General features: G+C 40.8%; 5 protein-coding genes across 10 annotated transcripts; 3 read left to right on the forward strand and 2 right to left on the reverse strand.

The window, feature by feature from the left end:
- Nucleotides 1–13,095: 13,095 nt before the first annotated feature.
- Nucleotides 13,096–27,846, forward strand: LOC116207231 (protein TITANIA-like). 3 transcript variants are annotated; one of them, XM_031540130.1, is made up of 5 exons: nt 13,096–13,537; nt 14,239–14,712; nt 15,384–15,949; nt 26,128–26,179; nt 26,787–27,846. In XM_031540130.1, the coding sequence occupies exons 2-5, from the start codon at nt 14,319–14,321 to the stop codon at nt 27,308–27,310; spliced, it is 1,536 nt and encodes a 511-aa protein (XP_031395990.1). In that variant the 5' UTR covers nt 13,096–13,537; nt 14,239–14,318; the 3' UTR covers nt 27,311–27,846. The 3 variants fall into 3 exon arrangements, with proteins under 3 accessions (XP_031395990.1, XP_031395989.1, XP_031395991.1); XM_031540129.1 differs by lacking the exons at nt 26,128–26,179; nt 26,787–27,846 and adding exons at nt 16,063–16,114; nt 16,681–17,680 and having other exon boundaries at nt 13,097–13,537; XM_031540131.1 differs by lacking the exons at nt 13,096–13,537; nt 14,239–14,712; nt 15,384–15,949 and adding exons at nt 23,398–23,822; nt 24,362–24,836; nt 25,456–26,021.
- Nucleotides 27,847–31,478: 3,632 nt separating this feature from the next.
- Nucleotides 31,479–36,043, forward strand: LOC116207232 (protein TITANIA-like). Of its 2 annotated transcripts, none has more exons than XM_031540133.1 (5): nt 31,479–31,923; nt 32,628–33,100; nt 33,952–34,337; nt 34,451–34,502; nt 35,076–36,043. In XM_031540133.1, exons 2-5 carry the CDS (start codon nt 32,707–32,709, stop codon nt 35,591–35,593), a joined length of 1,350 nt encoding a protein of 449 aa, XP_031395993.1. In that variant the 5' UTR covers nt 31,479–31,923; nt 32,628–32,706; the 3' UTR covers nt 35,594–36,043. The 2 variants fall into 2 exon arrangements, with proteins under 2 accessions (XP_031395993.1, XP_031395992.1); XM_031540132.1 differs by having other exon boundaries at nt 31,481–31,923; nt 33,772–34,337.
- Nucleotides 36,044–42,070: 6,027 nt separating this feature from the next.
- LOC116207233 (protein OBERON 1-like) lies at nt 42,071–46,365 on the forward strand. The gene is made up of 5 exons (XM_031540134.1): nt 42,071–42,448; nt 42,982–43,456; nt 44,077–44,642; nt 44,748–44,799; nt 45,396–46,365. The coding sequence occupies exons 2-5, from the start codon at nt 43,066–43,068 to the stop codon at nt 45,896–45,898; spliced, it is 1,512 nt and encodes a 503-aa protein (XP_031395994.1). The 5' UTR covers nt 42,071–42,448; nt 42,982–43,065; the 3' UTR covers nt 45,899–46,365.
- Nucleotides 46,366–47,469: 1,104 nt separating this feature from the next.
- On the reverse strand, nt 47,470–48,834 carry LOC116207234. 2 transcript variants are annotated; one of them, XM_031540136.1, is made up of 3 exons: nt 48,496–48,834; nt 48,091–48,374; nt 47,470–47,890 (listed from the first exon to the last, which is right to left on the reverse strand). In XM_031540136.1, exons 2-3 carry the CDS (start codon nt 48,364–48,366, stop codon nt 47,651–47,653), a joined length of 516 nt encoding a protein of 171 aa, XP_031395996.1. In that variant the 5' UTR covers nt 48,367–48,374; nt 48,496–48,834; the 3' UTR covers nt 47,470–47,650. The 2 variants fall into 2 exon arrangements, with proteins under 2 accessions (XP_031395996.1, XP_031395995.1); XM_031540135.1 differs by having other exon boundaries at nt 48,091–48,834.
- Nucleotides 48,835–53,731: 4,897 nt separating this feature from the next.
- LOC116209226 lies at nt 53,732–57,571 on the reverse strand. 2 transcript variants are annotated; one of them, XM_031542811.1, is made up of 6 exons: nt 57,333–57,571; nt 56,347–56,449; nt 55,453–55,500; nt 54,782–54,890; nt 54,275–54,581; nt 53,732–54,156 (listed from the first exon to the last, which is right to left on the reverse strand). In XM_031542811.1, exons 1-6 carry the CDS (start codon nt 57,378–57,380, stop codon nt 53,965–53,967), a joined length of 807 nt encoding a protein of 268 aa, XP_031398671.1. In that variant the 5' UTR covers nt 57,381–57,571; the 3' UTR covers nt 53,732–53,964. The 2 variants fall into 2 exon arrangements, with proteins under 2 accessions (XP_031398671.1, XP_031398670.1); XM_031542810.1 differs by having other exon boundaries at nt 55,453–55,509; nt 57,333–57,569.
- Between the last annotated feature and the right edge of the window lie 12,462 nt (nt 57,572–70,033).

A 70,033-nucleotide genomic window follows, 5' to 3' on the forward strand; every position in this document is an offset into this window, starting at 1 on the left:
GCTCTCATGCTGTTGAGATCCGTATCAAGGTATGAGAGAGCGATAAGCTCTCATGTGTGAATGTGTAGCCTTTGCTTGTAACGTACCCTTGTGAAGGCTGACAAAGAAGATTATGTATTAGGTGATTATACGGTGAAATATGTGGTAAGAAATATAAGGTGGACCCATGGGAAATTCCCTCATCCAGCGTGCGACCCGTGGGGTGCCGCGCGTGGGGGACACTCAATTTCAAGAGTTCAGTCATCGCCACGCTGGAGCGATTAGATTGTGACTGGGAACCACATAGTTGTACTTTCCCAGATTGCGGGTTGGTCTGCGCAGCCGTCCTAGGGAAAGCTCGAGGAACCGAGTCCCATTGGGATATGCGAGTCGGACAGGTCCGACAGAACCAATAGGGCGTCTTCGAAACTGTTCAAGTGCCCCATGAATGGTTCATTTATACTGAGAACTTGTTTGGAAATGCGAATAAATGTAAAAGAGCATTTGAAGGAGAGTGTGTGTTGCCCCGGTAGCAGATCAATGGCCATAGTGGAGGGTAGGTTGGGCCCATTCTTCAATCGGCAGTGTGATCATGCTGGAAGCCCTGTGGCGGTGGGCTGGGACATGTTATGTTCGTTGGAGCTGTTGCCTGTGATCTTTCGTGGAGGGAGGATCGGTCTTCAGTGTTTGGAGTCCAAGGAGGTAGCAGAAAAGTGTTTCCTGTCTCAATTGTGGTTATTTGGGATTCAGGTTGCCTTCTTGTCGATTATTTCCTGCAATGGGAAAAGGGGAACGATGAAGGAGCAAACTATGTTCGCAATTTTCACGCAAGGGCGTAGGGGATCGAACTAGCCTGGTAGGCGTCGTGCGAGCGTTCCGGGGGTGTGTGCATGGGTAAGGTGGAGGCATGCTCGCACGACGCGAAAGGACGCACTCGGTTGTGCTGGCGGATGTGCTCAATTGCGCGAAGAGACATGTGCGATCACGCGATGACGCTTGGTTGCGTGGGGTTAGAGAGAAGCTAGTTTTGCCAAAGAAGGTGCATCGGTCCTCGGGCCACGGCTCGCCTTGCCGTGGAAGGAGGGTGAAGGTCGCGGTTAGTTTACCTGTGAAGGAAGTCTTCACTCACTTGCATGGTGAGATGTTAGTTGTTATGCAAAACAGTAAATGAATGGGATACATGCGATGCGTGAGTTTTCCAAAACTAATGCCGTCATTCATATTGACTCAAAAAGTTCAATGTACAATGTAAATTTTGTAAAATAAAGTCCTAAGCCGATCTTCCACCACACTCGAAGTTTGAGCGAGCGCGGCATTAGAAAGCACCGGTTCTAAGCGAGGGTCTTGCGGAGACATCTATCATAGAGCGCATGTGTGGGTCTCTACGAGCCCTCTTCCTAGACCTCTCCAGGACGGCGTTCGCTCATGCGGGTTCTTTATGAAGTTGTGGTTGGCCGACAAATTCCTCATCTCTCAGCAATCTCACAATGATCGGTCCTAGTGTTGGTGAGGTCAATCATAGTGGCTGTGTTTGAAGGAAAGGGTGTCCTGGAAGACGTGTGGCATGCATCCTGTGGCGAGTCGATGAGGTCCTTGTAGATTGGCGGGCTCTATCGAGGTGCGAGCAAGAGGTCGAGTGAGGCGTCTCTTACCAAGACGAAAAGAAAATCGACTTAGCACTCGTCCATATGAATGACACTCTAATTTTGTAAAACAGATGATGCATATGTGCGAAAAAAGTAAATGCCCACGGTTTAGTACAAATTACAAGGTATGTCGTTCTTGAAACAGAAAAGACTCAAGTGGCACGCAGGGCGCCTCGATGGATTGTTCGTCGAAGCTGAGTTGGAGGATGGCATGGAGCTCCTGCAAAATGCATGGTTTTAGTGCTACAGGGATCGTGCTACGTAAAGATAGGGGCTCCCGACTCAAGGGTGTCAATTCCTTGAAATCGAGCGGGATTCTTTTCAAGGCCTAAGCAGCAGTCGAACTGCGTGCCGTACCCCTACTTCGAACCCCTATCTAACCTATGATCCTATTACCGGTCGTGGGACGCGACCCATAGGTACCTAGAAGCTAGTATGATATGCAATGCGTGTGCGGGAAATAAAAGTGCGTAAGGTAGATAAGCGAAAAATTGCGGAAAGCAATAAATAAGCAAGCAAAGCAAGCAGAAATGAGCCCAAACCCTCTAAGAATCCTCAGTGGAGTCGCCAAGCTGTGCGCACCCGAATTTCATCTCGTCGAGGTGTCAGCACCCAATTTTGGTCCACCGGCTCCAGAGGGGCAGAATCGTCATTTTTGCCACCCGTGAGGGAAGTATTTCCGATTAAATACTCGAGTATTCGTGACTTTTTGGAAACAACAAATTTTCCTAATTTTACACCAATTTTATGATTTTTTTTAAATAACACTATTTGTGATGTTTTCGAATTTTGCGTATATCGACGTTAATCTTCAAAATCTTGGACAAAATTCGAGATTGAAAATAATTTTATCGTATAATATCGACCGATGAATTTTTCTGAGCACGATGGCAGTCTCAAATTATTTTTCCGACGTTCGATCAAGAAGACGGAATTTTCAATTTGTACGCACGTCGAATTCGATAAAAAAAAAAAGAAGACGTCAGAAGTCTTCTGACTTCTGACTTCTGCTGCTTCTTCTTCTTCTTCTTCTGTCCTTTCCTTTCTCTTTTCTTCTTTCCTTCCTTCTTCTTCTTCTCTGATCGTTCCTTTTCTTTTCGTTTTTTTCATTTTCTTCTTCTTCTTAGTTGATTGAACCCGAGCCTGCCGCACCTCTGCACACGTCTTCCTCGGCACACGTCAACAGAACGTCTTCCACGGCACACGTTCAACTCGGAATCCTCTCCTCAGAATCTCTCTCTTTCTCTTTTCGGTTTTTTTTTGGCAAAACTCACGGCGATTCGCTCACTAAAAAACGGCAATTCGGGAGGGGGGCAACTCGATAAAACGTTTCGGATCCCTCATCTCACGAGAGGTCTCCCACAGCTCACGGCCCACAGCTCGATTTTAGTGGAAACTAGCTGTCTCTCTCTCTCGGTTTTTTATGAAAACCCGCAGCTTATCTAGAAAAAGGGGACCGACAGCTCGAGTTCCAGAACTTCCCCTCAGCTCAAACGCCCATTTCGCCCTCAGCTACGACTTTCTCTAGAAGAAAATCATGACCCTCAGCTCCGACACACTCTCTCAGGAATGCACGGCTCGTAGCACGATTTTTTTTATTTTTTATTTTTATTTTTAGAAATTAACGATCCCCTTAGCTCGCTCATTTCGCCTATAAAAGAAAACCTCAGCTCAACCCCCAGCTCACCGGACTATCTCTCTTGGGTTCGAGCTCGAGCCACCTCGCAGGTTACTGCCCTCGGCGGTCCGTCCCGGTCCCGGTGATTCACAATTCTCATCGAGCCTCGGCTCGATTCCGCCCAGCCCGTGTAATCCAGCCGCCCAACCCGCGCGCGTCCAGCGGCCCAGCCCAGTCCAAATTCCAGCCCAGCAGTGGCGGTCCGGTTCAACCCACTAGCCGCGGTCCAATCAGGCCCAATTCGGCCCAACCGCCTAGTCCAGATCTCTGTGGCCCAACAGTCAATCCCACTCGGCCCAGTCCAAATCCCAGCAGGCCCGTTCGGCCCAATCCGGCCTCCTCCAAGCAGCCCAACACGCCTGACGCCTTTTTTTATTACAGAAATTCCCGACTTAGTGGCATGCTTAGGGCTCCATTTTGAAATTTTTATGTTTGCTTGGATGAATATGATGTGAAATGAGCATTATTGGGTCGTGTGGGTGATCGGATTCGTCGCAAACTTGATTTTACAAACTTTTCATTCTGTCCCATTTCAGTCCAGGGGGCGCATTTTATTTTTATCCTATCTGCCCCGAATTTTAAAATTCATTTCAGCCAAGTACCGGCCATTTTAATATTTCCGGATCAGTCCATGAATTTTCCAGAATTTTCTAACCATTCCTAGGGACTTTTCAAGTTGTTTCAGTTGAGTCCCTGGGCTGTTTTTCACCCTTTTCAGATCTGTCCCGAATTTTAAAATTCGTTTCAGTCGAGTCCCGGCCATTTCCAGCACATTCCAATCAGTCTCCGAATTTTTCAGAATTTTTAAACTAGTTCCGGAAACTTTTAAAAGTTGTTTCTGTTTGGTCCTTGGGAGATTTTTTCACTTTTCAGATCAGCCCCAATTTGCAAATTCGTTTCAAATAAGTCCTGGGACATTTTCAGTATTTCTTACCAGTCCCCAACTTTCCAGAATTTTCAAATCAGTCCCGTTAAACTTTATCTAAATTTTCAAATCAGTCCCTGGCCTTTTAAAACTGTCTAAATCAGTCACTGGTCTTTTAAAACTATTCAAATCAGTCCCTGGATATTTTCTAAAGATACCCAACCCTTCTCTACTTAGATCCCCGACAACGTATGTGTCCCGTTTAAATATTTTATTAGATGTGTACAACATGACAATGTGCGTTCATTTATATTTTCCCACTTCCATGAATCGGTGCCGTTTTATCGATTTCGTTGATATCATGTTTTGTGTGTATGTTTATATGTGTTTATCATGATCATGACGGCACCGGTTATGTAAATTTGTATGTTCGTCATGCTTGATGTGGTAGTATGCTCTTGATCCGTGCTTAAAATGCTTTATTATCGTTTAAATCGAAATCTCATATGAATCGGATTAATCATGCAAACTCGACCTAAAATTAATTTTTAAATCCTAAGATGGTCGGGAATTAGGATTCGCATCGGACGGTCCATCAATGATCGGCTCGACGGTCTGAAACTCGAATATTTAGAGCATTTGGCAAAACATTAATTAATTTAATCAATAATTTCACTAACGGGGTAATTAGACGTTCATGCGATTAATTAATTCACTTGGCCCTAATAATTTTGCACGAATTGGTAATAAACCGGTAACACGCGTCGATAGGTTGCGGTGCCCTTCTCAAAACTTGCAAATTTTATAAAACCCGAGATACGTAGTTCGATGTGACATGGATGTCTAGGAAGGACTTGCGCGTCTTGACTCGAGACCTCACCTGATTTCAGGAAACTCAGGTCGGGACGTGGAAGTTCTTTTTAGATCACTTCCGGATAGATTAATCGATCTTTTGACTTTCTAGGGTTCTTGACAACCCTGGAAGGTCCAAGGGATCGGTTAGTGCCGGTCACAGGCCGAGGCTGCCCGCACCGCGTAATCTCTCTTTTTCGAAAATAATTTCCGCCTTAAGGGCAAAATCGTCTATTTGCAACTTAGCGACACCCCTAGGGTTAGAATAATAGAAACACTATGGTATCAGGGTAGGGATGGGCTACCTGTCCAGGCGCAGCTTCATCTGCATAGCCCACTCTATCCGACCGATGAGTTTTTGTTATTCTAGCATAGTCTCGGATAGTTAGTTCGGGTGGATGGGCTCAAAATACAAATACCGGATTAATTGTGTACTTGGCTAAAACAAAAATGGGCAATAGCGGGATAAGCACTAGGTTCTAGGATGTACAAGCGGAATCAATGTTCGGTAATAACCTGTAACAACCGTAGTGTCACAACATAGAACAATTCTAAAAATAACCCACAAACACAAGACTTGACAACTGACGTCACGTACGTCAAGTCCTCGGAAAATAATGCCAAATGCGAAATACCTTCCCAAGGCGATCCTTGATCGGTTCACACTTTGTACCCATTTTGTCTGTTTTAGGGTAGGATTTGCATGCCAAGATACCCCGGTTAATAATCGGTTAATTCACGTAAATTCGGCAATAACAAAACCTCATTGTTTGTTTATTTATGTCCGCTTGCTAACATTCTTGCACTTGTTTGTTATGCGGATCTAGCCCGATCCTTTAGGGCACGATTCATAGGGGTCCAACGCCCCAATCGTAGATCACGGGGTCCAATTTCCCTAAGACTGAGCGCGCATCTTAATTTCAAATTCGGTCTTCTCAAACCACACGGTGAGTACGAGTGGAATAATAACCGAATGCGAACCGACCGAGATTAAGTTGTTGTAATTTGCGTTTTTTATTTGAGAGGACAATGTAAGGATTTATGTTGTACATTTACTCATGTAAGAATCCTGGTCGGAGAGTGGACGGTCGGAGTGTTTCTTCGAATTTACGGTGTCAAAACGCGTAAGATAAGCGGAACTTAATTAAGCGGTAATTAAATTAAAATGTCAAGCCTAGACAAGCTAGAGTACCGATAGGGCGTGCGAGATATAGGCTCGCATGTAACAGAACCCCCGAATTCAGAACCTTGGGTTTCGCAGACCATATGCTTTAGCAATTAGGTATTCCCCGTACCCCTAGATTCGAGTGACTTGCCGACCCTCGACCTTCGGGTCGTAAAATGGCAAGTGGCGACTCCTTCTCACGTGCGTTCGTCGCGCGTCCCCGAGAAGGTAGACACTCCCAAGCCGCGTTATATAGGCGCGCGCACGCGTGCCCCGACGAGGCACGCATGCGCGCGCCTAAATGCAACGCGGCTTCGGAGTATCCACCTTCCCGAGGACGCGCGACGGACGCACGCGAGAAAGAGTCGCCACTACCTGTTTACAACCCGAAAGTCGAGGACTGGTGAGTCGCCCGGGTCTAGGGGTATGGATACACCTAGTATGCTAAGGAAATGGTCTTGTACGGAACCGAAAATTTCGAATTCGGGGGTTTATTATGTGTGGGCCTATATCCCACATGCCCTTTCGGTACTCTAGTTTGTTAGGCTTGCCATTTTATTTATTTACCACATGATTTAGGGTTGCACTCGACTCGCCCGTTTTGACACCGTAAATTCAAAGAGACACTTGAACCGTCCATTCTCTAACCGGAATTATTACATGAATAAATATACATCATAAACCCTTACATTGTTCTCTCAAATAAATAAAAGACAAGTTACAATGACTAAATCCCGGTCAGTTCGCATTCGGCCATTATTTCACTCATGCTCACCGTATGGTTTTGGAAAAGACCGAAAATTAAATTAAATGCGCACTCGGTATATGGGGGGCATTGGACCCCCTGATCGACGGTTATGGGCATTGGACCCAGTGTGAATCGAGTCCTAAAAGATCGGGACGATCCGCATAATAAGCAAGTGCAAAAATGTAACAAGCAAGCTCAAATAAACAAACAATGGGGTTTCTTATTATCGCTGAATTTAGTGAATTAACTGATTATTAACCAAGATATCTTGGCATACAAATCCTACCTTAAAACAAACAAAAGGGATGATGGATAGGGTACGTAACATTCGGCATTATTTTAACAGACCCGACAGACATTATGTCTGTAGTCAAGTCCTGAATGTGTGTGTTATTTTTAAATTATTATGTATCGTGACAATATAGCTTTTACATATTAAGAGTATTTTTACCTAAAATCCAGAACCTAACCCTCTACTTGACTATTTGCCCATGCTTGATTAAGCTGAATTTGTCATTAATTTGTTTTCCCATGTTTTGATCAATTTTATGCAAAAATCTACGCTAAGATTACGACAGGACAAGAGCCAGTAGTCATGCCCTGGAATCGGTAAATATGTGTGTGCATAAAAAATCAAGATTACGTTGCACATATCTCGGTGCTTTTAAAATTGTGAATTTAAAAAGGGCATGGCTAACAGTTCTTGAACTGTCGATGCGATTACAGATTATTAATCGGTTCGTACAATTCATTTAAAAGAGTCAAGTGATTTAATTTAGTTAAATTTAACATCCCGATTATCCCGTATGTAGAATTTTAGGTTAATTAGAAATTTTTCGAATGCTTTAGTCTACGAATTTCGAGTCGTCCATATAGCCATTAGTTGACCGCTCGATAAACTATAATTTCCGACACGGTCACGTTGTATACATATAATTACAAAAATAAAATATCTAAATGGGGGCACATACATTGTCGGTAGGTGATCCAAGTAGGAAAGGGTCGGATATTTTTAGAAAATGTCCAGGGAACTGAATTGAACGATTTTAAAAGAGTAGAGACCGATTTGAAAATTCGGATGAAGTTTCGGGGACCAATTTGAAAATTATGAAAAAATTGGGGACTGTGTAAAAATTATTGAAAATGTCCTAGGACTTATTTGAAATGAATTTGGAAATCTGGACTGATTTGAAAATAAAAAAATGACCCTAGGACTAAACTGAAACAACTGGGAAAGTTTCTTGGGATGCTTGAAAAATACTATGAATTCAAGGGCTGATTGGAAAATAGTAAAATGACTGGGACTTGATTGAAACGAATTTTGAAATTCGGGGTAGATTTGAAAAGGGTGAAAAATGGTCCCGGGACTAAACTGAAACAACTTGAAAAGTTCTTTGGGATTCTTGGAAAAAATCTGGAAAATCCAAGGACTGATTGGAAAATAGTAAAATGATCGGGACTTGATTGAAAATAATTTTGAAATTCGGGGTAGATCTTAAAAAAATAAAATGCGTCCTCCGGACTGAAATGTGACAAAATAAAATGTTCATAAAATCGAGTTCTGGACAAATTCGATCACCCACGCGACCCAAGAACACTCATTTCACATTATATCCATCAAGCAAGCAATAATATTCAGGAAAGGAGCCCTAATCATGCCACTAAGTCGAGAATTTCCCTAGTTTGGAAAGTTGAGGGGTGATTCTGGAAAAAATAATCGCCGGACGAGTCGGGTCGGATCGGACTGCCCGCCCGAAGGAGAAACCGCTTGGAAGAACACAGGGCCGGACTGGAGCGTGTTGGGCCTGAATGGGCCGAACTTCTGGGCTGGACCTGCGAAGCAAGAGAAATGGGCCGAAACCCGTTAACCGACGGGCGGTCGGGACCGCCGAGAGCAGCAGCGATGGTGCTGCGGGCGGCGGTCCTCGCCCCTGGACGCCGCAATGAGGGCTGGAATGGACCCCGGTGACGGTTCTGAACACCGTCGACGCTCCACCGTGGTCGATTTGGGGCTCACCGGAGTTAAAACCGTTGGGATCGAGGGGAAAACTTGCGGTTTTTCGGCGAAAGTTCCGAGTTCTCCGATTTCAAAATTCCCCGAAACGAGAGCAAATTGTCCGTTTTTTCTTGCAGGGTTCTCTTCCTCCCCATCTGAATTGCTTTTCTGTCCATTTAATTGCAATATTTTCCCCATTTCCGTTAAGATTTCGGCCGATTTTGGAGAAAATCGCGAAAATCCGCGATTTGGGGGTTTTGGGCCAGCGGGGATCGCTGGCAGCCGGCGAGCGCTGCCCGGCCCTGCTCGGCCTGCCCGAACGCTTTTTTTTTCTCTGGGCCGATGGCTCACAGACAGCCGGTCAACGCTACCCGGCCCTGCCCGATTCGCCTGAATAAATTTTTTTTTAAAAAAAAGAGGTGATAAATTGAAAAATGACAATTTTGCCCCCCCGGGAACCGATGAACCGAAATTGGGTGCTGACAGTGGTAGTAGAGGAAGATAGTCGAACGATGGACTCGTTGAATCAAGAAAATATAGTTCTCATCGACTAGTTGCATGGTCATCCCTATAGCCCCCTTATAGCTATAATGAATATGTTCTAGTCGTGGACAACTACATAGGAACATTTTTTCTTAGGTTAGAAACTGACCGACAGTTCTGATTCACTTATTAGGTTGCACCCCTTGTTTGTGTAAGCATTGTTCATGCACTGCTTGTAACAGTGAGGGAAAATGGGAGTGATAGGGAAGCCTCTTGATGTGGATTGATTTGCCTACGACTTGTCCTTTGTTTCTTAACTCCGGATTTTAGGACCATCGTCTTGACATAATATTCGTCTGACCAAATTTGCATGAAATGCAAGGTGGTGTGAAACTGCCATCGTCTTGATAGAATGTCTTGACAGAATGTTTATAAGAGAATTTGTGAATTCGTTATGGGGTCAGTCTCACTTTCATGCATTTTGGTTAGGCCAAGTGACTTAATAATATTCATAGAATATTAGCTCTGAGTCTGGCGGGCAGGGTTGGTTCCCCACTCATGGGACCTGCCCTCTTTATTTTATTTTATTTCCTAAACATTTTTTGAAGTATATAAACTTTTCTTCTTGAAGTGCACCACCTAGTATTGTATAAAACATATAAAATCGTGCATCACCAAGTATTCGAAATTGTATAATGGATCCGACTAATCGTATTCGAGTGAGATCGGCTTATTAAAGGATCAAACTCTACCGGTCATAAATTTTCTCAAATCACAAGATTCGTACACGAGATCTTATTATTTATGTAAAAAAAAGATTGAAGTTAAAAAAATTTCGGGAGATATCCATTTTCCTAAAGAAACGGATAAGATATCTTGACACAGTGGTATCTTGATACCACCAAGAACAAGAAAAACAAATTCTAACGAATCAAAAAATTGAAAATTTGGATATATGTCCAAAAGATTGCATCTACTAAGAAAAATTATTTTGTTTCAGTTCGACTCGTGGTGACAGACGATATAACATATGATATAGGAGACAGTATCATTTAGTAACACTCTTTCCCCCGCATTTGTTCTAAGAAAAGGATAATATGTAATTTTGAGTTGTCAATTATATTTTTTATGGAAATGGGAGTGAATGCATACCAAATCGCCTAAAGACAATCCACATTGAATGATAAAAAGACCTTTTTTTTAGTAAACAGTAAAAAGACTATTTTAATTTATCATAAGTTTAAATAGTATCTTTTTTTGATATAAAGTTACGCTAACCTATTGACTCAGACTAATTCTCGTTTGGATATTGACTCGATTGTATAACGAGATGCTTTTTATCAATATCGAACCCCTCTTGCAAGTAAAGTTCGTCTACGTAGAATTAGGGGCATACCAAAGGTATATTATATTGCAATCATAGTTCTCTAATTATGAATATTAAAAATAAAAATGAAAATTACCAGGAGAAATATTAACTTTTATACCATATGAAATATTAAATAGTATAATATTTTAAAAATCTTAATTATTTACTATCAATTAAGAATTCATAATTTTTTTACATAAATAATATTATTATTTGTTTTAGTTTATATTGATTATTACACAAACTAATATAATAAGTTAAAAAAATTTCCAACTCTTAAAAACCAAAAGATTTTTGAAAATTTTTTCAATCCGCGACGTCGCATGAATGTTGCACCCCAGTAATATTTATATTTATGTAGTGGCCGGAAGCATATATTTGTTGACGGAGAAAAAGATAAGAAAAGAACAAAGTCTTGGTAAGTAATGAATTAAAATAATTTACCGAAATGAAAAATCAAATTTAAATATAATTTATATATCGATACTTATCTCAGTAGATATATATATATAATCTAAGACGTAGACCAGCGCTCCGCTCGAATTGTGTAAATTATTTTGCCTACTTTACAACATTAGTTTTATATATGTAGATTTCTACATGTGCCACGCACAGCATTATGTAAATATTTTTCATTTGAATTGCATATTAAATATTTTTCACTATATATTTTAGTAATAGCTGAAAATGTAAGTATATTTTACTGAACGACCATCAATTTCTTTGATTTTTTTAATTGTATTGAATGAAGGTAAAATATAGAATAAAAATGGGGTAGAATTGTAAAATCACCTAGAATATGAACACCTCACTTCTTTTCTCTCTCCTTCCTTGGTTGACACGTGAGTCTCTCCATCCACTGCCTCACCCCCTCTTGGTTGCTTCTCTCTCAACTCACTCTATTTTCCATTTTTATTATGTTTCAATGATCACCCCATTTTTTTAATTGGTTAGTTGGCCCAATTTACAGGGACTGGTAGATAAATAAAATTACAAATAAAAATGCAGAATATCATCATACTTCATCAATTTATGAAGTTATTATTAAATGTCAAATTCAGATATGTTGCTGTGCATAGTACGAGTGCATAAACTAGTAAAATATTATAAAACTATTTTATGATAATAAATGAAAACTGAAGAAGGAAAAAGAAAAAGCAAATGGCTAAGAGAGAAAGGAGAGAGGGAGAAGAGAGAGGCTGTGAAGAAAATAGCGGTGAAGTGATAAAATGGGTGGTTAAAAGAAATATAAAAGTTACTACTTTGTCTTTTTAACTCCTTCCAAATTTAAGCTGTTTGATTTTATAATTTCATTTTTAAAACTAGGCTTGTAGACCAATGCATTGCATGGACTCGATTAACAAAAATTCACTATAAAAATGCTAGTTACTTATAATATAAGAAATTGAATTTAATAATATCTGTTAATATGAATTTTATAGCTATAAACATACATAAGATGCGAAATTTGTTTCATGCTGAAAATACTTAATTTATTTAAGATTCTTTACTATTTTCACATTTACATAGTATTAATAGATTATATTTACTTTATATGTATGTTAGGATATTTGTGTTCTTCTGAAATGGACATCTGTAAAATGGTTTTTTAGGGTTTGCATTGGTGTTAGAAATCATCCTCAAAGCGTTTTGCTTGCAATTGCATAAGAATATTGGTGCTCTGGTGATGCTCGAGCTGCTCGGTTCATACGCACTTCTTGAATTATAGTAAGGAGAGTCGAATCGAGAGTGGTAGCTCATAGTCAGCTCCAACGTGGTCTTCACCGTGCCTTTGCTTGAAAGAAAAGGGATTGGATTTTGGGAATTAGGGTTCGATAATCAAAAGCTCGATTTTGGGAATTAGGGTTCAAAATTCAATTTTATGGGTCTTGCTTGTGAAGAGGCAAGCTCGGATTTGATTAAAACGGTGGCGTTTCAAGGCTGGTACGTGTTTGGGGTTTAAGAAACAATTTTATTGACGTTTTTTGGTCCAGTAATGCATCCACATCAGACTTTCGTTATATCTACTGATGTCGATGACCATTTTGATTGGCGGAAGGCAAATATTTATATTAAATTAATGACAAAATTAGTAAATGGAAAAAAAATTAATGATTGATGGATGCTTATCTATAATAAGCCGATCTGAGTAACATAGATTAGTCGGGGTCTATTAAATTTTTGGAATATGCACATCTCAGGAGAAAAAAAAAAGTGAAAAAATGCCGCGCGAAAGGAATCGTGCGAACGGTAACCGACAAACTGCAGATGTCCGCTGAACCTCAATGTTTCTCTTTCTTTTTTCTTTATTTTTTGGGGGCTGCAAAATGGAGCTCCAATACAATATTCGAGGTGTGGAACTGGGAAGAGAAGCAGGAGCTCCGAATGCCTACCCAGACAGAGAGAGAGAGAGAGAGACGTTCATCTACCCAGCTGAGGAGGTGGCGCAGCCCGCTGAGCTTCTTTGCTGTGGTGGGACCCGACAGCGGAAGCGCTCTGCGCGGAACTCACGTCGTGTCGGACCCTGATGTTCCTTTTCATGTCCGTTCTTGCACGAGGGGGGCAGCTGTCTCCCTGTTCTTGTGGGTGGCGATCAAGATCAAAATCTTGACTGGTCCTCGTCCTGGGCCTCGGCTGTTCCGCCCTTCTGTCTTCTTCTCTACTCGACCTCGGCTGCTCCTCGCCTCCCCGCTCTCTCTCTTCTTCAGCTCTTGCTGCCCTTGAGTTACTGCGCAACTGAATTGGAACCAAGAAAGGTGCTAAATCTTTTCATTCCTAGGGTTCTTGTTACTTGCATATCTCTATTCTGTCAATGTATTCGGGTCGATTCAAGCGAATCAAACCCCCGAATCTCAGGCCGCAGCCGCCGGCCCTTGTCTTGTCTCCATGCCTGCTCTTATGATATTTGCTATTAGATTGAACGCCGTGAGGAAAGCATGATAAGGCAAGAAGATATCTAGGAGAATGAATTAGGAAAGGCAAGGAAAAAAATGCATCTGAGGAAAAGGGGAATGAGTCACATTCGAATCTCAACAGATTTGCATGATTTGATCTCGTAAAGTTGTCTTCACTACTTACTAGTTGCTCTTGATTCGTCAAGATTAATTTGATGAATGCATTGTGCACGATCGGCATTCCGGGTTCATGGATAGTTGATGGTGACTTATTATTATCTCTCGTGGAGTAGTATGTGAAGTTGTGAACTATTAAAGACCTACCAATTTTGCTTGTAATGGGATTACATGTACACGTTGGCACGGGTATGGAATTTATATAGTTTAAAGTTCTTTGCTGCTGTAGTATAGGAAAATTTCAGGTGAAGCAACACTCTCGAATTTTACTGCAAAATGTAGCATCTGCTTTTTATTATTGTTTGTTCTGATATTACTTGCAAAACAGATAACTGATGAAACGTCAGTTGGTTTTTTCTTTTCTTGTATTCTTTTTGCGTTTGCAGATTCATCCCCCCCTATAGAGTATAAGGTGCTGGTTAAAGTTTACCTGTTCTGAGAATTCATGTTATGATTTGCAAAACCGATGGACATTGATAACCCCCATGAAGATAAAGAAAGCAGTGGACACGTTTCCCCAGTGAAAGAAAATGGCCATCTCCCACCAGTCTCACCGGATACCTCCGGTGAGGGTTTTCCATATGCGCCTGAGAACTTTCCTAACCCAGGAGACAACTGGAGGTGGAGGGTGGGGAAGAGAGTGGCCATTACAGGCAACTACTATCGCGATCGGTACCTCTATGCTCCCAAGAGTCTGAAACATCTTCTTCCTCGTAACAACTTGGGTGCAAATCATGGATTTGCAAGCAAGCCTGCAGTCGAACGCTTCATTAAGGCCGAATTTCCTGATGCTGATTTGAATGCGTTCTTTGCATCTTTCAGCTGGAAGATCCCTTCAAAGAAACTCCTGTTAGCAAATGGTGAGCCTTGACCCAAAATTTTTTCCTTATTGTCTTTCTTTTTCATTTTTCCTACATGTTAGCAAAGTCTTGGGTTCGAGAAAATTCACGCTGGGAGAGCTTTACCCCTTAGTGGGGTCAATCCGGTTCCACTGGATTAGTCAGGGCCCAATTGGGCTTTCAAATATCAGGATTCACACCGAAAAAATAATAATAATAATAATGAAATGTAGCATTTTCGATGTTGCTTTTATTCAAGTTTGAAAAGTGTGCACCATTAATGGAGTAAGGGGTTTGATTCTGTTTGAGAGATGGTTCTGAGAGGATACGAGTATTCTTTGTTCTACTCAAGACGTAGTGTTACTGTATGCAATATACATATGGTGGTATTGTAAACCAAATTTACTTCTTGGTCGTCCCCAGATTCTTTATAACTTAGAAAAGACTGAGCGTCTTCTAATTATTATTATTTTTGAAAAACTAATGGCATTTTATTACAGCTTAGGAATGTAGTTGCTCGTCTTTTTCTACATTTGCCCTGTATCATTCCGCTTTTATCTACATATATGTATTTTCTACCTGCTTGGAGTCATTCAATGTGGAACAATTTCTAATATTGCTTACCCTCTTTTTCCACATTGTCTCTCATGACATCAAAACTTATTCCTGGTCACTTTCATCTAATTCTATAGGTATTCCCGATCGGCATACTTTCTTCATTGTACCTTGCAAGGAGAACCCTGAGCCTTCCTCTTCAGATCCTGGCCCCGCCAGGTGTAAAGCCAAAAATAGGACATGCATCAGCTTAAGCTCTGAATCGGACCAAACAACTTTGCCATCAATGCCCTGTGATATCTGCTGTTCTGAACCAGGTTTTTGCCGAAACTGCTGTTGCATACTCTGTTCCAAGACTGTAGATTCCTCGCATGGTGGTTATAGTTTCATCAAGTGTGAGGCCTTGATTGGTGAGGAGAACTCCATCTGTGGTCACCTGGCCCACCTTAACTGCGGGCTCCGTGCTTACACAGCAGGAACTGTGGGTGGAAGTATTGGATTGGATGCGGAGTACTATTGCCGCCGCTGTGACTCGAGAACTGAACTGGTCTCCCATGTTACGAAGTTATATGAGACATGTAAGTCCATTGATTCTCAGGATGAGGTTGAGAAGGTCTTGAACATGGGAGTCTCTGTCCTTCAAGGTTCACAGAAAACAAGTGCAAAATTGCTTCTGAGCAACATATATTCCGCTCTCTCAAAGGTATGATGGATCTTCCCCCCCTCTTTCTCTTTCTTTCTTTTGGGTAAGCATATTGTATTCCTAGCTTCCGCCACTGCCCCAAATGACCATTACATTTGATGTTTTAATATCAGCTCAAGCGTGGGAATTCTCTTGAAGAAATCTGGAGAGGAGAGAACTGCTTAGGTAATCCATTTTGCACAGTTTATTTCTTTTTTTCTTTTCCTTTTTCCATTTTAGCTCCTTCATATTTTTTTCCTTTTACCATTTTTGGCTCTTTCATGTTATTCAAGTTGAAACACGTGGTATCTCCCACGTTTTTTTGTTTGTCCTGAGTTACTATGAATAAAAAAAGGGGGTTCAGGGCGGACGTAGATTATATTTCTGCATGTGTTGAAATATGTGAGATTATGATTGGATAATGACCGACGTAATAGGTGTTCTGCATTTTGTCAAGTAACATTTGCGAGGTCTAATACAAGTTAAATGGGAAAAGATCTATAGCCGAGCATATCTTTTGGGTGGATACTTTCAGTGGTTTTCTGCAAAGTAGAAACGTGCTTTTTGCTTTGTTTGTCGGTTTCCTTTCTTGTACGGAAATAACTGAACCTCTGTTGAAACTAACAGCATCCTCTCGCACTCTCTTTCTCTCTCTCTCTGTCTCATATAATTTGTTATAATCTGTCTCATATAATTTGTTTACAAGAGTATTTACCACACGATCTTCATTCCCTTCCTTGGATTGGATGCAGTTGTTCCCATCTCCAGCAATGGCAGTAATCGTACCCTGCCCATAAAGAATGGCAGTCCCTTTCCAGATGATTTGGAAAATGAGAATTTAGCCGATGCCGCTGAACAGATAGGAGAGCCATCAAATGAGTCCACCCCTTTTAGCGGTCAGATCCATTACCAGAAGCTCGCTACTGAGATAACTAGGGTCCTCCAGGCAATGAGACAGGCACAGGAGTCTGAGTACAAAATGGCAGAGGAAAGACTGCATGCTCAGAAGAATTACCTCCATAACCTGTACCAGCAGCTTGAGTACGAGATCTCTGAGCTAAGGGAACAAGGACTATCCAACGGCTCCAGAGGCTTGGTGAAGTCTGTGTCTAAAAGAAAGGATCAGATAAGGCGAGAGTACGAGAAACTCTTGGAGATGATGGAAGTGGCAAAGGGATTTGGAAGGACTTCGAAAGAGATTCTGAGGGAGCATTTCAGTTTGGGGTTGGAGGAAAACCATGCAGAGGTAATGGCTTTTCTTCAGAAAGCTGTTTGATTTGAACTCGGTGTGGTTTCATCCTTCCTGGGTATTGCTCTTGCTTGTTGAAGTTGTATACGAGCTGGGTTATGCTGCATCCAGAAATTTCACATATTAGTCTTGGATTAGATCGAGTTGTCAATATATTGAGGCTGTGGTAAGCTAGAAGTAGGAGTGGGAAAATAGAGGGAAGATAGTCGAGCGATGGACTTGTTGGATCAAGAAATTATAGTTCTCAGCTTCTAGTGGCAAGGCTATTCTCCTACCATGTATATGATGTGCTAGTGTTGGATAACTGCATTCGAACATTGATTCTTAGGCTAGGAACTGACGGATCGGAGTTGATCAGAGGTGACAGTTTTGATTCATTGACTGGGTTGCACCTCTTGTTTGTATAAGCATTGTTCATGAACTCCTTGTAATAGTAAGATAAAATGTGAATGATAGGGAGTAGTTTGCCCATTGAGTACCTGCTCCTCTGTTGTCTCTTGGCATCATTTTTGTTCGACCTAATCTGCCATGAAAAGGCAAGGTTGTGATGATACTCCTACAAGCATTCCGAAGCAAGCCCGAGCGAAAAAAAAGGTAGTTGTGGTGTAAAGAGGGGGTATACTGAGTATTATAGACCAGAAAAGCGACGACAGGGGACAATGCATTCCATGGTGAAGAGTATATTTTATGGTGAAGGCCGGGAGCATTTTGCGACTTTAACAGCAATGTGTTTTCGCTTCGTGAGATCACGAAATATCAATTCAAACGATACCTTTGATTACCTGTCGAGATCTAATCCATATCAGCAGGCAGAGGCGGAGAGATTGAGAGATGAGACAATTAGAGTAAGAATCCAACCAGAAAGAGGTGAAATTTCTACCAAGGATGTCCGGGATACATCATCATATATCTCAAGGGAAGATAAATAAATGGCCGTTGTTACGTGTTCCTGTGCAGTTACCAAACGTAAAAGAAATCGACACTGCATATGTTCGTGAAGACAATATAAAACTGGAGCATGCTATCGATTTATATATGCTGCATCTAATATATGTAAAGCTCTGTGCGGGCTCCAATTTTTTTTTTTTTTAAAAAAAGTTATCATATCTGTGTATAAACACAGCTGAATTAACGTGAAGTTTTGGTCCGTGTTCCAATTCAAAAGAGATAAGGGAAGCAAAACGATGGAATATCTGAAATCTTCTGTAGCAGACAGATGAGGGAACATCAAGCATTAATTATTACCCATGTAAAATGAAACATCAAGCATTATATAAAGATAATGATTTCTGGCCCCGCTATGTAAAGGAGCGAATGGGGAGAACAGATTTCATCCAATTATAAGAATATTCGCTTGAAAATCCTTAATTATGAGAGTTTCACATTTTAATGGACTGACTCGGCTCGAGCTGAATTAGTTAGGGCCGTTAGACTTCTGAATACTAGCGAACACACTGAAAAAAAAAAAGTGTAACAAAATAAACAATAATAACATAAAAAAATTCAGTCAAAAATTAAATGATATGTAGAATATTATCTTATTGATTTTTTTTTTGTAATTATCAAGTTAAACTTTATTGATTTTCTTAACTATTAAGTAAAATTTTGGATCAATTCAACAATAATTAATAACATTACTATAATCTATACAAATATTGATCAATACAGTAGATAATGAGATGAGTATATGCCGAGAATATTCGTCTATACGGTTGATAATTTGGCGAGTATCTGCGGAGAATGTTTATTTGGAAGATTCTTGTTGGGCGAAAAGAAGCTCTTCATCGTAGGAGCCACTGTTAATAATAATAATAATAACAACGACAACGAATATTAATATTCTTTAAATTTTTTCTATCCGTTCTATTTATTAATAATGATAATAACAACATTGAATATTACAGGAGCAAAGAGCGATCGATCATGAGTTAGGATTTACCAAAAACGCTAATGTAAAATCTCAACATAGCTCGAATAGAAGGCTCCCCTAGGAGGAGCCTGGTTATATATATATATATTTGGGATATTGAAATGGTCAATTGATTTTTTTTTTAGGTAATCGGTACCTATAAATAGAGGCATATATCAAGACTATACTTGTCCTTTTATTCCCCTTTTTAATGTTCTTATAATCCTTCGTTCTCTCAAAAAAATTCCTTTTTTTTTACTCGTGAAACTTAAGGATTCATTCATAACATGTAAAAATTACATAATAAGAGTACAAGTTAGAAACAAGATTACAAGATAAAAAATAATCGGATCCTCCCAAACATATTACACAGAAGAATTGAGGTGAAAAGCAAAGTAATAGTTATCCGAGATTCCGATAAAAATTCTCTGTCTCGCACATGGACCCCAATAAACTAGGGAAGGATCCTCAAGCCATATATCCATGTAAAAATCAGCCATATGATTCCAAGATTCTGAAAAGACCTCAAAATCATAGCAAAGTAGGGGGTCTTGAACTGCAATTGAGTGCTAAAAACCAATCATGGAGGCGGGCCACCAAATCAGGCCAAAAGTCCAGGGCGAGGAACGTAACAAATGCCGACTAATCCAGCCAGTAGCATACCAGGAGCCGACCAATTCGGCATGCCGGGGAAGGCACTTGTAACAAGAGAGACAAAAGAGGAAGAGGCCGAGACATTTCGACCAGAGGCCTCCTTGCCACCCATAATCCATTCGGATCCAAATCGGTCTAAAATGGGCCGAATCCAAACAGACCCGATCGGGTCGTGTCCAACCCGACCCGAACTGGGTCGAAGCCAACTCGGCCCGGCCCAAACTCTACCAGATCTAGATGAGCATAGGGCGTCTCTCAGCGGAAGCATGGAAGTAGCAGTAGAATTGAAAGCAGAGGAGCAGCAATTCGGCCTCCTCCAGTGCAGTAATCGTATGTGATGCGGCAGAAGACGTTGCAAATCGGTACATTGAGAAAAACAAGTTCTAACGACCCTATCTCGAGGGAAACGGCCTTCAGAGCACAACTCACGGCCTTTGGCCGTGTAAAAAAAGAGATTTAGGCCTAATTTTATTGTTTAGGGTCTCAAACGAGTATTTTTATGTTATTTGGGCATTTTTGCAATTTTAGGAAAAGTTTATGTCTTTCATGTAATTTAGGCGTTTTAATTCCTATTTAAGCATTGTAAAACCCTAGGGTTAAAGACAATTGTTTTGATCAATCAATAAAAATTGGAGCTTTTGTACTCTTTGCCCAATTCTCGGATTTGATTCGAGTTTGATGCCAATTTTTTAGGAATTCGAAGAATCAATAAGGATTGAAGGTCGTAGTTCTAGTATTCTGAGAAATCAACGGTTCTGTGACAAGTTCTGTGCGTGTACGCTGCATCAGTTGATATTAGAGACAGGTTCGTTCTTGGATCAACGATGCCGCCCCGAAGAACGGCTAATCAATGTTGTGTTGCGGAGGAGGATGAACTGGATTAGAGGATCGAGCAGATCATTGATATTCGGCTGGTGGTGGTGCTAGAGCGTAGCTTGGACGTGGTTGTGGATCGCCTAGGCGAGAAGATGGGGGCGCTGATGGAGACCCGACAGGAGGTCGACCCTGGGCGCGGCCGAGTCCCTAATTCAACTACAAACTTAGAGGAAATCGAGTATGATTCCAATTCTGAAAGGGGCGCGACTTTATTTTCCGAAGAGGATCCGTCTGATGAAGCATTTTTTGTAGCTGGAGGCGACGGAGAGGCTGAGTACCATGAGGATGACAACCTTTTCATCGCGATTGTGTTTCTGAATTGAGTGACAATTCATTTACGCGTCAAGTCAACCGACGAAATCAAGATCTACTAATGAGAAGTTTCAGTTTCATGCCAGTATATCACATCGAAAACATATCATATGATGAGGCCAATCCCGTTTTCAATATACATCCAGATGAAGATCAAGAAGAAATTACAGAATTTGTATTTGATGATCAATGAAAATCAACGTTCGTTGTCAACAAATCCGTATTAAATGATATTGGAGGTGATAAACTTTTTCATTATTGTGCTCAGATTGAAGATATTTTAAATAAAGAAATTTCTAATGCAAAGAAAGATGCATGGATGCTTACGGTGCCGATTTCAGAGGTTATTCAGTCGCCAAAGTTGGTCGAAGTGCACGTGACTTGATCAAGAAAGCAAATATTTAGTGAAAGTGTTTATTGGCTAAGAAGTGTACCGAATTATATGTACGAAAAATTAAGAAAAAGAGTTCGCAAATAGAAGAAGACATTCAAGTAGCAAGTGAGAAAGCAGCAGAATGGTATTAATCTTTCTATTCGTGAAGATCAAGGTGATAGTTCGGACGATGACAATTCGAGGGTAAATTCTCTCCATCCATGGGAGAATGATGCGGCAGAAGACATTGCAAATCGATACTTAGAGAAAAACAAATTCTGACGACCCTGTCTCGAGGGAAACGGCCTCCAGAGCACAACTCACGGCCATGAAAGACGAGATTTAGACTGAATTCCATCGTTTAGGGTTTCAAACGAGCATTTTTATGTTATTTGGACGTTTTTATAATTTCAAAAAAAGTTTATGTCTTTCATGTAATTTAGACGTTTTAATTTCTATTTAAGCATTATAAAACACTAGGGTTAAAGACAATTGTTTTGATCAATCAATTGGAGCTTTCGTGCTATTTGCCCAATTCTCGAATTTAATTCGAGTTTGATGCCAATTTTCTAGGAATTCGAAGAATTAATAGGGATTGAAGGTCGTAGTTCCGGTATTCTGCGGAATCAACAGTTCTATGCGTGCACGCTGCGTCAATATAGAGCTTCCAGACCACCATATCTAGCATCAAGCATCCACCAACGTCAAAGTCTTCATGGCAAGAGCTCACCATAACAAAACACCATGTCGCAGGTAGGAAATTGCGATGGACCTCGGCAAAATCCAATAGAGAGATTCGATTGTGAAAGGCTGGAGGAGCAGCGTGGGGAGGAGGCGAACCAGCCGAAGAAGTAGAAGTTGCCACTGGGAGGAGGGGAAGGAAGAGGAAACGCTGGAAGGAGGGAAGAGAAGAGGAGCGAACAAGACCACTCGGCAAAAGCCACCGACAAGGCAGTGGAAGGGAGAAGATCGATCACAGGTGAGTAGGATGGTGGGCTCTTCTCATCGGGAGCGCATGCAGGTAGCCGACGCGCGTGGTCGGAGCCGCAAGCATCGCCTGGAGAGGCAAATCTGATCCCTATATAAGGTCCTCTACAATCATCTCGATTATTAGATATTTAGGCGGTCTTATTTCAATTGCCCAAATCGAGGAGTTGTTAACCATTCTGATACCATATACTTCATGGCACAAACTCCTAAGCACAAACAAGATGGTTGGAAAGCAAGCGACCTTGGTTTAGGGGTAGCCCCCCGATCCAAGGTCAATGGCAACTTCAAATGCCACCACCAACCTAAGTCAGAGAGTGGTAGCCATGAGCAAGGTCCTCGCCATCCCCTTACTCTAGCGGCTCTTCAATTTTTTTTTTCATATTCTTCTTATAAAAAGTACTCACGGTTTGACTAACCGTGATTGATGATAGAGATTTAAAATTTTATTAACAAAATAAATTTGATTTGGTTCGACATTTTTCGAGTGGATCCAATTGAGAAATTATTAAGGACAGGGTTTCTGGGCCCGACACAGAGTGGGCTACACAGGTCCACCCGTCCCAGTAAGTTGCGAAGCTCAGTTGGCCTGAGTAAGGCATGGCTGTGCCTTGGGCACCATGTAATTCGAGATTGCGTTCTTGATTTATAGACTGAGAATATATCGAGAATCACTCCAAGTAAGGCAACACATATGTTTATGATTTGATATAAATACTGAGGTACATTAACTATTTATAGATTATGCACCATTTGCTCTCGCAAGAATTCTGATTGAATTGAGCATCGGAGAAGGAAGTCATGCCACCATCCCATCCTCCCATTTTACAGATTGTTTGAGAATATAAGGACTTTAAGTGAATTCAACTCAATTCACGGATCCGTAACTAAAATAAATCCCAAGAGAATCAATGCGATGCCAACTTCTTGGCTCTATCATTTCATTAAAATGAATTATCAAACTTCTTCTCAATCGATCATGACTTAATGTGGGATTTATTACTTTTATTTATTTTATTTCGTTTGAAATTATTTAAAACCGGTTCGGTCCTATTAACCGAACCAAACATACAAACATAACAAGCAGCTGACGCAACTTCTTTTGGGCAAATGAAGCAGAACTCCTCGTTCAAGAACCGAATCGGACGGTTCGCCGTGCATGCTCGCATCATATGATTAAAGTCCTAAGTGGGAAAACCGACCGGAGCTCCGACAATTAGCCCAGACAGAGCGGCTGAAGATGCGGGGCACGCGCAGCCTTCCGAGCTTCTTGCTGTATGGGAGCCGACCGAGGAAGCGCCCCGCGAGGAACACACGTCGTAATGGACTGTGATGTTCCTCTTCTTGGTGGACGGCTTGGACCTTCACGGCGGTTCTTGAACCAGAGGGCGCCGGGCAGCAGTCTCCCTTGCTCCCCTCTCCTCGATCGGCAAAGAGAAGGGTTCCGGCGTGGACCTCAGAATCAAGAGGAAAGTGAGAGATGCCCAATTGAAAGGGTCTGGCCGAATTCTTGCTGCCCCTACAAAAAAAGAAGGTGATAATTTTCATTTCTGGGGTGGGGTTCCTTTTACATGCATATCTCTGGCTTTGGCGTAGTTAGTGAATGCTATGAATTCTCTCGATGCATTTGGGTTTTGATCAAACGAGCCCCCGAATCTTGGGGGGCAGCTCCCTGCGTTGCCCCCTTTCTTGTCTCCATTCCTGCCCGAATGGAAGTCATTTGATTGGAACACCCGATGCTTAAATTGAACGCTGTCATGCATGTATGTATAAGGTTGGGAGAATGAATTAGGACAAGGGAAATGATTAAATTCTGATTTCAGAAGATTGGCATGATCTGATCTCGTAAGGATATCTCTAGTAGTTGGTCTTACTTCGTCGAAGTTAACACGATGAATGCATTGTGCATGTTCGATATTCCAGGTTTTTGGATAAGTAGATAGTTGCTCCTACAGATAGGGAATTTATATAGTGTCGTGGTGTAAGAAAATATCTGGTGAGGCAACCGTCTCGGAAGACGGTAAAAGAATCTAGCATCTGCTCTATATTTTTGCTCGTTTTCTGTGTGTGCAGTTTTGTGATCGTGCTACCCGCCTATAGAGTATAAGGTGCTCGGTAAAGTTGACCTGTTCCGACAACTCATGGTATGACGTGAAAATGGACGTTGATAACCCTTATGATGACAACGAAAACTACAAAAATGATTCCCCGATGAAAGAAAATGGCAATCTCCAAGCAGTCTTGCCAGATACCTCTGGTGAAGGTTTTCCTTATGCGCCTGAGAACTTTCCTAACCCAGGAGACAATTGGAGGTGGAGGGTGGGGAAGAGAGTCGCCGTTACAGGCCACTACCTCGATCGGTACCTTTATGCTCCGAAAAGTCTGAAACATCATCTTCTTCAGAGCAAGTTGGGTGCAAATTATGTGTTTCCAAGCAAGCTTTCGCTCCAACGCTTCATTAGGGCCGAATTTCCTGATGCTGACGTGGAGGCATTCTTCGCATCTTTCAGCTGGAAGATCCCCTCAAAGAAGCTCCAGTTAGCAGACGGTGAGCCTTGACCCAACAAAAATTTCTTATTATTTCTTTCTTCTTGGTGTGGCCAATGATGTACAATAAAAAAGAAATGCAAGGCAACATTTCCGTTCCTGCTTTTATTTAATTTGAAAAGCACGAACTGTTAATGGAGTATGGGGTTTGGCTTTTGTTTGAGGAATGGTTACTTTCTGAGAGGATGCCAGCATGCTTTGTTTTGCATGAAACCTTCACTGTGAGCAGTAATTATGTACAGTGGTATTAAAAACAAAATTAAATCTTTGGTTGTCAAACACAAAATTATTCTCCGTGTTTCCCATGAAATCACCATATTCCACCAACTTTATAATTTAGGAGAGATCGTGCATGCTTCCAGTGATATGACATTTTATTACAGCTTAGGAAGCAGTTGTTCTTCCTTTGTAATATCGGTCCTGTATTGTCCCAATTCTTTCATGTCTGCAGACTATGTATTGTATATTTTCAACCTACTGGTCAATCAATGCTGATTCCTGTCTGACTTAAGGATTGCAAGATTAGGAACAATTTCAAATGTTGCTTGCCCTCTTTTTCCTCAATATCTCCATCATTACCTCAAAACTTATTCTCGTCCAACTGTGTTCTAATTCTACAGGTATTACTGATCCGGGTAGTTTCCTCGTTGTACCTCACCATGAGAGCCCTGAACCTTCTTCTTCAGATCCTGGCCCCACGGGCTGTAAAGCCCATAACAGGACATGCGTCAGCTTAATATCTAAATCGGGCCAAACAACTTTACCATCAATGCCCTGTGACATCTGCTGTTCTGAACCAGGTTTTTGCCGCGACTGCTGTTGCATACTCTGTTCCAAGACTGTAGATTCCTCGCATGGAGGTTATAGTTTCATCAGGTGTGAGGCCTTGACTGGTGAAGAGAATTCCATTTGTGGCCACATAGCCCACATCAACTGTGGGCTCCGCACTTACATGGCAGGAACTGTGGGTGGAAGCATTGGATTGGATGCGGAGTACTATTGTCGCCGCTGTGATTCGAGAACAGAACTGGTGTCCCATGTTACAAAGTTATTGGAGACATGTAAGTCCATTTATTCTCGGGATGAGTTAGAGAAGGTCTTGAACTTGGGACTCTCCATCCTATGTGGTTCACAGCAGACAAGTGCAAAGTTGCTTATGAGCAGCATTTATTCTGCTCTCTCAAAGGTAATAAGGTAGATTTATTGTTTTCTTTTCGTTTTGGGAAGCATATTATATGCTTCAATTCGGCAAATGCCCCTAATGACCTATACATACAATGTTTTCTCCTCAGCTCAAGCGCGGGAATTCTCTTGAACAAATCTGGGGAGGAGATGACACCTCAGGTAGTCCAATATTGCAAAGTTTCTTTCTTTCTTTTTTCTCTTCTTTTTCCCTTTTCCATTTTGGCTCCTTATGCTTTTCTCGTTTTATCATTTATGGCTCTTTCATGTTGTTCGAGTTGCAACACGCTATATTTCCCAAACAAGACAAAAAAGGGGGTTTAGTGCATAACGTAGATCAAATTTCTCAGTGTGTAAGAATGGTCGTGGCCATTTTGTTGAAACATGATTTCAAGCTCAATGAATTCTAATGCAAAAGGATCAGTTGGATGATAACTAATATAAAAATTGTCTTTCAGCATTTTGTCAAAAGATATTTACGAGGTCAAATACAAGTTAAATGCAAAGATCTACAGTTGAACATATCTTTTGAGGATTCTAACTGGTATTTTCTGCAGAATAGAAACATGCTCTTGTTTTGTTTTCTAGTTTCCTTTCTTGTACGAGAATTACTGAACCAGCTTTGAAACTGGCAATATGCTCTCTATTTTCTCTCTTTCACTCTCGCATATAACTTTTTGGTACCCATAGCTATGAGACACGCGGAGCTTTTATCGTCTTAAGAGTATTTACTATATGATCTTCATTCCCTTCCCTGGATTGGATGCAGTTGTTCCCATCTCCTGCAATGGTAGTAATCCTACCCTGCCAATAAAAAATGGCAGTCCTTGTCAGGAAGATTCAGAAAACAATAATTTAGCAGGTGCCACCAAACAGATAAGAGAGCCATCAAATGACTCCAACTCTTTGAGCAGTCAGATCCATTACCAGAAGCTCGATAGTGAGATAACTAGGGTACTCCAGGCAATGAAACAAGCACAGGAGTCTGAGTACAAAATGGCAGAGGAACGACTGCATGCTCAGAAGAATTACCTATATAACCTGTACCAGCAGCTTGATCTTGAATACGAGATCTCTAAGCTGAGGGAGCAAGGATTATCCTCCAGTGGCTTGGTGAACTCTGTGTCGAAAAGAAAGGATCAGATAAAGCGAGAGTACCAGAAACTCTTGGAGATGATGGAAGTAGCAAAGGGATTCGGAAAGACTTCAAAGGAGATTCTGAGAGAGCATTTCGGTTTGGGGTTGGAGGAAAACCATGCAGAGGTATTGGCTTTTCTTAGTAACGCTGTTTGATATGAACTTGGTCTGGTTACATCCATCCTGTGGATTCCTGTTGCTTGTAGCTGGGTTGTGCTGTGTTCAGAAATTTCAAATTCCAGTCTTGGACTTGATCAAGTTTTTGGTGATCAATGGCCTGGTAAGCTGGAGGTAGTTGTGGTAGTAGAGGAAGATAGTCGAACGATGGACTCGTTGAATCAAGAAAATATAGTTCTCATCTACTAGTTGCATGGTCATCCCCCTATAGCCCCCTTATAGCTATAATGAATATGTTCTAGTGGTGGACAACTACATAGGAACATTTTTTCTTAAGTTAGAAACTGACCGACAGTTCTAATTCACTTACTAGGTTGCACCCCTTGTTTGTGTAAGCATTGTTCATGCACTGCTTGTAACAGTGAGGGAAAATGTGGTAGGGAAGCCTCTTGATGTGGATTGATTTGCCTACGACTTGTCCTTTGTTTCTTAACTCCGGATTTTAGGACCATCGTCTTGACATAATATTCGTCTGACCAAATTTTCATGAAATGCAAGGTGTTGTGAAACTGCCATCGTCTTGATAGAATGTCTTGACAGAATGTTTATAAGAGAATTTGTGAATTCGTTATGGGGTCAGTCTCACTTTCATGCATTTTGGTTAGGCCAAGTGACTTAATAATATTCATAGAATATTAGCTCTGAGTCTGGCGGGCAGGGTTGGTTCCCCACTCATGGGACCTGCCCTCTTTATTTTATTTTATTTCCTAAACATTTTTTGAAGTATATAAACTTTTCTTCTTGATGTGCACCACCTAGTATTGTATAAAACATATAAAATCGTGCATCACCAAGTATTCGAAATTGTATAATGGATCCGACTAATCGTATTCGAGTGAGATCGGCTTATTAAAGGATCAAACTCTACCGGTAATAAAGTTTTTCAAATCACAAGATTCGTATACGAGATCTTATTATTTATATATATAAAAAAGGTTTGAAGTTAAAAAAATTTCGGGAGATATCCATTTTCCTAAAGAAACTGATAAGATATCTTGACACAGTGGTATCTTGATACCACCAAGAACAAGAAAAACAAATTCTAACGAATCAAAAAATTGAAAATTTGGATATATGTCCAAAAGATTGCTTCTACTAAAAAAAATTATTTTGTTTCAGTTCGACTCGTGGTGACAGGTGATATAACATATGATATAGGAGACGGTATCATTTAGTAATACTCTTTCCCCCGCATTTGTTCTAAGAAAAGGATAATATGTAATTTTGAGTTGTCGATTATATTTTTTTATGGAAATGGGAGTGAACGCATACCGAATCACCTAAAGACAATCCACATTAAATGATAAAAGGACTTTTATTTTAGTAACCAGTAAAAAGACTTTTAATTTATCATAAGTTTAAATAGTATCTTTTTTTGATATAAAGTTACGCCAGACTAATTGACTCAGGCTAATTCTCGTTTGGATATTGACTCGGTTGTATAACGAGATGCTTTTTATCAATATCGAGCCCCTCTTGCAAGTAAAGTTCGTCTACGTAGAATTAGGGGCATACCAAAGGTATATTATATTGCAATCATAGTTCTCTAATTATGAATATTAAAAATAAAAATGAAAATTACCAGGAGAAATATTAACTTTTATACCATATGAAATATTAAATAGTATAATATTTTAAAAATCTAAATTATTTACTATCAACTAAGAATTCATAATTTTTTTACATAAATAATATTATTATTTGTTTTAGTTTATATTGATTATTACACAAACTAATATAATAAGTTAAAAAAATTTCCAACTCTTAAAAACCAAAAGATTTTTGAAAATTTTTTCAATCCGCGACGTCGCATGAATGTTGCACCCCAGTAATATTTATATTTATGTAGTAGCTAGAAGCATATATTTGTTGACGGGGAAAAAGATAAGAAAAGAACAAAGTCTTGGTAAGTAATGAATTAAAATAATTTACCGAAATGAAAAATCAAATTTAAATATAATTTATATATCGATACTTATCTCAGTAGATATATATATATAATCTAAGACGTAGACCAGCGCTCCGCTCGAATTGTGTAAATTATTTTGCCTACTTTACAACATTAGTTTTATATATGTAGATTTCTACATGTGCCACGCACAGCATTATGTAAATATTTTTCATTTGAATTGCATATTAAATATTTTTCACTATATATTTTAGTAATAGCTGAAAATGTAAGTATATTTTACTGAACGACCATCAATTTCTTTGATTTTTTTAATTGAATTGAATGAAGGTAAAATATAGAAATAAAAATGGGGTAGAATTGTAAAATCGTCTAGAATATGAACACCTCACTTCTTTTCTCTCTCCTTCCTTGGTTGACACGTGAGTCTCTCCATCCACTGCCTCACCCCCTCTTGGTTGCTTCCTCTCTCAACTCACTCCATTTTCCTTTTTTTTTATGTTTCAATAATCACCCCATTTTTTTAATTGGTTAGTTGGCCCAATTTGCAGGGACAGGTAGATAAATAAAATTACAAATAAAAATGCAGAATATCTTCATACTTCATCAATTTATGAAGTTATTATTAAATGTCAAATTCAGATATGTTGCTGCGCATAGTACGAGTGTAGAAACTAGTAAAATATTATAAAACTATTTTATGATAATAAATGAAAACTGAAGAAGGAAAAAGAAAAAGCAAATGGCTAAGAGAGAAAAGAGAGAGAGGGAGAAGAGAGAGGCTGTGAGGAAAATAGCGGTGAAGTGGTAAAATGGGTGGTTAACAGAAACATAAAAGTTACTATTTTATCTTTTTAACTCATTCCAAATTTAAGCTGTTTGAATTTATAATTTCATTTTTAAAACTAGGCTTGTAGACCAATGCATTGCATGGACTCGATTAACAAAAATTCACTATAAAAATTCTAATTACTTATAATATAAGAAATTGAATTTAATAATATCCGTTAATATGAATTTTATAGCTATAAACATATATAAGATGCGAAATTTGTTTCATATTGAAAATACTTAATTTATTTAAGATTCTTTACTATTTTCACATTTACATAGTATTAATAGATTATATTTACTTTATATGTATGTTAGGATATTTGTGTTCTTCTGAAATGGACATCTGTAAAATGGTTTTTTAGAGTCTGCATTGGTGTTAGAAATCATCCTCAAAGCCTTTTGCTCGCAATTGCATAAGAATATTGGTGCTCTGGTGATGCTCGAGCTGCTCAGTTCATACGCACTTCTTGAATTATAGTAAGGAGAGTCGAATCGAGAGTGGTAGCTCATAGTCAGCTCCAACGTGGTCTTCACCGTGCCTTTGCCCGAAAGAAAAGGAATTGGATTTTGGGAATTAGGGTTCGATAATCAAAAGCTCGATTTTGGGAATTAGGGTTCAAAATTCAATCTTATGGGTCTTGCTTGTAAAGAGGCAAGCTCGGATTTGATTAAAACGGTGGCATTTCAAGGCTAGTACGTGTTTGGGGTTTAAGAAACAATTTTATTGACGTTTTTTGGTCCAGTAATGCATCCACATCAGACTTTCGTTATATCTACTGATGTCGATGACCATTTTGATTGGCGGAAGGCAAACGTTTATATTAAATTAATGACAAAATTAGTAGATTGACTAAATTGGTGACAATATAAAGGTATAGTGATAACAACGATAATTTCCTCAAATAAAAAGTTAACACGCAACGCCTGATATTAACTAATTTAGAATAATATGAAGAGATGAAATTACAAACTGCTATTTTCTTTTTTTCGGAGGAGACCTGCTATTAATTTTTTAAGTAGAATAGAATAAGGATAATTTCAAAAAATGGAAAGTTGCACCATGAATATCTTGAAAATAATTCCAAACGCCGTAATTTTTCAAACTTAATAGCAGGTGGAAGAATATTGTGGAAGTTTCACGTGATTAGGGTCTGTTATCCTTAAACAAGATCACCCATTCAAGTTTTGTAAATAAAAAAAAATTAATGATTGATGGATGCTTATCTATAATAAGCCGATCTGAGTCGAACATAGATTAATTGGGCGCTATTCAATTTTTGGAATTTGCACACCTCAGGAGAAAAAAAAAATGAAAAAAATGCCGCGCCAAAGAAAACGTGCGAACGGTAACCGACAAACTGCAGATGTCCGCTGAACCTCAATGTGTCTCTTTCTTTTTTCTTTTTTTTTTGGGGGGCTGCAAAATGGAGCTCCAATACAATATTCGAGGTGTGGAACTGGGAAGAGAAGCAGGAGCTCCGAATGCCTACCCAGACAGAGAGAGAGAGAGATGTTCATCTACCCAGCTGAGGAGGTGGCGCAGCCCGCTGAGCTTCTTTGCTGTGGTGGGACCCGACAGCGGAAGCGCTCTGCGCGGAACTCGCGTCGTGTCGGACCCTGATGTTCCTTTTCATGTCCGTTCTTGCACGAGGGGGGCAGCTGTCTCCCTGTTCTTGCGGGTGGCGATCAAGATCAAAATCTTGACTGGTCCTCGTCCTGGGCCTCGGCTGTTCCTCCCTTCTGTCTTCTTCTCTACTCGACCTCGGCTGCTCCTCGCCTCCCCGCTCTCTCTCTTCTTCAGCTCTTGCTGCCCTTGAGTTACTGCGCAACTGAATTGGGACCAAGAAAGGTGCTAAATCTTTTCATTCCTAGGGTTCTTGTTACATGCATATCTCTATTCTGTCAATGTATTCGGGTCGATTCAAGCGAATCAAACCCCCGAATCTCAGGCCGCAGCCGCCTGCCCTTGTCTTGTCTCCATGCCTTCCCTTATGAGAAGCTATTTGCTATTAGATTGAACGCCGTGAGGAAAGCGTAATAAGGCAAGAAGATATCTAGGAGAATGAATTAGGAAAGGCAAGGAAAAAAAAGCATCTGAGGAAAAGGGGAATGAGTCACATTCGAATCTCAGCAGATTTGCATGATTTGATCTCGTAAAGTTGTCTTTACTACTTACTAGTTGCTCTTGATTCGTCAAGATTAATTTGATGAATGCATTGTGCACGATCCCTTCCGGGTTCTTGGATAGTTGATAGTGACTTATTATTATCTCTAGTGGAGTAGTATGTGAAGTTGTGAACTATTAAAGACCTACCAATTGTGCTTGTAATGGGATTACATGTACACGTTGGCACGGGTATGGAATTTATGTAGTTTAAAGTTCTTTGCTGCTGAGGTATAGGAAAATTTCAGGTGAAGCAACACTCTCGAATTTTACTGCAAAATGTAGCATCTGCTTTTGATTTTTGTTTGTTCTGATATTACTTGCAAAACAGATAACTGATGAAACGTCAGTTGGTTTTTTCTTTTCTTGTATTCTTTTTGTGTTTGCAGATTCGTCCCACCTATAGAGTATAAGGTGCTGGGTAAAGTTTACCTGTTCTGAGAATTCATGTTATGATTTGCAAAATCGATGGACATTGATAACCCCCATGAAGATAATGAAAGCAGTGGACACGTTTCCCCAGTGAAAGAAAATGGCCATCTCCCACCAGTCTCACCGGATACCTCCGGTGAGGGTTTTCCTTATGCGCCTGAGAACTTTCCTAACCCAGGAGACAACTGGAGGTGGAGGGTGGGGAAGAGAGTGGCCATTACAGGCAACTACTATCGCGATCGGTACCTCTATGCTCCCAAGAGTCTGAAACATCTTCTTCCTCGTAACAACTTGGGTGCAAATCATGGATTTGCAAGCAAGCCTGCAGTCGAACGCTTCATTAAGGCCGAATTTCCTGATGCTGATTTGAATGCGTTCTTTGCATCTTTCAGCTGGAAGATCCCTTCAAAGAAACTCCTGTTAGCAAATGGTGAGCCTTGACCCAAAATTTTTTCCTTATTGTCTTTCTTTTTCATTTTTCCTACATGTTAGCAAAGTCTTGGGTTCGAGAAAATTCACGCTGGGAGAGCTTTACCCCTTAGTGGGTCGATCCGGTTCCACTGGATTAGTCAGGGCCCAATTGGGCTTTCAAATACCAGGATTCACTCCGAAAAAAAATAATAATAATAATGAAATGTAGCATTTTCGATGTTGCTTTTATTCAAGTTTGAAAAGTGTGCACCATTAATGGAGTAAGGGGTTTGATTCTGTTTGAGAGATGGTTCTGAGAGGATACGAGTATTCTTTCTTTTAGTCAAGACGTAGTGTTACTGTATGCAATATACATATGGTGGTATTGTAAACCAAATTTACTTCTTGGTCGTCCCCAGATTCTTTATAACTTAGAAAAGACTGTGAGCGTCTTCTAATTATTATTATTTTTGAAAAACTAATGGCATTTTATTACAGCTTAGGAATGTAGTTGCTCATCTTTTTCTACATTTGCCCTGTATCATTCCACTTTTATCTACATATATGTATTTTCTACCTGCTTGGAGTCATTCAATGTGGAACAATTTCTAATATTGCTTACCCTCTTTTTCCACAATGTCTCTCATGACATCAAAACTTATTCTTGGTCACTTTCATCTAATTCTATAGGTATTCCCGATCGGCATACTTTCTTCATTGTACCTTGCAAAGAGAGCCCTGAGCCTTCCTCTTCAGATCCTGGCCCCTCCGGGTGTAAAGCCAAAAATAGGACATGCATCAGCTTAAGCTCTGAATCGGACCAAACAACTTTGCCATCAATGTCCTGTGATATCTGCTGTTCTGAACCAGGTTTTTGCCGAGACTGCTGCTGCATACTCTGTTCCAAGACTGTAGATTCCTCGCATGGTGGTTATAGTTTCATCAAGTGTGAGGCCTTGATTGGTAAGGAGAACTCCATCTGTGGCCACCTGGCCCACCTTAACTGCGGGCTCCGTGCTTACACAGCAGGAACTGTGGGTGGAAGTATTGGATTGGATGCGGAGTACTATTGCCGCCGCTGTGACTCGAGAACTGAACTGGTCTCCCATGTTACGAAGTTATATGAGACATGTAAGTCCATTGATTCTCAGGATGAGGTTGAGAAGGTCTTGAACATGGGAGTCTCTGTCCTTCAAGGTTCACAGAAAACAAGTGCAAAATTGCTTCTGAGCAACATATATTCCGCTCTCTCAAAGGTATGATGGATCTTCCCCCCCTCTTTCTCTTTCTTTCTTTTAGGTAAGCATATTGTATTCCTAGCTTCCGCCACTGCCCCAAATGACCATTACATTTGATGTTTTAATATCAGCTCAAGCGCGGGAATTCTCTTGAAGAAATCTGGAGAGGAGAGAACTGCTTAGGTAATCCATTTTGCACAGTTTATTTCTTTTTTTCTTTTCCTTTTTCTGTTTTAGTTCCTTCATATTTTTTTCCTTTTACCATTTTTGGCTCTTTCATGTTATTCAAGTTGAAACATGTGGTATCTCCCACGTTTTTTTGTTTGTCCTGAGTTACTATGAATAAAAAAAGGGGGTTCAGGGTGGACGTAGATTATATTTCTGCATGTGTTGAAATATGTGAGATTATGATTGGATAATGACCGACGGAATAGGTGTTCTGCATTTTGTCAAGTAACATTTGCAAGGTCTAATACAAGTTAAATGGGAAAAGATCTATAACCGAGCATATCTTTTGGGTGGATACTTTCAGTGGTTTTCTGCAAAGTAGAAACGTGCTTTTGCTTTGTTTCTCGGTTTCCTTTCTTGTACGGAAATAACTGAACCTCTGTTGAAACTAACAGCATCCTCTCGCTCTCTCTCTCCTCTCTGTGTCTCATATAATTTGTTATTACCCAGATGAGACACGAACACCTTTTATCGTTTACAAGAGTATTTACCATACGATCTTCATTCCCTTCCTTGGATTGGATGCAGTTGTTCCCATCTCCAGCAATGGTAGTAATCGTACCCTGCCCATAAAGAATGGCAGTCCCTGTCCAGATGATTTGGAAAATGAGAATTTAGCCGATGCCGCTGAACAGATAGGAGAGCCATCAAATGAGTCCACCCCTTTTAGGATCCATTACCAGAAGCTCGCTACTGAGATAACTAGGGTCCTCCAGGCAATGAGACAGGCACAGGAGTCTGAGTACAAAATGGCAGAGGAAAGGCTGCATGCTCAGAAGAATTACCTCCATAACCTGTACCAGCAGCTTGAGTACGAGATCTCTGAGCTAAGGGAACAAGGACTATCCAACGGCTCCAGTGGCTTGGTGAAGTCTGTGTCTAAAAGAAAGGATCAGATAAAGCGAGAGTACGAGAAACTCTTGGAGATGATGGAAGTGGCAAAGGGATTCGGAAGGACTTCGAAAGAGATTCTGAGGGAGCATTTCAGTTTGGGGTTGGAGGAAAACCATGCAGAGGTAATGGCTTTTCTTCAGAAAGCTGTTTGATTTGAACTCGGTGTGGTTTCATCCTTCCTGGGGATTGCTCTTGCTTGTTGAAGTTGTATACGAGCTGGGTTATGCTGCATCCAGAAATTTCACATATTAGTCTTGGATTAGATCGAGTTGTCAATATATTGAGGCTGTGGTAAGCTAGAAGTAGGAGTGGGAAAATAGAGGGAAGATAGTCAAGCGATGGACTTGTTGGATCAAGAAATTATAGTTCTCAGCTTCTAGTGGCAAGCTATTCTCCTACCATGTATATGATGTGCTAGTGTTGGACAACTGCATTCGAACATTGATTCTTAGGCTAGGAACTGACGGATCGGAGTTGATCAGAGGTGACAGTTTTGATTCATTGACTGGGTTGCACCTCTTGTTTGTATAAGCATTGTTCATGAACTGCTTGTAATAGTAAGATAAAATGTGAATGATAGGGAGTAGTTTGCCCATTGAGTACCTGCTTCTCTGTTGTCTCTTGGCATCATTTTTGTTCGACCTAATCTGCCATGAAAAGGCAAGGTTGTGATGATACTCCTACAAGCATTCCGAAGCAAGCCCGAGCGAAAAAAAAGGTAGTTGTGGTGTAAAGAGGGGGTATACTGAGTATTATAGACCAGAAAAGCGACGACAGGGGACAATGCATTCCATGGTGAAGAGTATATTTTATGGTGAAGGCCGGGAGCATTTTGCGACTTTAACAGCAATGTGTTTTCGCTTCGTGAGATCACGAAATATCAATTCAAACGATACCTTTGATTACCTGTCGAGATCTAATCCATATCAGCAGGCAGAGGCGGAGAGATTGAGAGATGAGACAATTAGACTAAGAATCCAACCAGAAAGAGGTGAAATTTCTACCAAGGATGTCCGGGATACATCATCGTACATCTCAAGGGAAGATAAATAAATGGCCGTTGTTACGTGTTCCTGTGCAGTTACCAAACGTAAAAGAAATCGACACTGCATATGTCCGTGAAGACAATACCAGAATCGACATCGATCTTGGTTTTATGCATAATCTCAGGCTTTTGTAGACCATCTAAAACTGGAGCATGCTATCGATTTATAAAAGGATGATCACTAGCTAGTAAATTGTCTTGTGTATATATATATATATATATATATGCTGCATCTAATATATGTAAAGCTCTGTGCAGGCTCCAATTTTTTTTTTTTTAAGTTATCACATACAGCTGAATTAACGTGAAGTTTTGGTCCGTGTTCCAATTCAAAAGAGATAAGGGAAGCAAAACGATGGAATATCTGAAATCTTCTGCAGCAGACAGATAAGGGAACATCAAGCATTAATTATTACCCATGTAAAATGAAACATCAAGCATTATATAAAGATAATGATTTCTGGCCCCGCTATGGGACGGAGCGAATAGGGAGAACAGATTTCATCCAATTATAAGAATATTCGCTTGAAAATCCTTAATTACGAGAGTTTTATCTCTTAATGAGTTGACTTGACTCGACTCGAGTTGGATTAGTTAAGGAGCCATTAGATTTCTGAATATTAGTGAACACACTGAAAAAAAAAGTGTAACAAAATAAACAATAATAACATAAGAAAATTCAGTCAAAAATTAAATGATATGTAGAATATTATCTTATTGATTTTTTTTGTAATTATCAAGTTAAACTTTATTGATTTTCTTAATTATTAAGTAAGATTTTGGATCGATTCAACAATAATTAATAATATTACTATAATCTATACAAATATTGATCAATACAGTAGATAATGAGATGAGTATATGCCGAGAATATTCGTCTATACGGTTGATACTTTGGTGAGTATCTGCGGAGAATGTTTATTTGGAAGACTCTTGTTGGGTGAAAAGAAGCTCTTCATCGTAGGAGCCACTGTTAATAATAATAATAATAATAACAACGACAACGAATATTAATATTCTTTAAATTTTTTCTATCCGTTCTATTTATTAATAATGATAATAACAACATTGAATATTACAGGAGCAAAGGGCGATCGATCATGAGTTAGGATTTACCAAAAACGCTAATGTAAAAACTCAACATAGCTCGAGTAGAAGGCTCCCCGAGGAGGAGCCTGGTCATATATATATATATATATTATTGTTTTTATTTGGGATATTGAAATGGTCAATTGATTTTTTTTTTAGGTTCATCGATGCCTATAAATAGAGGCATATATCAAGACTATACTCGTCCTTTTATTCCCCTTTTTATGTTCTTATAACCCTTTGTTCTCTCAACAAAATTTCTTTTTTTTTTTTACTCGTGAACCTTGAAAATTCATTCATAACATGTAAAAATTACATAATAAGAGTACAAGTTAGAAACAAGATTACAATATAAAAAATAATCGGATCATCCCAAACATATTACACAGAAGAATTGAAATGAAAAGCAAAGTAATATCTATCCGAGATTCCGATCAAAATTCTCTATCTCGCACATGGACCCCGATAAACTAGGGAAGGGTCCTCAAGCCATATATCCATGTAAAAATCAGCCATCTGATTCTAAGATTCTGAAAAGATCTCAAAATCATAGCAAAGTAGGGGGTCTTGAACTGCAATTGAGTGCTAAAAACCAATCATGGAGGCGGACCACCAAATCAGACCAAAAGTCCCGGGCGAGGAAGGCAACAAACGCCGACCAATCTAGCCAGTAGCATACCAGGAGCCGACCAATCCGGCATGCTGGGGAAGGCACTTGTAACAAGAGAGACAAAAGAGGAAGAGGCTGAGACATTTCGACTGGAGGCCTCCTTGCCACCCATAATCCATTCGGATCCAAATCGGTCTAAAACGGGCCGAATCCAAACAGACCTGACCGGGTCGTATCCAACCCGACCAGAACTTGGTCGAAGCCAACCCGGCCCGGCCCGAACTCTACCAGATCTAGATGAGCATAGGCCGTCTCTCAGCGGAAGCATGGAAGTAGCAGTAGAATTGAAAGCAGAGGAGCAGCAATTCGGCCTCCTCCAGTGCAGTAATCGTATGTGATGCGGCAGAAGACATTGCAAATCGATACATTGAGAAAAACAAGTTCTAACGACCCTGTCTCGAAGGAAACGACCTTCAGAGCACAACTCAGAGCCTTTGGCTGTAAAAAAAATGAGATTTAGGCCGAATTCCATTATTTAAGGCCTCAAACGAGTATTTTTATGTTATTTGGGCGTTTTTGCAATTTTAGGAAAAGTTTATATCTTTCATGTAATTTAGGTGTTTTAATTCCTATTTAAGCATTGTAAAACCCTAGGGTTAAAGACAGTTGTTTTGATCAATCAATAAAAATTGGAGCTTTTGTGCTCTTTGCCCAATTCTCGGATTTGATTCGAATTTGATGCCAATTTTCTAGGAATTCGAAGAATCAATAAGGATTGAAGGTCGTAGTTCCAATATTCTGCGAAATCAACGGTTTTGTGCGTGTACACTGCATCAGATGATATCAGAGACAAGTTCGTTCTTGGATCAACGATGCCGCCCCGAAGAACGGCTAATCAATGTCGTGTTGCGGAGGAGGATGAACTGGATCAGAGGATCGAGCAAATCATTGATATTCGGCTGGTGGTGGTGCTGGAGCGTAGGTTGGACGTGGTTGTGGATCGCCTAGGCGAGAAGATGGGGGCGCAGATGGAGACCCGACAGGAGGTCGACCCTAGGCGCGGTCGAGTCCCTAATTCAACTGCAAACTTAGAGGAAATCGAGTATGATTCCAATTCTGAAGGGGACGCGACTTTGTTTTCTGAAGAGGATCCGTCTGATGAAACATTTTTTGTAGCCGGAGGCGATGGAGAGGCTGAGTACCATGAGGATGACAACCTTTTCATCGCGATCGTGTTTCTGAATTGAGTGACAATTCATTTACGCTTCAAGTCAATCGACGAAATCAAGATCTACTAATGAGAAGTTTCAGCTTCATGCCAGTATATCACATCGAAAACATATCATATGATGAAACCAATCCCGTTTTCGATATACATCCAGATGAAGATCAAGAAGAAATTATAGAATTTGTATTTGATGATCAAAGAAAACCAACGTTCGTTGTCAACAAATCCGTATTAAAGGATATTGGAGGTGATAAACTTTTTCATTATTGTGCTCAGATTGAGGATATTTTAGATGAAGAAATTTTCAATGCAAAGAAAGATGCATGGATGCTTACGGTGCCGATTTCGGATGTTATTCAGTTGCCAAAATTGGTCGAAGTGCACGTGACTCAATCAAGAAAGCAAATATTCAGTGAAAGTGTTTATTGGCTAAGAAGTGTACGTAATTTTATGTACGAAAAATTAAGAAAAAGAGTTCGCAAGAGAAGAAGGCATTCAAGTGGCAAGTGAGAAAGCAGCAGAATGGTATTAATCTTTCTATTCGTGAAGATCAAGGTGATAGTTCAGACGATGACAATTCGATGGCGAATTCTCTCCATCCAGGGGAGAATGATGCGGCAAAAGACGTTGCAAATCGGTACTTAGAGAAAAATAGATTCTGACGACTCTGTCTCGAGAGAAACGGCCTCCAGAGCACAACTCATGGCCGTGAAAGACGAGATTTAGGCCGAATTCTATTGTTTAGGGGCTTAAACGGGCATTTTTATGTTATTTGGGCGTTTTTACAATTTTAGGAAAAGTTTATGTCTTTCGTGTAATTTAGACGTTTTAATTTCTATTTAAGCATTGTAAAACACTAGGGTATTGTTTTGATCAATCAATTGGAGCTTTCGTGCTCTTTGCCCAATTCTCGGATTTAATTCGAGTTTGATGCCAATTTCCTAGGAATTCGAAGAATCAATAGGGATTGAAGGTCGTAGTTTCGGTATTCTGCGGAATCAACGGTTCTATGCGTGTACGCTGCGTCAGTATGGAGCTTCTAGACCACTATATCTAGTATCAAGCATCCACCAATGTCGAAGTCTTCATGGCAAGAGCTCACCATAACATAACACCATGTCGTAGGTAGGAAATTGCTGTGGACCTCGGCAAAATCCAATAGAGAGATTCGATTGTGAAAGGCTGGAGGAGCAGCGTAGGGAGGAGGCGGACCAGCCGATGAAGTAGAAGTCGCCACTGGGAGGAGGGGAAGGAAGAGGAAACGCTGGAAAGAGGGAGGAGAGGAGGAGCGAACAAGGCCGCTCGGCAAAAGCCACCAACAAGGTGGTGGAAGGGAGAAGATCAATCACAAGTGAGTAGGATGGTGGGGTCCTCTCATCGGGAGCGCATGCAGGTAGCCGATGCGCGTGGTCGGAGCCGCAAGCATCGCCTGGAGAGGCAAATCTGATCCCTATATAAGGTCCTCTACAATCATCTCAATTGTCAGATATTTAGGCGGTCTCATTTCAATTGCCCAAATCGAGGAGTTGTTAACCATTATGATACCATATACTTCATGGCACAAACTCCTAAGCACGAACAAGATGGTTGGAAAGCAAGCGACCTTGGTTTAGGGGTAGCCGTTTAGGAGGCCTTCAAGCCCCTGATTTCGAGATCTCGAAATCCAAAGGCTTGGGTCTTGGCCTTGGCCACTAGCCACCAGCTCAAGGTCGTCGGTGGCTTTAGGAGTTGCTACCGACCTCAAGAGTAGGGGCAGTGTCTGCTGGAACAAAAACCTTGCCAACGACGATCATTCCCCCCCGATCCAAGGTCAATGGCAACTTCAAATGCCACCACCAACCTAGGTCAGAGAGTGGTAGCCATGGGCAAGGTCCTCGCCATCCCCTTACTCTAGCGGTTCTTCAATTTTTTTTTTCATATTCTTCTTATAAAAGGTACTCACAGTTTGGCTAACTGTGATTGATGATAGAGATTTAAAAGTTTATTAACAAAATAAATTTGATTTGGTTCGACATTTTTCGAGCGAATCCAATTGAAAAATTATTAGGGACAGGGTTTTTGGGCCCGACACAGAGTGGGCTACACAGGTCCACCCGTCCCAGTAAGTTGCGAAGCTCAGTTGGCTTGAGTAAGGCATGGCGGTGCCTTGGGCACTGTGTAATTCGAGATTGCGTTCTTGATTTATAGACTGAGAATATATCGAGAATCACTCCAAGTAAGGTAACACATATGTTTATGATTTGATATAAATACCGAGGTACATTAACTATTTATAGATTATGCACCATTTGCTCTCGCAATAATTCTGATTGAATTAAGCATCGGAGAAGGAAGTCATGCCACCATCCCATCCTCCCATTTTACAGATTGTTCGAGAACATAAGGACTTTAAGTGAATTCAACTCGATTCACGGATCCGTAACAAAAATAAATCCCAAGAGAATCAATGCGATGTCAACTTCTTGGCTCTATCATTTCATTAAAATGAATTATTATCAAACTTCTTCTCAATCGATCATGACTTAATGTGGGATTTATTACTTTTATTTCGTTTGAAATTATTTAAAACCGGTTCGGTCCGATTAACCGAACCAAACATAACAAGCAGCTGAGGCAACTTCGTTTGGGCAAATGAAGCAGAAGTCCTCGTTCAAGAACCGAATCGGACGGTTCGCCGTGCATACTCGCATCATATGATTAAAGTCCTAAGTGGGAAAACCGACCGGAGCTCCGACAGTTAGCCCAGACAGAGCGGCTGAAGATGCGGGGCACGCGCAGCCTTCCGAGCTTCGTGCTGTATGGGAGCCAACCGAGGAAGCGCCCCGCGAGGAACTCACGTCGTAATGGACCGTGATGTTCCTCTTCTTGGTGGACGGCTTGGACCTTCACGGCGGTTCTTGAACCAGAGGGCGCCGGGCAGCAGTCTCCCTTGCTCCCCTCTCCTCGAGGCGTGGACCTCAGAATCAAGAGGAAAGTGAGAGATACCCAGTTGAAAGGGTCTGGCCGAATTCTTGCAGCCCCTACAAAAAAAGAAGGTGATAATTTTCATTTCTGGGGTGGGGTTCCTGTTACATGCATATCTCTGGCTTTGGCGTAGTTAGTGAATGCTATGAATTCTCTCGATGCATTTGGGTTTTGATCAAACGAGCCCCCGAATCTTGGGGGGCAGCTCCCTGCGTTGCCCCCTGTCTTGTCTCCATTCCTGCCCGAATGGAAGTCATTTGATTGGAACACCCGATGCTTAAATTGAACGCTGTCATGCATGTATGTATAAGGTTGGGAGAATGAATTAGGACAAGGGAAATGATTAAATTCTGATTTCAGAAGGTTGGCATGATCTGATCTCGTAAGGATATCTCTAGTAGTTGATCTTACTTCGTCGAAGTTAATACGATATTGTGCATGTTCGATATTCCGGGTTTTTGGATAAGTAGATAGTTGCTCCTACAGATAGGGAATTTATATAGTGTCGCGGTGTAGGAAAATATCAGGTGAGGCAACGGTCTCGGAAGATGGTAAAAGAATCTAGCATCTGCTTTATATTTTTGCTTGTTTTGTGTGTGTGCAGTTTTGTGATCGTGCTACCCGCCTATAGAGTATAAGGTGCTCGGTAAAGTTGACCTGTTCCGATAACTCATGGTATGACGTGAAAATGGATGTTGATAACCCTTATGATGACAATGAAAACTACAAAAATGATTCCCCGATGAAAGAAAATGGCGATCTCCAAGCAGTCTTGCCAGATACCTCTGGTGAAGGTTTTCCTTATGCGCCTGAGAACTTTCCTAACCCAGGAGACAAATGGAGGTGGAGGGTGGGGAAGAGAGTCGCCGTTACAGGCCACTACCTCGATCGGTACCTTTATGCTCCGAAGAGTCTGAAACATCATCTTCTTCAGAACAAGTTGGGTGCAAATTATGCGTTTCCAAGCAAGCTTTCGCTCCAACGCTTCATTGGGGCCGAATTTCCTGATGCTGACGTGGAGGCATTCTTCGCATCTTTCAGCTGGAAGATCCCCTCAAAGAAGCTCCAGTTAGCAGACGGTGAGCCTTGACCCAACAAAAATTTCTTATTATTTCTTTCTTCTCGGTGTGGCCAATGATGTGCAATAAAAAGGAAATGCAAGGCAACATTTCCGTTCCTGCTTTTATTTAATTTGAAAAGCACGAACCGTTAATGGAGTATGGGGTTTGGCTTTTGTTTGAGGAATGGTTACTTTCTGAGAGGATGCCAGCATGCTTTGTTTTGCATGAAACCTTCACTGTGAGCTGTAATTATGTACAGTGGTATTAAAAACAAAATTATATCTTTTTTTTGTCAAACACAAAATTATTCTCCGTGTTTCCCATGAAATCACCATATTCCAGCAACTTTATAATTTAGGAGAGATCGTGCATGCTTCCAGTGATATGACATTTTATTACAGCTTAGGAAGCAATTGTTCTTCCTTTGTAATATCGGTCCTGTATTGTCCCAATTCTTTCATGTCTGCAGACTATGTATTGTATATTTTCAACCTACTGATCAATCAATGCTGATTCCTGTCTGACTTAAGGATTGCAAGATTAGGAACAATTTCAAATGTTGCTTGCCCTCTTTTTCCTCAATATCTCCATTATTACCTCAAAACTTATTCTCGTCCAACTGTGTTCTAATTCTACAGGTATTACTGATCCGGGTAGTTTCCTCGCTGTACCTCACCATGAGAGCCCTGAACCTTCTTCTTCAGATCCTGGCCCCGCAGGCTGTAAAGCCCATAACAGGACATGCGTCAGCTTAATATCTAAATCGGGCCAAACAACTTTACCATCAATGCCCTGTGACATCTGCTGTTCTGAACCAGGTTTTTGCCGCGACTGCTGTTGCATACTCTGTTCCAAGACTGTAGATTCCTCGCATGGAGGTTATTGTTTCATCAGGTGTGAGGCCTTGATTGGTGAGGAGAATTCCATGTGTGGCCACTTGGCCCACCTCAACTGTGGGCTCCGCGCTTATATGGCCGGAACTGTGGGTGGAAGTATTGGTTTGGATGCAGAGTACCATTGTCGCCTCTGTGATTCGAGAACAGAACTGGTGTCCCATGTTACAAAGTTGTTGGAGACATGTAAGTCCATTGATTCTCTGGATGAGGTAGAGAAGGTCTTGAACTTGGGAGTATCTCTCCTTTGTGGTTCGCAGAAGACAAGTGCAAAGTTGCTTCTGAGCAGCATTTATTTTGCTCTCTCAAAGGTAACAAGATAGATTTATTGATTTCGTTCTTATCGGGAAGCATATTATAAACCTCACTTCGGCAACTGCCCCAATGGACCTTTACATATAATTTTTTGACATCAGCTCAAGCGCGGGAATTCTCTTGAAGAAATCTGGAGAGGAGATGACAGCTCAGGTAACCCATTATGCAAAGTTTTTTTATTTTTTTAATTTCACTTTTGGCTCCTTTATGTTGCTCTCTTTTCGCCATTTATGACTCTTTCATGTTGAGCAACTTGTAATATCTCCTATGCTTTATGTTTGCTCTCACCCTATGAACAAGAAAAGTGGGGGTTCAGGACGTAGCTTATAAATTTCTCAGTGCGAAAGATGGGCCGTGCCAATTTTGTTGAAATATGTTTTCAGCCTTAATGAATTTTAATGCAAAAAGATAGTTTGCATAATAAGTAAGATAAAAATTGCCGTTCTGCATTGTCAAAAATGTTTGTGAGATCAAATACAAGTTACATGACAAAAGATCTATAACCGAACATATCTTTTGGGTGGATTCTCAATGGTAATTTCATGCTTTTCTTTTGTTTCTCAGTTTCCTTTCTTGTATGGAAATAACTGAACCTTTGTTGAAACCAACAACATGCTCTCTCTCTTTCTCTGGTTCTCTTACATATAACTTGTTGGTATGGTAAATGTAGCTATGAGGCGCGAAGAGCTTTTATCGTTTTCAGAGTATTTACTGTACGATCTTCATTCCCTTCCCTGGATTGGATGCAGTTGTTCCCATTTCCAGCAATGGTAGCAATCCTAGCCTGCCAAGAAAAAATGGCAGTCCCTGTCGAGAAGATTCAGAAAACAAGAATTTGGCAGATGCCACCAAACGAAAAAGAGAGCCATCAAATGAGTACGACTCTTTTGGGATTGAGATCCATCACCAGAAGCTCGACGCTGAGATCACCAGGGTACTCCAGGCAATGAAAGAGGCGCAGGAGTTTGAGTACAGAATGGCAGAGGAACGACTGTATGCTCAGAAGAATCACCTCCGTAACTTGTACCTGCAGCTTGAGCTTGAGCAAGAGATCTCTGAGCTGAGGGAACTAGGATTATCCAATGGCTCCAGTGAGTTGGTGAACTCTGTCTCGAAAAGAAAGGATCAGATAAAGCGAGAGTACGAGAAACTCTTGGAGATGATGGAAGTGGCAAAAGGATTTGGAAGGACTTCGAAGGAGATTCTGAGGGAGCATTTCGGTTTGGGGTTAGAGGAAAACCATGCAGAGTAAATGGCATTCTTCAGAAAGCTGTTTGAATTGAACTCAGGTGTGATTTCATGCATCCTGTGGAATCCTACTGCTTGTAGCTGGGTTATGCTGCATTTAGAAATTTCAAATTCCAGTCTTGGATTACATCGAGTTGTCGGTTGGTATGGCACCATGGTGAGCTGGAATTAGGAGTGGAAGTAGAGGAAAGATAGTTGAACAATGGACTTGTTAAATCAAGAAAATGTAGTTTTCAGCTAATAGTTGCATAGCTATTCCCCTAAAATGAATATGATCTGCTAGTGTTAGACAGGCAAAGGAACATTTTTCTTAGTTTAGGAACTGATGGATTGGATTGATCAGACGTGACAATTTTTGATTCATTTACTGGGTGGCACTTCGTTTATGTAAGCATTGTTTGTGTACTGCTTGTGACAGTGAAGAAAAATGTGAATGATAGGGAAGTCTCTCAATGTGGATTAAAGTTCTCATCCTCTGTAGTCTCCTAGCTCCGAATTTTAGGACTTTCCTGTTTGCATAATTTTGTTTCAATGAAGTTTGCCATGGAAAGTCGAGGTTGAAGTGAGTGAAAGCAAACGTTCTAAAGCAAACCTGAGCAAAACAATGTAGTTTTAAAGTTTGTCTTGGCAAACTATACAAACCATAAAAGTGTTGGCAAAGTTTAGACCTGAAAAGTAAGGACTAGGGAGAATATGTTCAAGGTGAAGAATATATTCCTTGGTGAAGAAGGGACACTTTTTGCGGCTTTAATAGCAATACAATTGGGCATCATGAGATAATGAAATATTCAAACGATGCATTCGATTACGTGTCCAAGTCTAGTCAGTATCACCAGGCGGAGATGGTGAGATTGAGAGATGAGGGAATAAGAATATGAACTCAACAAGAAAAGAGGTACAAGTGATACATAAATAAATCTATGTCGGTAGGGTACATGGTGTTCGTGCGCATTGACCAAAAATTGTAAAAGAAATCCATATAGAACATATTCGTGAAAAAAGAGGAGAATCGAAATTGATCTCGGTTCTTATATAGAACGCTAGGCTTCTGCGGTCACATAACCTGACGTTTGCTCCATGTTCCATTTTAAAAGAGGTAAGGCAAGCAAAACAAGGAAATATCTGAAAACTTATGCAGCAGACAAACAAGGAAACATAAAGCATTAATACTCATTCACAAAAAGAAACATCAAGCATTGATCGGTCTGCTGACTCTAAACTGAAGGTAATTTTTCAGAAGAAAAACCGGGAGGAATGAAAGTAAAAAGGGGAGACCGCGCAAACTGCAGATGACTAAGCCTCAAATGTTACATTGTCAGTCAATGACTTAAGCCATAAAACATTATAGGTGTGAACTGGCAATAAAATGAGCTCCTAGCCAACTGCTTAATACGCAGAAGGATGTGACTGTTTCAATGTTCTTCTCATCATCACAAAGCCGAGCCCCTGACAATCTGGTTCCCCCCAACCGCAAATGGACTCAACACTTGCATAAAAGTCCAATGATCAACCAGTAAACAACAATCATCGGATCGGACCATCCAAATAGAAGAACAGAATGTACAAATCCAGCAGTTGAAGCGTGGAGAAGAACAAAGAACAGCGTCTCTTATCATCATATATCTGAATTGAAGTGCCACAAAGTGACTAGTCCGAACCCGAGAAACCTAAGCTTGCATACTAAATGCTCGCCAAATGACTTGGCCAGAGCAAAAGGCTTGACATTACACAACAATAAAAACAAGAGTTATGTTTATTACTGTACAAGTACAAGTCTATTCCCATTACCTCCTTCCCACACCTCACCTTCACCATCCTCCAGCTCCTCTTCTTCCTCTTCCTCCCCCTTCGGCACCGTCACAATTAACTCCCCATCAACACAGACTGCACTGGCGAGCTCGGGCCGAGTTGACTGAGGCAGGCGGAACCGCCACATATCAAGCTCCAATTGGTCCAGGGGGAGCAGCTCCAGGGACCCATTTGGCCTCACCACAACCTGCAGGAAGCCCCCATTTACATTATTCGCCATTAAAAGGAACATCCTAACCGTTGCTAGCTCCAGTTATCACGCAAATATCTCTACCATCTAATCAAGCCGAGAAATGAAGCAAATATGCACTAAACCATTCCAACTGACAATGCCAAATCACAATTTCTCCAAGAAATGTTCAATTCACGTTCGAATAAAGCCTTTACCTTGGTAACCCCCGGATGGATCTCGACAGTGTGGGCCCGGACATCCCCAACAATCCCGTCGGTCTCCGCCACGAAGCGGAAGAAACCGGGGCCCTCCTCCACCTCCACGTCGGCATCCGAGCGGAAGGGCAGCTCCAGCACCCGGCTGAATATGTGAGGCAGCCTCCTGAGCTTCTTGCTGTGGTAGGACCCGACCGCGGAAGCGCCCCGCGCGGAGCTCAAGTCGTATTGGACCGTAATGTTCCTCTTCTTGGTGGGGACTGGGTGGACCTTCATGGCGGTTCCTGAACACTCGATCGGCGGAAAGAGGGATTGCGGGCTCAATATCAGAATCAAGAGGAAAGTGAGGGATGCCCAGTTGAGAGGATACGAAGAATTCTTGTGGGTAGGAATCAAAATCTTAACTTGATTATTGCGGGGGAAAGGCACAATCATTCAATCAATCAAAACACTCAAAACTTGAAGGAAGAAACAACAAATTCAGGATTGAATCAAACCCTAGGAAGCTTTATATCCTGGGAAGATGGGATTGTGGGGATTGAGATTGTCGGTCGTGCGTCTGAGATTGTTGGGAGTGAAGATTTGATTGTCTGATTTCTATGCATTCCAAAAGGAAGGATTTGAGGGAAGGGAAAGCTTGTGACGTTTCTTTAAATCTTGCTTTTTGGATGAAGCGAAGAGAGACACTGATAAGGGAATCAAAAAGGAGAGGTGGGATGGTTTTCTTTCTGCCCCTCCCGATCCGAGAAATTGCTAAGAAAGCCCCTCCCATCATTATTTTATATGTTCTTCGGTTTTTCGCGGCAACCGTACGCTCTTTGTTCTCAGTTATAGGGGAGACTCATGAGTGATACTACTTGAGGATAAAGAAGGAGCACGCGAATTTTCACGGGTGAGGGTTGAATCCATAATTTCTTTATGTTGAGGATGACAATTGGCCTTGCAACATCCATTTCTCATATTTAATTAATTAATATAATAATTTGATTATTGCTTTTTTTTTAAGTGTGCACCACTTGTTATCGGAACCCACAATGGAATCTACTATTTGGAATTGTGTTGATCAATCCGTTGAGAGATTGTAAAACTCTCTCAATGTTTTTATTTATGAATGAGATTAAAATTGAACTTAAAAAAAATAGCGTCAACTTACATGAATCAAGATACATTGCTTGCATCATCTCTTTGCTTTATGCAGAATTTAAATGTAAATAAGGTTGAATTGAAAGACACAGCGTCTCTTATCATCATATCTGAATTAAATAAAATGCTAGTATTAGAAACCTGAGTTTGCATGCTAAATCTCTATTATTCCAAATGAGTTGCAACAAAATTTCTTAAAAATTACCAAAAAAAACAAGAGTTATTTATTTGTAAATTTTACAGTCTATTTTCTTTTCACCTTCACCACAGCACTTCTTCTTCTTTCATGAGTCACAATTAACTCCATAACACAATGCATGCGAGCTCGGCCGAGTTAAAACTGAGGCATGTGGAAGCCATATCAAGCTCCAATTTCAGCAGCTCCAGGGATTCATTTGGCCTCACCACAACCTGCAGGAAGCCCCCATACATTTTCATAAAGGAACATCCTAACGTTGCTAGTGAGTTAACGAAATACTCTATCTATCTAATAGAAGCAAAATGTGCTATCAGTAAAAAATCAAAAAAAAAAAAATGTTATACGCATATTTATTTATTCCATTAAATTTGTGCAATCCCAACAATCTTTGAAAACGACCTTTAGTGCATATAGCATCGTGATATTGACTGTTGAGATCTGTGTGGTAATTCGACAGGCCGAGCTGGCTCAATCGATTGTTTCTATGTTCCTCTTCTTGGTGACTTACCATCATTTTGAACACACGATCAGAAAAATCCTCAATACCAGTTATCGATTGTGTGAGGGTGCACTTAAATACGAAGAATTCTTGTGGGTAGGAATCAAAATCTTAACTTGATTATTGCGGGGGAAAGGCACAATCATTCAATCAATCAAAACACTCAAAACTTGAAGGAAGAAACAACAAATTCAGGATTGAATCAAACCCTAGGAAGCTTTATATCCTGGGAAGATGGGATTGTGGGGATTGAGATTGTCGGTCGTGCGTCTGAGATTGTTGGGAGTGAAGATTTGATTGTCTGATTTCTATGCATTCCAAAAGGAAGGATTTGAGGGAAGGAAAGCTTGTGACGTTTCTTTAAATCTTGCTTTTTGGATGAAGCGAAGAGAGACACTGATAAGGGAATCAAAAAGGAGAGGTGGGATGGTTTTCTTTCTGCCCCTCCCGATCCGAGAAATTGCTAAGAAAGCCCCTCCCATCATATTTTTATATGTTCTTCGGTTTTTCGCGGCAACCGTACGCTCTTTGTTCTCAGTTATAGGGGAGACTCATGAGTGATACTACTTGAGATAAAGAAGGAGCACGCGAATTTTCACGGGTGAGGGTTGAATCCATAATTTCTTTATGTTGAGGATGACAATTGGCCTTGCAACATCCATTTCTCATATTTAATTAATTAATATAATAATTTGATTATTGCTTTTTTTTTAAGTGTGCACCACTTGTTATCGGAACCCACAATGGAATTCTACTAATTTGGAATTGTGTCTGATCAATCCGTTGAGAGATAAAACTCTCTCAGCATGTTTTTATTTATGAATCTCAAAATTAAAATTGAACTTAAAAAAAATAAGCGTCAACTTACATGAATCAAGATACATTGCTTGCATTTTTTTTTCTTTTTTTATTTTCTCTTTGCTTTATGCATTGAATTTAATATTTTTGGTGAATATAAGGTTGAATTGAAATTGACCATAGGTTTCGCATCTTCTTCTAATATAATATAAAATGCTGTTTATTATTATAATTCTTGAGGTTTGCATTGCAGACATCTCTATTATTCTTATCTTATACACTGAGTTGCTTTTTAACAAACATTTCTTAAAAATTACCCAAAAAGATGGCATGAGCCAATCTGAGTTTCACATTATATTTGGTAAATTTTACAGTTTTTCTACTTTTTCTTTTTTTACCACAGGGCACATTTTGCTTCAATTTCATGAGATAACACAAAAATTTCAAAAATTTTATTATATAGCACAACATCAACTGTCCATAAAAATGATGGAAAAGCCAACGAGGAGTTATTATTTTCACACCCGATTCATGTGGAAGATAAAATCATGCTAGGTGATGCCAATTTTTCAAAAATTATGCTAGAACATGCACAACGGGTAAGAAGACGTGTTATCAGGTCTACTCTCCATATACACGACATCTGCAAATAGCCACCTCCAGCACATTTTCTACGGAAAAGTTAAGAGTTATGCCATATGGTGAGAAAATTCGAAACTTTTATGCTATTTAGTTTAATAGAAGCAAAATGTGCTGAATCAGTAAAAAAATCAAAAAAAAAAAAACATGTTATACGGCATATTTATTTATTCCATTAAATTTGTGCAATCTGTCCAAACACATCTTTGAAATACGACCTTTAGTGCATATATGCATCGTGATTATTGAACTGTTGAGATCTGGTGCATGGATAATTCTGACATGGCTCGAGCTGGTCATTCGAATCGGATTGTTTCTATTTGCTTCGGTACTAAACATATCCCTTTCCCGCCGAAAACATGACTTATTATTACCCATACATTAATTGAACACACGACATTCAGAAAAAAAGTCCTTTTTTCTAATACCTATGTTATGCGATTGTGTTGAGACGTGGTGCAACTTAAATAATCGACTAGTATGATCGTAACTCCATGCCATCCCAAAAATGTCAACCGCAACATACAACCATTAACTAACATACGATCTTCCTGTCAGTTTCATGCATGAAGAACGCGCAAGAGTGAAGGCTGCGTGCAATTGAATTTCTTTTCTTGCGGTTGACGTAAAATCAGAAAGAAAGACTACAGTCAATACGCGCAATGAATATTGCCTTTTCCATTATTTTTTTATTTTTATTTTTTTTGGGTGATTTGCTTTTTCCATGACATATTGTATATTATTATATATATAAGTTTATCAGATATGCCTTGGAGCCTGGATCTAAAACGATCGAAGCCGAAAACTCGAGTAGTGACCGGACATTGCAGAGGTTTATGCCACAGCAGAAGCCTCATCATGCTAATTCGAGATGCTCGGTTTTTCAATCGATCCAACTACTCCTGATCAAAACATGTAATACCCCCTCATCCCACACGCACCGACAAACTTTGACTGTGAGATATAACTGTTTGGTACTTCTAAATAAAATATAGAACAGGAATAAGATATCACTTAAATCATATTGTAAAATTCCATTCCCCAATCGGGGGAGGGGGCTGGCGATCCCAATCAGGGGTGATGGCCAGGGTCGTGACTCCACCCACCAGAATCGGAAGAATCCTCAATTTGAGAGTTCTCTCGATTCCGGAGGGTGGGGGCTTCGATTCCGGCCACCACCATCCTGATTGGGGTCACGCGACGCCCTCTCCCCAATTGGGGTCATCACCGTCTTCTGCGGTCTCGATTCCGTCCAAATTAACGGAAAATTTAACGCCATGCTAGAATTGTTATCAAATCGAAAATTTATACATTTTTAGATTAAGGAAAAAATTCACGCTAGAATTGTCAAAATGTAAAAAGTTAAATTTTTTTTTTTGGTTATTAATCCTAAAATTCTAAACTTCTGCCAACGTTTTCCATCTTGCTGAAGTTGGATGGCAAAGAGAGGCCATAAGTTACTTCCAAATTCTCATTCTTCTCTTTTTCTTCAAATTCCGCTTCCTGGAAATACCCGAGAATCATACGGATGATCAATTCTCCGCTAGGTTCTCTACTTCGATGAATCCAATAAACAAGGCCCGGAAAACGTTTCCCAATGGTAACACATACCTTCATTTTCAGAGGCTACAAGATGAGAATTTTAAATGGTTGCGGCATTTTACGTGTTTCTTCAGGCATTAACCTTATCGGAGCTGTGCCCATGGCACTGCCGAGATAAAAACAAGAGAAGAAACTGCCTGGATACTTCCGCAGACCCTTTGGCAGTTGTTGACGTGAGATCCACGACATTCCGTCTTCGCGTCCCTTTTAACTTTGTCCTGCTCTGCAACGCTGTACTGGTTGCATAAATTTTGGCCACAACTCCCATCGGATCACTGTGCCTGGAAAAGAACAAGCTGGTCAATCATGTCACCATGGCACATTGCCAAAAATCAAAATCGAAGGTCAGTGCAAAGCTAACATCCTTGCACGGAACATGCCAATCAAATTCTTAGAACACTCTTGTATAAGAATGTATGGCATCACGTTTACCAAAGAGGACAAAAGCCAGAGCTACTACAAATCCACGGTCCTGGGCCAAGACCGACATTTTGAATTAAGGGAACAAATCAAGGATAAGTGACAGAGAACTCACCAAATACATTGACCACCTTTAAACCACATCTACGGTGCATTCACCATCTCATCATCCTGGCTGGTAAAACTCGCCTCACCCTGGAGCCCGGACTTCCCAGGACACACCCATCAGATCAGTAGTCATAATATGTAAATACCTGAAATTATATGATTTACCCAGAAAAGGTCGACATGAGATCTGCACCCCGACTTTGGGGCAACAACAGCAAGTTCCAAGGTTGACATCATGGGAAAATTTCCAAAGACGGGATACTACCATTATGATAAAACAACTGCTAATTCTTTAAAACCAAGTTCTATTCTAGAACTGGGAACTTTACATCACAGTCTTCATGATCCGGTGTTCTAAATTACAGTGCTCCTACCGCCATCTCAAGCCGATATTATTATAATTCCAGAGGCGGCAGCTTCAGTAAATTGGCCAAAACAAGGAAAAGAGAAAGAGAACACAGCAAGATCAGGCATGTGAAGAGTCCAAGGGATCTTCCTGGTGACGCCGTCTCCTTCTATGAGACCTTCTACGGCTTCTGCTCGCTTGAGCTTTAGAGGATGCAGCAGAGGTTGTCGGGAGATGAATCTCCTCTTTCGTGGTCGACTCACCAAAAACATAGACAAGCGGGTCTCCCATCATATCAACTCCAGCATTTATCTACAACAAATGGAGGGACCATAAACTTGAATGGCACGAGTAAAAGAGATAATTCACTGCAAACTTTGTCTTGAATGATATTTGTGGATCGTTGTAAGAGAACATTAAAACTGCTTACAGGAGACCGCCTGACTTCAAGTTTTGTTTCCTCAGTGCCATGACTATTAGGAGAATTACTGGAGTTGATCTGGGGCTTGTTCTGAGGATTCCAGTGGGACCTACTGTGATACGGTTGATCACTCACGTTCTTGGTGTCAGTCTCAGAGGTGCTTTGACCATGTGCGACATTATCACTGAAGAAATTACGATATCGCCACCGTAACTTCGGCTTATCGGGAGTTGAATCATCAAAAACCTCCTCCGAGTAGAAATGCTTTGAAATCAGGTGCATCTTCCTGGGATTGTCCTGGTATTTCTTCACTATTCTGAGGTTTTAAGAAACTGTCAAAAATCTGAAATCTGTATTATGTAAGACTGTAAACATGTACAAGTTAAAGAGAGATTCTGTCACAAGTATCTTTGACCTAATAATCTTTTAATACAGAGATTAAAAGATGCCAAACGTGCACCATATATGAAAAGAATTCGAGAATAACACAGTAGCGAAGTAAAGATGACAACATACATGCTTGCTAATTCCCTCTGCATCCGACTACCCTCGAGGGCCAGAATATTGTCAACAGATGAGTCCAGAGACTTGCCGAATTTCCACAAACCCAAGAAAACAGCAGCTCCTATAAAAGCAAAGGAATGGACATCATAATAATCAATATAGTTTATAATCAGAAGTTGCATAGTTGGCTCATTTTGTCCACTGATACTCCTTAAGATCAAGAGGTCAAGAGCTAAGGACAATTTTGTAAGATATTATATACAAATGAGAGGAAGGGAAAGGGGGAGAAGCTCAAGAGACTTCTAATGAGAGCTATAAACACCATCCAAAAAAAAAATCATTTCTCTATTCACTGGTTATTGTAATTTTATAAATAAGATAATATTGGTGCCCTTTAGATGGAGGGATTTGAAGGGAATTGGAGAGGGGATATCCTTCCATATCCCTTCTCCAAATTAAGAATATGTTTGCTGGAGTCGAAGATAAAAAAGATGTTTTCAGGTTGAGAAAAAAAATTTCCCCATTTGGATGAAGTTTAAGGAATAACATGTCTCTCGCTAAATCCTCTCCATCCAAACATAGAGAGTCCTCCCCACTCTCTCTTCCTTTAAGTTTTTTTAGACGGGCTAAAAGGCTTACATACACAGGACATAGGGAGGAGGAAAAGGGAAATATCTTCTCACCTCCAGTAAGATTGATCCTTTGCCACCTGGTTAGAAACCTCCTTGTAGCTACAGAAGCTTCAACAGATTAGCAAAGAACAAGCACAAGAGATTAGACGGCTAAATGTATTCAGTTAGAAGAATAGATGGTTTCTGCAAGCAAGTGATTGTGTGCAAAATTAAGCATAGATTATTATTTGAAACAGAACGAAAATATATATGTTGCAAGATACTCCTTTAAGCCCCAAGGATACATAAGCTAACATTGATATTTTCAGTCCATCTGTTCAATGGAAGCTATTGATGGAAAATCATCGTCTGGTGCAGCATTCAAACTTTTGATACAATAGAAAAAAATTGAAAACTGACTAACAATGTATTTCCATGACCCGAGACAATTTTTAAAAAGACAGGCTCAAAGATATTTCTTCTAAAGATTCTTTTCATTGAAAACATTGTAAAGATGGAAGAAACGAACTCTATGAAACCTGAACTAAAAAAATTTTCCAGCTTCTGGGAGGATGCGGCAAATTTTACATGCAAGGGGGAGAGAAATGCTAGCCACGTCTCAGCTAGAATCCCAAATGCTATGTTTATATCACAAAATCAATGTTAATATCCTTTAAAATTTTGTTCCTTGAAACCTAAGATGAGATAATCTCTTCACATAGTGTACAAGAACAGTTCTTTGGAAATTGAGTTACCAAGCAAAGAGAAAGGATAGTCTACGCTTAGAGCCAGTGTATCTAATGAAATCTCACTACTAAGGACTTTTTCAGTTGCTAACAAGAATACGAAAGCACAAGCATTTCCTAATAATCTGAATGTAGATTAAGCTTAAATTTGTGGAGAATACTTAAGTCATTGCAAGGACATGAAACACAGTCTCCCCGAAGCCAGGAGAGGAAAACAAACCTGCCCATACAACACCAGAACCAACACAAGCACCAACAGTAAAGTCCTTGATCGCTCTTGCCTTACATGCCAACATAATATTTGCTTCTGCCCTTGTCAGATCCTGCAATATAATCAGTCAAATAAGTATCATCAGGAAGTTCCATTTACAACATGTACAGTGCACCCATCTTTACTTGTACAAGCCGTGAAACCAGTTTCCTAGCGGGCAATACTGATATTGACAGTGTAATAAGGAACTCCATCTCTCCACTGCTCAATTTGACATGGAACTCGGGCTATTGCAAAGACTTTGTTAAGCTCTAGCTCCCCTGCTAACCCGAAGAGCTAAGGCAATGCATCCGAGCAATTTTGGCTCATTGCTATTCTCAATGTAGAACACTGAAAGCTGCCAACTTTTGACATGATTGGTCTAGTTAGACCCTCTTCTGAGTGCGACTTGGTGAATAAGCTGCTTACAACTATCCCGCAAATTGAAAATCGATATAAAATCGGACAGAACAATCAAGTGTTGGGTATCATCTGAAAAATACACATTCCCCTTCATAGTAATCTGCTATCTTAAGCACACATGACCTCATCTATGCAGCTAACGCAGCACATAGCTTATCATCAAAACGAAAAGGGAAAAAAAAAAAAGAGAGATGGAGAAAGAGAGAGAGCAAACAAAGGCCACTTCATGTCACCATATAAAGCTCCAACTTTCTGCAAATTAATCACTCAGAATCGTAAAATGCACCAAGAAAATGGAATCAGGAGATGAAACCGACAAGATATGCTAAGAGCAATCAGAATTATTCGCTCATAACCACGAAACTGTTGAGTGTATACAGGCCAAGATACTAAAAGCCCGAATGCAGTCCGATGGGAAGAAGCTCTAGTTTTGAAATTCAGAAGCTATCACCAAGCGAAATTGCAATAACCCCAACTGGGCAATTTCCATAAACATCCTCACAGTGTCGGGGGTCGAGTTCGCTGAGAATTACCTGCTTGGAGACGAGAACTTGCTCAAGATCAACAAGAGCATCACCCATTGCTACTTGCTCCTCGATCGAAGTTACTTCCCTTACGGGCTTTTCAAATGCTCCCTGAAAAGCTCTGATCAAATTTCAAAGATCGAAAGAGACTCTCAGCAAAATGGAGCCTTCTCCAGAAGAGGGAAGAGAGAGAGAGTGGAGAAGAGAGAGGGAGACGATGAGAGTGGCGGAGACTCAGGACAGGAGGGAGGGGGTGGGGCATCTTTTGAAAAATATTAAAACATTTGGGTCGTTTTGCAATTTTCAAAACGTTGGGAATTACAAGAGAGGAGAAGAATGGAGATTTGCAGTCGATCAGGCCAATTATACTCAACATCGCCATATTACTCATTTCTCCCGGAAGAAATTGCAGGTAGTGAATTAATATTATTATGAGTTAGTCTTATCGTATTCCATGAGTGCTAATCCTTTCGGTTTCCAAAATTGAGGCGACAACATAGCATTGTGAACATATGTCTCAATTCTATTGATAATCATATAAAAGGTCACGCGACAAAAGACTTTTTTTCATGTTACGAAGCATATTACTACATCTATTTCTGATTTTGGTTATTGTATATAAATGCATAGATTTGATGGAAATTTCATCTGAGAGAAGTGCGTTGGCATGGACAAAAAACAGTGCTGAAGCAAAAATGCTTTCGGCACGTGTGGTCGACCAGTTAGGATAGGAAATAAAGAGAGGATGGAATAAAATTGAAATCTTAAGAAAAATATCTCAATCAAGTGTTTATTGTATATTAAAATTTGGGATTGCTATACCAAGGAGAAAAGACCGATTCGCCTGAAAAATAAATATTCTCAACATCTTCTCAGAAATAGAAAGAAGAAAAATAATTGAAAATTACTTAATAACAAAAAAAAGCAACAAGCTGTTCGAAGAACATCTACAGAAGAGGGGGCCATGGGGCCCGTTGCTGGCCACCACCGCCTCGGCAAGTCACTGGTGGTCCCAAGGGTCCTTGGCAACCTCGCCCGGAGTGATGGTAGTCGGCGTCAGGCTCCTACCACCCCATAATTGTCTCTCTCTCTTCACATAGTGAGTCGATGGGGGCTGTGTTGGCCGGAATCGAGCCACCGCAGTCCCGATCTCCTCTCCTCTTCTCTCAAAAGAGAAGAATGTTGGGACGAATTATGGATCAGTGGGGCTCGACGTTGGCCACCATAGCCCTATGCGAGGTCGTCAGGTGGATGCCAACGACCTCGCCAAGGTAGTGGCCAGGGCTCCACTGCCCCTCTTGCAACATTTCCTTTCCACAAATCCTGTGATGGCAAATTTAGAAAATTTGAAATAGGGGTGAGGATAGTTTTGTCTCTTTGCTCAAATTTAATCTTAATCCGCACATAATCCACCCCTAGCTGTTTAGGATTTTAAGGCACGCTTGGTTTTAAAGTTTTTTTCTTTTACTTTACTCCATTTAACTATACTTATCTTTAATTCAACAACATAATTATTATTTTTTCATTTTCTTCAATTTTTAATATTAAATTCTTTTAATTATTTATTACTTTTTTCACAATTTAACATCACAATCATTACTTTCTCTTAACTATTCATTACTTTTATCATTTTTTTCCATAATTCAACAACACAATCATTATAATTTCAAATAAATATAATTATTTATAGTTAGAAACTCCACTTCATTCCCAAACAAAGCCTAAAAATCCTACCATACACAATAGTTGGATGATCAAATGTAGCCTTTGAGTATAGAAAGGGAATTGTAATCGAATCCGTCTCAGTGAAGATAATTGAAAGTAGTCTTTCATTGAAGGTATAAGCTGCAAAATTCTTTTCATTGCCGGCCTGTTTGGTTAAGTGGAATCTGGATTCGGATCTGGCCTAATCCCTTCAGAATTGGACAGCTCGCGTTTCGTTTCTAATTTGGATCAGAATTCGAAATCCATTTACGGCCCAATTCTGTACGGAACCAGTCCCCCATAAATGTCAGATTCCGAATTTCGAGCCACCAAGAATAGGTTACCCAATATACCCTTCAGTATTCATTATATTTATGATTTCTACCACTCTTCCCAAACCCACCGCCGCCGTCTGCCACCGCCGCTTCCGATCGCCGCCACCGTGCTGTTGCACCTCTGCCTCCACTTTCAACGCTCGAACGACCTCTCCAAACCGGTTCCGGCATGGGGAGGCCGGATGTGGCCTCTTCATGGCATTATCTCATCGGCATGAGCGAGATTCAACCGGTAGGAGGGTCTATCGAATCATTAAACCGGTGAGCATCACCAAGACGAGGCTCGTCGAGGGTCTTTTAGGCTCGCCCTGGGAGGGCCTCTCTCTCTCATCCTCACACTCAGCTGTCAGCTCAAGCAAGTGCTTAAGCTAACCAACAAATCCATTCAACCCACATAAGGATTTGATCTTAGTTTCTTCCCAAAAATGGCGCTGGTCCCATCCGACCCAATTAGCAACGGAAGCGGAGGAGGCCCACTTTTTAAATTTTCAAAAAAAATAAGGGTATACACGTCAAATCAAATATAAAATTTCGATTCTTAATTTTGCTATCATCTCCAACCAAACATACAGTTCTCTTGAACATAACATGTCGATTTTAACTCTAGAAGACTACACAGGCACCGCTCGCATGTAAGAACGCAAGGCAAGGCTTATACGGCAAAATGCGAAGCTGCCACAAATCCCCGAGTCATATACCAAGACCTACATATGGAATTAAAAGGGAAAAAATCGAGGGCAAGTGAGAGAGAGCACCCCAAATACACTGATCACCTTTACACCACAATACTATGCATTCACCATCTCATATGGTTGGTAGCCACATAAAGTATAGTTGAATTCATATGATCTATTCAGAACAGGAGGACAGGAGATTCGCACCTCGACTTTTGGGTAAAAACAGCAACTCGAAATGAATGATGAAAAAATACCTGCAGACTGGATACTATCAATACAGTAAAACAACGGTTAATTCTTCAAAGCCAAATTCTATTCTAGAATGGGGAACTTTACATATTGCAGTCTCCGCGATTCACTTGTCGAGGTTAAACTGCTCTATCCGCCAACCTCAAGCCGATATTATCATAATTCCAGACCCTACAGCTCTAGTGAATTGGCCGAGACAAATGAAAAAGAAACAGACAAAATATAGCAAGATCAGGCATGTGAAGAGTCCAAGGGAATTTCCTGGTGATGCCGTCTCCTTCCATGAGATCTTTCATGGCTTTTGCTCACCGGAGCTTTGGGGGGTGCAGCTGAAGCTTTTGGGTGATTAGTCTCCTCTCTCGGGGTCGACTCACCAAAAACACAGTCAAGCGGGTCTCCCATCAATATCCCCTCGAGGGTCTATCTACAATAATAGATGGAAGGGCCATATGATTGAATGGCACAGATAACACAGTCAAGCGGGTCTCCCATCATATCCGCTCCGGGGTTTATCTACAATGATAGATGGAGGGACCATAAAATTGAATGGAAAGGACAAACGAGAAAAAATATTGCAAACTTCATCTTGAATCATATTTGGAGATTGTCGTGAGAGAAAATTTAAACTAATATTTGTTTGGTTATGCGGAATTGGGAAACTTTTCCAGTTAACCATTTTGCTCCTCTTGAAAGACAAAGGAAGGCGGGGGGATGAACAAATGTTTCAGGAGACATGCTGGACCGTAAAACATCTTGTAAAGGACAAGACACCATTTTTTACTGCACCCTATGTTTAAAGAAGTGAAATTTGAAAACTGGAATTTTTTTTTTCTTGATTATCCAAAGAGCGAATTGATCTGTTATATCTACTTACAGGAGACTTCGAGTTTTGTTTCCTCGGTGCCATGACTACTAGGAGATTCACTTGAGCTGATCTTGGGTTTGTTCTGAGGATTCCGGTGGGACCTATTTGTTGGAGAAAAAATGGTGATGTGAGAAGACACAATGTCTGAGATCGGTTGAAAAAAAAATGAGGAAATTTATAAAAAACAAAGGTTCAGTAACCCAAAAGCTTAAGCCAATGGGTTACTGGATCTTTGTCTTTTATAAACTTCCTCATTTTTTTTTCAACCGATGTGGGACATTGTGTCCTCTCACATCACCACTTTTTCTACAACATTCCGTCCTCACGTGGTATCGTGTCGTCTTACACGAGTCACGTGACCTTAATCAATCGACGAGACCACACGACTTAATTACACCCGCCCTCACTTCGATGTTCCGACATCGGACACAACGGGTGCCTGCTCGAAGCGCACGTTACGCTTAGACTCGAGCCTACGGGCTACACGGGCGGACCCGCGCATACATGCACGTTATGCGCACCTCACGACACGAAGCTGCACCCAGGATTATAACCATGGGCTCTGATACCAGTTGGATAATTTTTTTTTTTGGAAGCAGAATAGAATCTACTTTTATTGATTAACTGCATTACATAAAAAAACAAACGAGCTGAACAACCTCAGCTTTCTTCTCCCACTAACTTAGCCACAACTTAACTGCTTCCTAAATACATGGCTTAGTGCTATGACTGATTCAACTAAAGCAGCTGGACATAAAAACAGAAATATTAAAAATAGAAATTGCAGCCTTGAGACATTATTGCCACGAGACTGTTGATCGATTCCACTCTCTGTGGTAGCCTCGGATGTGCTCTGATCATGGGTGACTTTTCCCTCTGAACACTTTTGACTTCTAAGCCCTTAATTTATCAAGTTTTTTATACACAGCCAAAAGGCTTTCCATACGGAGGACATGGGAATGAGGAAAAAAGAAATTTCCTCTTACCTCCTGAAAGAATAGTACTTTGCCACCTGGTTAGAAATCTCCTTGTAGCTGCAGAAACTTCAGCATATTAGAAAAGAACGAGAGCAAGAGATTATGCAGCTAAATGTATTCAATTAGGAGAATAGACGGTTTCTGCATGCAAGTAATTATGAAAATAAGCTAGATTATTATTTGAATCAGAAGGAAAAGTATTTGTTGCAAGAGACTCCAAGGATACATAAGATAACGTTAATGCTTTCAGACCATCTGCTCGAGGGGAAGCTATTGACGGCCAATCATAGTCTAATGTTCAAATTTTTGATACAATAGAGAGAATGAGAAAACTGACTAATAAATCTATTCCATATTTCCATGACCCAAGACACTTCTTAAGTAAAAAATATATATAAATATATATATTTGCCATAATGATTCTTTTCATTGAAAACATTGTCAAGATAATAAAAAGTAACTCTACGTAACAGACTGAGCCCAAAAATTTTCCTGCTTCTGGGAGGATTTGGTGTAATTTTACATGTAATGGAGAGAGAAATGCTTGCCACCTCTCTGCTAGAATTCCTAACGCTATGTTTATACCACAAAAAAACGATGTTGGCATCTTTTAAATTTTGGTTCCTTGAAACTTATGATGAGATACGGCACCTGTGTTATCTCTTCACAGAGCGTAAAAGTGCAAATGTTTGGAAATTAAGAGTGCGTTTGGATTTAGAGTTGAGTTGAGTTTTGGTTTTAATTGGTTTGTAATGATTGTATTGTTGAATTATGAGAAAAAGTGTGAAAAAGTAATGAATAGTTGAGAGAAATTAATGATTGTGTTGTTAAATTGTGAAAAAGTAATGAATAGTTGAGAGAATTTAATATTAAAAATTGAATTGAATGATTAAAAAAATTAAAAAAATTAATGATTGTGTTATTGAATTGAAGATAAGTGGAGTTGAGTTGAGTTAAGTTGAAAATCTTTTAAAAAACAAACACATCCTAAGTCGTTAAGGAATAAAAGATAATTTAGGCTTTCGAGCCAGTGCATCTAATGACCCAGGACAATTGAGCCACTAACCAGAATAAGAAAGCACAAGCATTTCATACTCATCTCAATGTCGATGAAGCTTGCAAAGGCATGAAACTCAGTCCCCTGAAGCCATGAGAGGAACACAAACCTGCCCATACAACACCAAAACCAGTGCAAGCACCGACGGTAAAATCCTTGAGCGCTTTCGCCCTACATGCCAACATAATATTTGCTTCTTCCCTTGTCACATCCTGCTATGTGAACAGCCAAATAAATATCAGCTGGCATTTTCACTTGCAACAGCAAGCATAGCAAACTCATTTTTACATGTATCCGCCACAACAGTTCAATAGTCGGCGCTTACTGATATCAACAATTTACCAAGGAAATCTATTTCTCTATATCACAATTTGACATGGTACTTGGGCCTTTGCAAACACTTTGTTGAGCTCTAGTTTCCTTGCTACACTGAACAGTTAAGTCAATGCATACCATTCACAGCAATTTTGCCTCATCGTCACTCGGTCTCACAATACGTACACCCACAGGCTGCCAACTTTTGACATGATTGGTCTATTTAGACACATTCTCAAGTGGAACAATGTTAACAGACTGTTTACGATTACCTTTCCCAAATTGAAAATTGAGATAAAATTGGACAGAGCAACGATAAGCTGGGCGTCGAGTGTCGGGTATCATCCAATGAAAAACAAATGTTACCGTCCCTAGAAACCTGTTGTCTAAAGCACACATGAGACCTCATCTAGGCAGCTGACTCAGGACATAGCTCAAGCTCATCATCACAACTGTCTGCAAACTAAGCACTGACCACCGGCAAGAAATCACGCCATCATTCGCACATAACCACGAAGCTGTTTTCAGTGAAAATGGCAGGGCAGTACATATACTGAAAACCCAAATGCTGTCCGACTGGAAGCTCTAGTTTTGAACTTCAGAAGTCATTACTCAGCAAAATTGCAAGAAACCCAGCAGCGGGGGAACTTTCACGAAAAATGGAGGAGGGAACACGGTGAAGATCGATAATGGCATCGGCCATTGCTGTTTGCTGCTCCTCGAATTACTTCCTCTGCGAGCTTTTTGACATGAGAGCTCTCTGAATGTCCCGAAGATCGAAGGAGACTGCCACTGCCACTGCCACTGCCAGCATGAGCTGCACGCTTGTCCGCTCCCACTCCGGGCATGGAATGGAAGAAGACGTGGCAGAGGCAGGCGGTAACAGAGCGGAGACGAGAAGAGACTTGCAGTAGCAGCCAAAATCTATCCTTTGCGTTTGTGCTGGGCTTCAATATGACCAGAGATCCATTTTGGAGCCGATTTCTAGGCCAATTCTCTTTTTTACTGTATTGCTTCTCAACGGTTTGAATGCAGGTCTGGTAATTAGTCGGACGAAACCTGAATATCCCTCATTATCGAAATATGTATTTGATTATGTGAACTGACTGGAAATTTCATTTGTTTGAAGTGAAGCCTGTTTGTATGTGCAGAAGAGCTTCGAGTGCAGCGCGATAAATGCTTAGCAGGAAAACGGAATGATAAACCGAATCTGTCTCAAGTGAAGATGATCGATCAAACGCAATCTACTCATGCCCTTGTCCTCTACGACACTATGAATATCTTCGCCTGCGCTCCACGAAGGAAAGTCGATCAACAAGAAGAGACGGAACTGCAACTCATCAGTCCCTCACATAATTCACTTCCAAAAGAGATTAAGCAAAAGATATGTCTCTGACTATAGCCATCAACCAATACCTCTCTAGATGCATGCATGGCCTCTAACGAAAGGGACAAGCACTCACGGTGCGATAGGTACATTGATATCTGTTGGGGATAGGGATGTACTCAACCAAACAATAACGCAGCAATTAATCTTCCTCCCCTACTGGTGTAATCGAGATAGGAACTAATCAAATCAACCAACAAGCAGTAAAGTAAAACAACACCAAGAATTTTACGTGGAAAACCCCAATGTGGGGAAAAACCACGGGACCAACAACTCCGAATCAACGATCCACTATGAAGATTATACAATGTCTTTCATCAAGGGTAACCCTTGGATCACCAAACTCAAGAGAAACACTCTCTTGGATCACCCAAATACTAAATTCGTCACCCACACCGGGTGGTTCACAAAATCAGCTGAAACAGCACCTACAGAGCTCGAATAGAAATTCTGACCGTTCAGAAGTTAGCCCCACGTGTTGTGAAGCTGCTGTCAAAATTTCGTCCCAATCGGAGTTCGTTTGATGTCCCGATCGAGGTTGATCTCCAGCTGCGCGCTGCCCCTGTTCTTCGAATTCTGCTGTCTGCTCTTCCCTGGTTTTGTGCTGCTATGCTGCTGCACTTCTGCCGCTCTACTCAAATCTGCAGCTGTTCTGCTGCTATTATACCTCAGCTGATTTGCTGAAACAAAAACCCTAATAAAATGGGTTCTTGGGCTTATTAAGGCCCGATAAAAGCCCAATACAATTTGAGCCCAACTTCCTCCAAATTGGAGGGATACCCAACAAACCCCAACTCCCCCTCCCGACTATTTGGAGGCTTCAAGCATACCGGCTATACTTCGGCAAACATGAAGTTTTCTCCCTAGCGAGAGGTTTTGTCATCATATCAGCTCCATTCTCATCGGTGTGCACTTTGTCTAGCTTCACCAGCTTGGACTCCAACACATCTCTAATCCAATGAAACTTGATATCGATAATTTCGACCTCGAATGGAAAGTGGGATTCTTGCAAAGATGAATGGGCTTTGGACTATCACAGTGTAGAACATACCTTTGTTTCTTGCTTCTCTGCTCAACTCCTGCAAAAACTTTTGCAACCACAACATCTCCTTGCAACCTTCGGTCACCGCAATGTATTCGGCTTCCGTTGTAGACAAAGCGATGCACTTTTGAAGCCTTGATTGCCATGAGATAGCTCCCCCTGCAAAAGTCATCAAGTATCCCGAAGTGGATTTCCGGGAATCGATATCTCCTGCCATATCTGCATCCGTGTAGCCCACTAACTCCGGCTTACCAGTGCCAAAGTGTAAACACACCTTGGATGTTCCTCTGAGATACCTCAGGATCCACTTAACTGCATTCCAATGCTCTTTCCCCGGATTGGAGAGAAAACGACTAACCACACCAACAGAATGAGCGATATCTGGTCTTGTACAGACCATGGCATACATCAAACTTCCTACAGCTGATGAGTAAGGAACTTTCTTCATCTCTTCTTTCTCCTTCTCACTTGTAGGACATTGCTTCGAGCTAAGTTTGAAATGAGAAGCAAGTGGTGATGAAACTGGTTTAGCATTACCCATGTTGAACCGATCCAAAATCTTCTCGATGTACTTCTCTTGAGAAAGCCAAAGTTTTCCACTTGATCTGTCACAAGAAATATGCATCCCAAGGATCTGCTTTGCCGGTCCCAAATCCTTCATGGCAAAGGACTTGTTGAGCTCCTTCTTCAACTCTGTAATCTTGCTCATATCATGACCAACAAGTAGCATATCATCCACATATAACAGTAAAATGATAAAATCACCATTCGAGAATTGTTTCACGAACACACAATGATCTGAAGTTGTCCGTGTGTAGCCATGGCTCAACATGAAAGAGTCAAACTTTTTATACCACTGCCGAGGTGCTTGCTTAAGCCCATACAAGCTCTTTCTCAGCCTGCACACCAAATGCTCCTTACCTTTAACTCGGAATCCTTCAGGCTGCTCCATATATATTTCTTCCTCCAAGTCACCATGTAGGAAAGCTGTTTTTACATCGAGCTGCTCGATCTCCAAATTTAGACTAGCTGCCAGTGCGAGAACAACTCGGATCGATGACATCTTGACAACGGGCGAGAAGATCTCCTCGAAGTCAACTCCTTTCTTCTGGTTGAAACCTTTCACTACTAGTCGAGCTTTGTATCGAGGTCGCGAGTTCTCTGTCTTCAACCTGTAGACCCATTTGTTCTTCAATGCTCTCTTACCTTGCGGTAGCTTCACTAGGTCATACGTGTGATTTTCAGACAAGGAGTTCATCTCCTCATTCATCGCCTTCAACCAGTGCTCCTTGTACTCATGTGCCACAGCTTCATCATAGCACTCAGGTTCTCCCCCGTCAGTCAGTAGCACATATTCATGAGGCGGATATCTTGTAGATGATCGTCTTATTCTATCAGATTGTCTAGGTAGATCTGCAGGCTCTAACTGTAACTGCGAGCCTGTATCATCCGTAGTCACATCATCATCTACCTGAGGAATCTCACCCCCAGTCGTGGTTTCTTCATACTCACCAGGTACCTCTTCCATTGGATGCTCTACATCAACCGGTACAGGAATAGAGATCTCGTGAGGATTGCCTACACTGGCCTTCTCTAACTTTTGCAAATCCTCGATTGTCTGGTCCTCAAAGAAGACAACATCCCTGCTCCTGATGATCTTCTTGCTATCAGGGTCCCAAAGCCTGTACCCGAACTCTTCATGTGCATAACCCAAGAAGATGCACTGTTTTACCTTGGCATCAAGTTTTGATCTTTCATCTCGAGGAATGTGAACAGATGCCCTGCACCCGAATACTCTGAGATGCTTGTATGATACTTTCTTGCCGGTCCACACCTGCTGGGGTACATCTCCATCAAGTGCAACTGACGTGTAAGATTAATAAGATCAACCGCTGACCTCATTGCCTCGCCCCAGAAAGGCTTAGACAGTTTCGCTTGAGAAAGCATACAACGAACTCTCTCAACAATTGTGCGGTTCATCCTCTCTGCAAGCCCGTTCTGTTGTGGTGTCTTCGGTACCGTCTTCTCAAGTTTGATACCGTGAGTCCTGCAATAGTTCTCGAAAGGACCTCTATACTCACCACCATTATCAGCTCTGACACATTTCAGCTTCATGCCTGTTTCTCTTTCCACTGCTACATGGAAGTTCTTGAAAATCTCAGTCACCTGATCTTTAGTTCTCATAGGGTAAGCCCAAACTTTCCTGGTGTGATCATCTATAAATGTCACAAAATAGAGAGCACCACCAAGAGATCTATCCGACATAAAACAAACATCTGTATGCACAAGATCAAGTATATGATGGCATCTAGAGGGACGACTTCTAACAAAAGAAACTCTCCTCTGCTTACCAGCTAAACAGTGATCACAGGTGCTCAAGTGCATACCTTTAATGGGCAAAGACTGCTTTCTAGCAAGAATTTGAATACCTTTCTCACTGATATGCCCAAGTCTCCTATGCCATAGCTCGATAGGATAATCCTCAACAACATTAACCTGACCGGAGTTGTGTCTGGCACGCAGCCTGTAGAGAGTGTCGGTCTTCTGACCCCGTGCCACAATCAACGAACCCTTGGAGAGCTTCCATCTCCCATTGCTGAATTCATTACTGTAGCCTTCATCATCAAGTTGACCCGTCGAGATTAGGTTAAGGCGAATTTCTGGAACATGCCTCACCTTCTTCAAAAACAACTTGCAGCCAAGCTCGGTCTCTAGACAGACATCACCAATACCGACAATCTTGCATGATTGTCCATTCCCCATTCTCACATAACCATAGTCCCCGGTAGTGTAAGATGAAAAGAAATCCCGATGAGGAGTGACATGAAACGAGGCACCTGTATCTGCAACCCAGGTAGAGTCCTGACATGTGAAATTCACATAAGCTTCATCGCAAATGATGTAGGTCTCTCCATCAGATGCCACTGCTGTAGTGCCTTCTTCCTTCTTGCTCTCACCGTTGCCATTCTGATTTTTCTTCAGAGCTCTACACTCCCTTTTGTAGTGTCCCTCTTTTCCACAGTGATAGCAAGTGACCACTTTCCTCGTCTTCGACTTTGATCTGCCCCTCGATTTGCCACGTGAGTTACTATGCTTGGAAGAGAAATTTCTGCTTTGACTTCTCCCCCGTTGTTCAGTAACCAAAGCTTCAGACTGAATGGAAATTCCCGTGCCTTTCCTTCTAGTCTCCTCATTAAATAAACTGTCTGTCACCGTAGCCAACGATAGCTTCCCGTTTGGCGCAGAATTGCTTAATGCAACCACAAGTGTGTCCCAATTATCCGGTAGAGTCCCTAAAAGTAGACAGGCCTGCAACTCATCGGGTAATATTATCTCCAGGTTCGTCAACTGGTTAATAATATCCTGGAAATTACTCATGTGCGCAGCCATATCACCTCCATCCTGGAAACGAAGATGAACCAGCTTCTTCACGAGGAATGGCTTATTTTGTGGTGTCTTCCTCGCATAGAGATTTGTCAATTTATCCCACAAAGCTTTCGCATTTGTCTCCTGAGCAACATGATGATAAATACTATTGTCTATCCACTGCCGAATCAAACCAATAGTCTTCCGATTTGTGCGTTCCCAAGCCTTGTCATCCTTATCTTTGGGTTTCGCGGAATCCCCTTCAATAGGATCGTACAAATCCCTGCAAAATAGAAGATCCTCCATCCGAGACTTCCATATAGAGTAGTTGGTTGCATTCAACTTGAACATAGATCCTGTAGATTCCTCCATCTTGAAAACACCGAAAAAACTCAAACTTCTCTAACCCGAATCTCTGATACCACTTGTTGGGGATAGGGATGTACTCAACCAAACAATAACGCAGCAATTAATCTTCCTCCCCTACTGGTGTAATCGAGATAGGAACTAATCAAATCAACCAACAAGCAGTAAAGTAAAACAACACCAAGAATTTTTCGTGGAAAACCCCAATATGGGGAAAAACCACGGGACCAACTCCGAATCAACGATCCACTATGAAGGTTATACAATGTCTTTCATCAAGGGTAAACCCTTGGATCACCAAACTCAAGAGAAACACTCTCTTGGATCACCCAAATACTAAATTCGTCACCCACACCGGGTGGTTCACAAA

This window comes from Punica granatum, chromosome 5 (assembly GCF_007655135.1).
Source record: "Punica granatum isolate Tunisia-2019 chromosome 5, ASM765513v2, whole genome shotgun sequence".
NCBI lineage: Eukaryota > Viridiplantae > Streptophyta > Magnoliopsida > Myrtales > Lythraceae > Punica > Punica granatum.

Coding starts and splice junctions, on each gene's coding strand:
- LOC116207231 (XM_031540130.1), top strand. CDS start 14,319: ATGGACATTGATAACCCCCATGAAGATAAAGAAAGCAGTGGACACGTT. Junction 14,713..15,383: donor GAAACTCCTGTTAGCAAATG/GTGAGCCTTGAC, acceptor CTAATTCTATAG/GTATTCCCGATCGGCATACT. Junction 26,180..26,786: donor GGGAGGAGATGACACCTCAG/GTAGTCCAATAT, acceptor GATTGGATGCAG/TTGTTCCCATCTCCTGCAAT.
- LOC116207233 (XM_031540134.1), top strand. CDS start 43,066: ATGGATGTTGATAACCCTTATGATGACAATGAAAACTACAAAAATGAT. Junction 44,643..44,747: donor TTTATTTTGCTCTCTCAAAG/GTAACAAGATAG, acceptor TTTTGACATCAG/CTCAAGCGCGGGAATTCTCT. Junction 44,800..45,395: donor GAGAGGAGATGACAGCTCAG/GTAACCCATTAT, acceptor GATTGGATGCAG/TTGTTCCCATTTCCAGCAAT.
- LOC116207232 (XM_031540132.1), top strand. CDS start 32,707: ATGGACATTGATAACCCCCATGAAGATAATGAAAGCAGTGGACACGTT. Junction 33,101..33,771: donor GAAACTCCTGTTAGCAAATG/GTGAGCCTTGAC, acceptor CTAATTCTATAG/GTATTCCCGATCGGCATACT. Junction 34,503..35,075: donor GAGAGGAGAGAACTGCTTAG/GTAATCCATTTT, acceptor GATTGGATGCAG/TTGTTCCCATCTCCAGCAAT.
- LOC116209226 (XM_031542810.1), bottom strand. CDS start 57,380: ATGGGTGATGCTCTTGTTGATCTTGAGCAAGTTCTCGTCTCCAAGCAG. Junction 55,510..56,346: donor TTCTGGTGTTGTATGGGCAG/GTTTGTTTTCCT, acceptor AATCTGTTGAAG/CTTCTGTAGCTACAAGGAGG. Junction 54,157..54,274: donor TTGAAGTCAGGCGGTCTCCT/GTAAGCAGTTTT, acceptor CATTTGTTGTAG/ATAAATGCTGGAGTTGATAT.
- LOC116207234 (XM_031540135.1), bottom strand. CDS start 48,525: ATGATTGTGCCTTTCCCCCGCAATAATCAAGTTAAGATTTTGATTCCT. Junction 47,891..48,090: donor TCCATCCGGGGGTTACCAAG/GTAAAGGCTTTA, acceptor GGCTTCCTGCAG/GTTGTGGTGAGGCCAAATGG.